Source organism: Protopterus annectens, chromosome 7.part0 (assembly GCF_019279795.1).
Source record: "Protopterus annectens isolate FY-2018-M chromosome 7.part0, PAN1.0, whole genome shotgun sequence".
Lineage (NCBI taxonomy): Eukaryota > Metazoa > Chordata > Ceratodontiformes > Protopteridae > Protopterus > Protopterus annectens.
In genome coordinates, this window is record NC_056739.1 from 30,894,676 (window position 1) to 30,966,764 (window position 72,089).

Sequence of the window (72,089 nt, forward strand, 5' to 3'; positions counted from 1 at the left end):
TTATATTCTATATATATTTCTCAATATGCTTCTATATGTCCTTGTGTTTTATGTATTTAAATATGGTCCAATAAAATATATTTCCTTGGTGTTCCTTAGTTCATATGATAAGTTTTTCTTCTTTAAAGCTGTATCTTTTAAAATATTCAATTGATTGCAGTGTGTTTTTTTTTTCAAATTGATTAATTGATTCAATTTACATGGATATATAACTTGAATAATGCATGGTTTACTTTGTCTGAAGAAGTCTGGTGATGCTCACCAGATGAAGCGCTTACCAGTGGTTAATAAAGATTCGTTTTGGTGCTATTTCCTGATTTCCAGCCTCATGTGTCTTATCTCTTAAACCTGTCTTTTTTTTCCTTAGAAAAAAATAACTGTGCACCAACATGTCCTTAATACATTTTCCGTGTGTTTGTCTTCCCTCTAGCTACATGACAAGAGTTAACATGTTCAAGGAAGACATGTGGGGATGCAGGGTAGTTTTCACAAACACAGATTAGTTTTTGTCTGATTTGCTTTTCATAAAGGTTGCCTTGTTCCAGTGACTAATGCAGTTTCAGTACTATTTTTTCAGTTGTGAGGGATTTGATGCTCTGACATTAATTAATTGTCATTATCACTATGACATTTATTTTCTTGTATGTACCATGCCTGGCTTCACTGCTGGTTTGCTTTCAGAACTGGTACATCCTAAAAGCATTCTTCTCTTATAGATATTACTGCATTTTAGTGTGCTGTTATGTAGTGCCTTTATTTTTTACTCATGTATGATCACTAAACTAGAAAAATAAAAAGCCATATTGTCACTGGCATAATACATATTCTACTCTAAAACTTGGAATGCTTCCATGGATAAAACAAACTGTATTAAAGTATGATAAACTTATCAATATATAGCATAAATATATAAAAAAGCAACATTGCAAAACATAAAACTGACACTAAATTGTATACAAAACAACATGAGATTTTTGTAAGCAAAAAAATAAAATAACATCATAAATAAAATACACAAAATAATCCATCTTGTGACTGGGTAAATAAAAGAATTGCATTTCAATTGCCAGCCATGCATTTAGCAGAATCTTATTTGGTGGTCAGAATGATAAATACATTAGTATTCTATGGTAGGAGTCAGGGACCCCAAACCCCTTCTCCAAAGGACCTTTATCCACCATAGTTCTTTACTTCGGTACAGTTATCACTAGCACATTAAAGGTAGATGTGAAGGTCTTCTTTCATAGGAAGGTGCAGTAGTTTTGGTATCAGTCAAAAGTTTCATCTGACAACCAACAATCTGATTTTAGATTATGCCAACAGAAGTATGAAAACTATCAGGTGTTTAAGGAATATAATTTAGGAGATATTTAGAGCCTAAATGATGGTTATGATGCGAGGTCTTTAAGATTATTAGGGAAGGTTTCCCCATATTTGGGGCCTGGGATGGGGAAGGCATGGTTAGTGCAATACAGACTGTTTCTGGGACATTAAAGAAGTGGATCAGAGTGGTAAAGGTTGTCAATTAATAATAGGAAGTTTGCTGTAGAATGCTTCCTAAATGCTACAGGGTTAGCTGGGGTCATGGGTTTTATTTCTGTTTCAAAGGACACAACTTTATTGTCCAGTCTTACCAGAGAGGACATTACACTATGTTAGTGATGACCAGGTCCAGTATGTTTGCTTCCCAAGTGGGCATGTGGACTATCTGGTCCAGCCTGTTGGTGTTTACAAAGTCCTGGGATATCTGGATCTGCAGGTTTGGGGTAGTTAAATTCACCCATGAATATGGTACTGGGTTGAATGGTAAGCGCCTCCAGTAAGTTTACATTATGGGTTTTCTGAGTCATGGGGGGATCCTATAGCTAGTAAGAATATGGTATGAGACTTTGCCTGTGGTAATTTGGATGTGGAAAAGTTGAAACTCATCATCCTGTTTGACCATGTCCAGGGAATGCATTATCGTGGACCTTAACAAGGACACTGTCAACCTCCAAATGCTTGACCCTACACAGTTTGGTTTTGCCAAAGGGGGATCATGCCTGTTAAATTTGGTCGACTTCTTTGAAACAGTCACCAAAGCCTTGGACGAGGGGAAGACAGTACACTCCGCCTACCTTGACCTAGTCAAAGCCTTTGACACTATTCCTCACTCAGTCATAATAGATAAACTCTTCCAGCTAGGCATCAACCCGTATGCTTCCAGATGGGTAGCTAACTGGCTCACTGATATAACCCACTCAGTCAAAGTAGGGGAAGCCACCTTTAGTAGTAGACCTGTCATGAGCAGTGTACCACAAGGATCGGTCTTGGAGCCTCTACTGTTTAGGACATACTTTTCTGAGATGCAAGCCACAACCAGTGGTCTGTGGCTAACCAAGTTTGCAGATTACTGCAAGCTGGGCATTGTCTTATATTCCCCTAGTGATGTGAACATCCTCCAAGAGGGCCTTACCCAAACTAATGACTGGTGCCAGAAGCATGGCCTCAAACTGAATGCCAAGAAATGCATCATTATTCCCTTGGGGGAAAATGTCATCCCCACTAATTATGACATTCATAACAAAGTGCTAAGCATGCAATCAGCTGTGAGGGAGTTAGGCACCCAGGTTGATAGCAACCTGACTTTTGACCACCACCTTGTCTCTGTTGTACAGAAGGCTTTCTACATGGCCCACCTCATTAATAAGGGTATTTCATCCAGGAACAAGGAGGTCATAACATCCCTGTATTCCTCCCTTATCAGCCCTATTATCGAGTACAATGCCCCCTTTGGCATGTACCTTGCCAAGCATATGCAGCAGTTGGAGAGACCACAGAGGTTCCTGGCCAGGAAAATTTAGGGTCTCAAACACCTATCCTATACAGATAGGCTAAAAGCCCTGCCCCTCTACTCAGTCTCATACAGACTGCTCAGAGGTGACCTGTGGCTGGCATGCAAGGCCATTTCAGACCCAGCCTTGATGGGGTATGCTGCATATCCGTAAGACAAACTCCACTCACGCAACCCACATGCAAGGCCTAAACCTGGTCTGTGACATTAATAGAACTTATTGGCCAGATAGATTTGTGTCCCAAAGACTCCCCCGTTTGTGGAATAGACTCCCTCTCCATGTCAAGTAGAGTACCCCTCTAGCCCTTTTTAAGAAGAACCTGGAAGACTGGATGGGAAACGGAAAATATACCCCTGGGATCCCACCTGTGTCCCTGCTGGACAGGGGAAACAGGTAATGACTTTGAGGGAACATGGGCAAAATTCTTGGCTAGGCTTATAAGGGCCTCTGGGCCAAAAGGCTAGTATCATCCTATGAAACTATGAACCTTATTGTTAAAAAATAAAAACAAAGATGACAGTAACCTTTTTCTGATGTCTTGTATAACAAACTACATAGATAAATGTGAAACACATTGACCAAACAGTATGGAATCAATGTTACTCTGAGAATTTAGGAAACAACATACCATTAAGGGGGGCACAGAAGATGGTGGTGTTGCCTCACAGCAAGATGTTTCCTGGTTTGATTCTCAGCTTGTTCTCATGTTTTTTTTCTGGGTGCTCCAGATTCCTCCCACATGCCAAAGACATGCATTACTTGGATTGGGGACACTAAATTGGCCATAGGTGTATAGTGTACGGATGTGTGCAAGTTGCATGGAAAGGAAATGGCAGGGCTAGCCACCTGGAGGTATGAACCTCGGTTCTAGATTGTCACTGTTGAAATGACACCCTGACCCTATGTGGAAAGCAGAAAAAAAGGTGTTGTTGGAAGATGGATACCTTTAATTCATACACGAGGCACACTGCGATGAAGCATCAATAATTCTAAAGTGCAATTGGTAAAGACTATAAACATGAAAGGGAAGCAAAAGTCATCCAAAGAACTCCAGACCCAACATTTGGAAAGCATCAAAGTGAAAAATCCTAGCTTATACTGATAATTTACATATCCATTACCAAAATAACGGCTTGTTCCTTAAACTAAGGAAGAAAGCTAAAGCAGAGTAATATGTAACATGGTCAATTGACAAAAGCAAATATAATCTGCATTCACTGTACGAGAGTATGCTTAAAGTGGACAGTTTTCTTTGCTTTTCTTAGGAGCATTTTGAATGACAAAGAATAAGAACAGAACCAGTGCTGAAGAGGCACACATTGGATCAACAGTTAAAAAGTGAGTGCTTTTGTTCCTTTATTTAATAAAACAGAACTTCATCAGATAAACTATTGAGTTTTATGGTGAAGCTAACACTGTTCAACCAATTATATTCCCTTATCAAGTCAAACTTTTAAAACAATTTAAAGGTAAATTTAAAAAAATGGAAAAAAAATCTGTTACTATAGTTTAATTTCTTCAAATATAAAATATAAAATATCAATACATTACAAATAGTGAAGAACATTTCTCCCCAAGGAACCAGCTGGTATAAAATCATTGTTTGTGCAACCATGAACGTAGAAAGAGTAGCTAAGAACAAATACTCGGTGATGTTACAACTGTACATGTACTAAAGGCATAATATTTTGTCAGCTGTCAGTGTTAACACAGTACTAATAGATATCCCATCATTCATACAACAAAGTGTTCCCTATTCCACGGATGTTTGATTGTAACACCAAGGATATTGTTTATGTAGCGAACTACCTGTCCTGCTGTGCCTTCTATATAGACAAGACAGAAAATCAACTTCAGACGAGAACTTACCAACATGTATACACTATTAGAAGGTAGGCCAACACCAACCCTCTATACAGGCACACAGTTTCTTGTCAGAACTTTAATGAATTTGCTTCCTGTGTTATAGAAAAAGTGGCAGTAAACAACAGAGGAGGTAATTGGTCTCATCTGGAATTTAGAGAAATATACTTGCAGATTTTACTACACAGTTTCCAGGCATCAATGACATGATATGTATTTGTAGTGTGTTAGCACTGACAGCTCACAAAATATATCACACCCTTTCGTACATGTACAGCATTAACATCCCCCAGTATTTGTTCTCAGCTACTTACTCTTTCGACTTTCACCTTTGCATTAATAATTATTTTATATGAGCTGTTTCCTTGCAGAGAAAGACTTCACTATCTGTAATGTACTGATATTTTAGATTTTTATATTAAATTTTCTCTAGTAACAGATTTTCAGTTTTTTTTTAAATGTACGTTTAAATTTTTTTAGGGTTTTGATTTGTTTGATAAGAGAATATGGTTTGCTGAACAGTGTTAAACTATTATGTTTTACAGTGAAGTTATCTGATGAAGTTCTGTTTGACCCAGTAAAAGAAAATAAGTGCTCAGTTCTTATCTGTTGACCCGACATGTCTTTCTTCAACAATGATTCTGTTCTTACTCTTTGTGGTTACTATCATTCAAGTCTTTGTGATACATTTTTTGCTCTTTGGATTACTGCAGTTTAACATGTCACAGGAGAGGTCGAATACACATGTTAGAAGGGACTAGTGACTCTTACTGGTACCAATGATGAAAATTTGACAACTGATTTCAGTGTTAACACAGTTAAATGCCAAAATTGAGAAAGCTGTTCTGATAGACCAAAGCCATATCAGTGGCCAGTCCAACAGGGTCAAACCTTATCATGATAATGTCAACTGGCATGGGCCTACTTACTCGGACGTGTTAACAGGATGCAGTACCACAACTGGACAGAACCCTGCTGCAGTAAGTATGGGTTTGGATCAACTTGACGATTTTCCTACCAACAATGGTGACTTTTTAACTTGGCTTACAACTCAGAAGTGTTTATTATTGGTAATGAAGCGGTTACCACTAACTTCAAAGAAAGGCTTTTTAAGCTGGAAAAACTGTTAAGGTATCATGGGTTGCAGTTAGACAATGCTTTTTTTTTGAAGATTGTATAAAACTGTAGCACATCCCTAAGGGGCTCAGGATATTTAAATTCCTGAATAACATTCAAAATGGATCAATTTTACATCAAGAGCTTTTAAAACTGTTTGACCACACAGCACTAAATTATATGATGTTACTCATCAGGGACAACCACAAACAATGGCAACTTTAGAAGAGGAAATAGTAACATTGCAGTGTTCCATTACATGAGATGCACCATTTCCTCTTACGTAAACCACTACAAAGGACTGCTTAATAGGGTTGAACAGCATGTTATTACAATTAAAAAGAGAAAAAGAAAAAAAAACTTAAGGGACCAACAAGATTACGAACTGAAATGTGTTTATCTACTTCCCAAGCAAGCTACCAAAAATAGAGTTTCATTGGTCGATGCACCTGAACTGATCACCCCCATTGGATACACTGTGATACAACCCACAGCAGACTCTTTGACCAGAAGTTAAAAATCTTTGGGACAAGCTATCCCCTCTACTGAGAAGATCGGCAAGGTTATGGATGTCCACTCGACTGGAACATTATGTACCAGCTACAGAAGTTCAACAGACAAATTTTCACTACCAGTCAAACAGCAGATCAAGAGGGAGGGGGAAGAACAATTCATTGTATCAGCATTAGACAACAACACAGGAGACTCTTAATTTTGAATTTCAAGGACTTAAGATTTAAGCTACAGTGATACACAGTTAAGTGATTTACATGCTACATTGTTCTCTAAAGGATTTAATTTTATTCCGAGTAAACCTAATGTAGAAGAAAAAATTCCTGATGTTAAACTGTTTGCCAGAAAGACTAACTTGAGATTATTTTTCAACAAGAAAGCAGTTGTTGAAGTCTAAGTTGCACAGACCAAGCATTTTCAACCCCCCACTGTTACCCCAGTAACTCTGTTTGAGAAGCTATGCAAGTGTGACCTCAGGCATGCACACAATGTTTCCACATCACAGGACTTTAACGTAAGTAAAGAAGAGCAAAAGGTCTTATCGGAGCTTCTAATAAAGGAATTAGGATCAAGAAGCCCAACAAGGGGGGGGAGAGGTGGTGATAATAAACTACTTATATGCTTGAAAAGTGTTAACATTCAGCAGTGAATTTTTTTAGTCCAGCTTCTTTAAATGAAGTTAACATTGCTAACTACAGGGTGGACCTTTTATTGGAAGGACGTTTTCTAGAATATCACTGACCCAGAAGAAATTAATTTTCTGAGGGAAAAATTAACCCTCGACTCCATCTCAGTTTTTAATCCCAAACATCCATAAATCTACCACTGACCACTGTAATGAGGCCAATAGTTGCTGCTAAGGCCTCTAAAACTGAGCCACTAGCAAAATTTATAGACGCAAAATTGAATGAGTTTTTTTCTATGACAAGGGACACATTCTCAAGGATTCTTGGCATCTGTTGAAATGTTTAACAAATTGAGTTCAAATAGAAAACTGTATTTCTCACAATCGATGTGAAGGACTTATTTTTAAGTATTCCCCATGAGGAAGGCATGCAGTACTTTAGGTATTGATAGTGCACCCCAAACTAACACAGGACTCAATGTATGTGTTATCCACCCTCATGGACATGGTACTGAAAAACAAATTTTGCCTTTTTCAATGATGAATACTTCAAACAGAAAAAGCGGCTGGCAATGGGGGCTTCAGCAGCTCCAGTATTTGCCAATATAGTGCTTTGACTTTGGGAGAGAAGATTTATATTCAACACAAACCCCATGTGGCAGAAAAGGAATCCTGTCAAAGGACAGATGATCAGTTTTTCAGGACTGACAACTGGTGACATATGCTTTCTTAATGAACTGTATATTTTGATGGGTATGTTTAGGCAAAGGAAGTACCCAACCTCCTCCTTAAATGAACAAGGACATATAGTGTCAAGGGACAAATATACAGACTATCCCCCTATACTATGGCAAGCTGATTTCCAGTTCAGACCTACGAAAAATTATTTAGATACAGGTCTGACTTGCATCCTGACATACGGCCACAATGTTTTTTCGACAAGGATCATACAGAAAAACTGAAGAGGTGTTTTGGAGGCTTTTGGGCTAACCAATAAGTTGGGTCCATTCCCCAAAATCATTTACAGAAAAGGAAAAAAAAAAGTGAAAATTTTGAAAAAAAAACGAGTAAAGGTCGTCACACTAAATTAAGGAAAATGAAAAAATGTGGAGCCCTTAAGTAATGTAGCTTCATTTATGAATCTAACTTTACAATATGAAATTACAACAAAGTGTTCCCTATTCCAGGGCATTTGATTGCAACACCAAGGGTGGTGTTAATGTAGTGAACTGTCTGTCCTGACTTCTATATAGACAAGACAGAAAATCAACTTAATACAAGAACTTACCAACATGTATACACTATTATAAGTAAGGGAAACACCAATGCTCTATACAGGCACACAATTTCTTGTCAAAATTTAATAAAATTGTTTTTTGTTATAGAAAAAGTGGCAGTAAACAACAGGGGAGGTAACTGGTCTTAACTTGAATTTAGAGAAACACACTGGCAGATTTTATTAAATGCTACACAGTTTCCAGGCATCAGTGACAGGATATCTATTAGTAGTGTGTTAGCACTGACAGCTGACAAAATATATGATAGCATTTAATAGATATATAGTATTAACAGCTAGCTACTCTTTCTACTTTCACATTTGAACTAACGATTTTTTATCAGCTGGTTTCATGGGGAGAAACATTCTTCACTATTTATAATGTACTGATATTTTATATATTAGAAAATGTAAATATAGTAACAAATTTTTCGGTTTTCTTTTAAAAGTACCTTTAAATAAATTGTTTTAAGGCTTTGACAACTGATAAGAGAATATGATTGGTTGAACGGTGTTAAACTATTGTGTTTTATGATGAAGTTATCTGCTGAAGTTCCATTGTATTCAATAAATGGAAAAAAGCACTCAGTTTTTAACTGTTGTCCCGATGGGTGTTTCTTCAGCGGTGATTCTATTCTTATTCTTTGTGGTTAGTATTATCATTCGGTTCTTGGTGGAACATTCTTAACGCACATTATCCCTAGCTAGCTAGCATTTACAGTTCTCAAATATTTACCAAATATAAATTGCAAACTTAAGTTTCATTAATACATTTTAGGCTTTTGTACTTAAAGTCTAATAACAATTATATCAAAATTTCAGAGAGGTTTTTCCTGTAAGAACACATCATGACTTAACAAGAGAATAATGCCCCAGTTGTAATTTGCATTCCATTGATAAATGGGTTACCGAACTGGTTTGAGAAGAATTTCAGTCATGAAACTGTCTATTAAGCAAAATTAGAATGCATGAATTTACTACTTACAATAACTGAAAAGATAAAGGTGGATTATATCCAAAAAAGTGTGTGTGTACTAATTAATGCATGCCTACATCTTGAAAGTACATTTACTATAGAGCATTAAACATTATAACAAACAAACAAAAGATTAGGCAGAACATGACTAAAACACATGGGACGTGGTCAACGACTCCTGCACATTCATGACACAGAGGGATAAAGTCATGAGTACATGTAAAATGACTTACTCAGGCAATGGTTAATTTAGTAATTCAAGCACTGCAGGAAATGATCATGGAAAGGGTGTGGGAGTTGTGGTTGATGTCAGCTCATCCATCCGGGGAATGAATGTTTGTTGCTAATGAATGTCACTGCAGGATTAATGCCTGAACAACTGCTGCACACACCATGTAGGAAAGCAGGATAGGGCATGAGCTGACAGACATCACCCTACAGCCTGGTACAGTAGGCAGGTTAGCAGCACTGACTAATGTAGCAACTGTCATGTGAAACATGTTGGCAAACTGTGGGAGACACCATGAGCAGGATAAAAACTCCTAATGGTCTGCGGGACAATGGTGCACGATTCCTCATTTATGCCTCCTATGCCTGCTGTCCTTAGATGCTGGTAAGCAAGCTAATGTCTTAATGATGATGGAACTCAATGGCCAAGGAGATGCGGAGCAGGGGGCAAAAGGGCAGCAAATAATCACCAGGACTAGTTCATGAGCATAATAAGATGTCGGCCAGTCCTTTTACAAGTCTACATTACAGCCATCTCTTCCAAGGTAAACAGTAGAATGAGTCAGATAACCAGACAGAGGAAAACACTAAGATCATGTGCCTTCAGTGGGCCACAACACAGACCACAAAATACTCCATACCAGTTGCATTAAAGGGAAGTAATTTATTCACCAACACAGAGTTTCACACCAAATAAAAACCTATAGTGCTTTTGTCTCTCAAAGTTGCCAAGACTTCATCAGAGCTCGTCATTCCACGCTCGTTTCCCCTTAATATACTTTCACCATCATGAGCTAATCAACCCTCTTTTTGTCTCCATTTTCTACATGAGGTCAGGGTGTCATATTAACTGTCATCATCACTACTGAGTCGGTGCAGCTTCCTACCTTCAACACTCATGCCAGAGTCTTAAAGGTCTTCTCTCAAAACCCAGCTGTCTCTTTGTGGATGCCTCATTTCCTCTTGCATTCTTCCTGCCTGTCCCAAATCTTCATCAGATTGTCTTCTGATTCTCTGCACATGCGATGAACTACCATAATCTGTTCTCTTTGACCTTGCCTGCAGTTGGAGCTACTTTGGCTTCCGCTCTCATGTCCTCATTTTGTCATCTGTGCCACAAGGTGCATCCTATCTATCACAGGCACTTCATCTCCATCACCTCTATCTTCATCAATTGCTCTGTCTTTACTGCCCATACCATATAGTAGTAGTACTGGTCATACCACTGTTTTGTGCACCTTACTTTTCAACTTCTTTGGCATTCTTCTGTCATATACTACACCTGACACTCTGTGCCAACTGCCTGAAGCCCCTGTGATTCTAGCTTTGATCACCTCAACCTCTGCCAGATGCTTGAAGCTGTTGACTTATTCCACTACTTTTCTTCGATCACAATCTCTCACCTTCCGATTTTCTCCGTTTGCTGCCATTACAACTGTTTATCTGTGCTCCATTCCTCTGTCCTTGGCTGAAGTTCTTGCTCACAGTCTGCCTGTCATGCCACAGGAGCTTTGTTGACCCATGTCCTTCAACCTGTTTGCTAATGTAGTCCATCACCAATACAAACAGTGGGCTGGGAGCTGAATCCTGATGCACACCCACTCCTACTGGGAACCCCTCTGAGTCCAAACAGTGTTCATACTCGAGTCACTGGGTCCTTGTACATAACCTGCACAAATTCTGGGAAGTCAAATCATCACAAGACTGCTAAACTTAACTTTCTTGGGACCTTGTCATATACTTAGTCCTCATTCCACCATTTTAACAATCTGCCACACTACAAGCATTGGGCGAGTTGTGCTGCATCCTGATCTGAATCAGAACTGCTCATCTCCCATCTTACTTTCTGCAGCTCTTCATATTCATTCATCACTCACCCTTTCCAGAACTTTCATGCAGTGCAATAGCAGGCTGATGCCTCTATACTGCCCAGCGTTCTGACGCTAGTATCTGTGGTATACCTTTCTCTGCATACTGCCTCGAGTACCCTTAGGAGCCATTTCTTCCCTGTTTCACTCAACATCTAGATCATATCTGCCTTGATCATGAGCCTGCTGCTTTCCGAGACTTCATTTTCCTTAGTGCTGTTCTTACTTCTATGGTGGGTGTCTCATCTTCTCTCATCATAGGCTGTATCTGGGACAGTGCAGCCGCTATGGGGTTTTCTACATTTAGAAACTGCTGGAAGTACTCCTTCCATCTGCTTTTGATGTCCTGTGGACTGGTGAGCAGGTAGTTGCTGGCATCCCGTAGAATGGTGTCTATCTTTATCTTTCTGTCTTTGGCTTGCAACCTGCAATAGTTTCTTTGTGCCATTCACTGAGTCACTTTCCAGAAGATTATAGTGTGCCTCTGATGACTTGTTTTTTGCTGTTGCAACTCCTCTCTTAGGCTCTGTTAGCAAATCGTTAAACAAATTTAGCAATGTGCCATAAAGTTGACACTGAATGATCATCTAGGATGTCAAGGATTAAAAATCCCAAATTCTTGTTCCATAAATCATATATCAGTCTCAATAAAAAAAATTCCATGGATCTTTGAACATGCAAGTTGGCTCATTAAAAAAAGGTGTGAGGTTTCTGTTGATGAATATGGCTAAATAATGTTTTCAAGCCTCATACTGCCACCCTACCTGGTATAAATTACAATGTGTCCATCTTACCTATTTTACAATTAAAAGCGGCTAAGGTGCGACAAATTTTGATTTTTCATATATTCGCATGTATAATATTTTTCTTATTTTTACTTTTAACTGAGATTTCTTCTTACATATATATGTATGTGGAATGTTCACAATGTATACTGACTTAATTGTGGCTTCACTTGGGTATCTTTTTTTTTATATACAAATAATCATTCAGTGTCAGACTGATGGCACAATGACTGGTTCTTACAGTTTTACATGCTGCCAAATGTTTTTAACATTGTTAATGTTTGTTGAATGGTAAACCAGCATTTGGCTGATGATTTTTTTTGATTGGAATGGACATCCTTTGTGTCAATGAGGGTTTATAGTTTTGTTCTGGAATTAGATGTTTTTACACTACCATACATGTTTTAACTTGTATTTATTTAAACCATTCACAGTTTATAAATTTAGAATGAAATGTAAGTATGCTTCTTTAAATTAAATTATTGTATTAATTAGGTAATTTATTAGCTCATGGTTATGAAAAGTATATTAAGGAGAAATGTGTGTGTGGAATAGGTTCATAGTTTTATAGGTTGATACTAGGCTATCGGCCCTAGGGCCTATACAAGCCTAGCCATAACAATTCCCTGGATATTTCTTCACACAATATTTACTTCCCTGGACCCCTGTCTAGCAGGGTGACTGACATGATCCCCTGGGTGAATTTTCTATCTCCCATCCAATCGTCAAGGTTCTTTTTGAAGAGGGCCAAGGAGGCGCTCTGCTTGACATGTATGGGCAGTCTATTCCAGAGTAGTCTCTGGGTCAGGAACATATCCCTCCAGCATGTTTTGTTCATTTTGATGACAAGGTTTAGATCCCTGGAGCATGTGGCTCTGAAGGATTGGGATTTCTTTAAGTGGAGCATGTCCAATAGCTCAGGGTTTGACATGGCCTTGTATGTTAAGTAGAGATCACCTCTGAGTAGACGATATGCCACAGAGTATATCTAGAGTTTTTTTTAAATGGTCAACATATGGCATCTGCTTTAGGCCTGTGATTCTTTATTGAGGTATTTCTGCGGCCTTTCCAGCTGTTGCAGATCTCTTGTGAGGTACATACCAAACGCGGCATTATACTCTATAATGGTTCTAATGAGGATGAGTACAGTGTGACAATGACCTCCTTTTTTCTGGATGAAAAGCCCTTAGTGATGAGGTGTGCCACATAGAAGGATTTCCTGACTGTTGTGGCAATGTGATTATTCGAAGGTGAGACCACTGCCCACCTGTGTCCCTAAGTCTCTCATCACACTTTTGATGTTTAGTGTACTGCCATCTATGTGTTAATTCATGGGTACATGTTTTTTCCAAAGGGGATAACTATACATTTCTTGGCATTAAGCTTGAGCCCATGGCTCTGACACCAAGCATCTGTTTCTGTAAGGCCCCTTTGTAGAATATCCACATCATTTGGGGATTCAATAATGGATCCCAGTTTGCAATCATCTGCAAACTTTGTTAGCCAGTGTCCCTTAGTGTTGGCCTGTACTTCAGAGAAGTAGATGCCAAACAAGAGCAGTCCCAGGACTGAACCCTGAGGTACTCCACTTGTCACTTGTCTGGAGCTGGATTTGGAGTCTGCTACTTTTACAGTCTGGGTTCTGTCAGTTAGCCAGTTGGCAACCCATCGAGTGATGTAGGGACTTATGCCCAGCTTAGTAAGTTTATGTATTATTCCAGAGTGGGGGATGGTGTCGACAGCATTGGCAAGGTCCAGATAGGCTGTGTGGACCACCTTACCCTCGTCCACAGCTCTGGAGACTGATTCAAGGAAGTCAATCAGGTTCAGGAGACAAGATCGACCCTTCATGAACCCAAACTGGGTGGGATCCATTGTTTGAAGGTTGCCAATGTCTTTGTTTAAAGTTCCATGATAATGCACTCCATGCCCTTGCAGATCAGACTCGTTAGACTAATGGGACGGTAGTTCCCGGGATCCAAGTGGATCCCCCCTTGTGGAGTGAGATAACTGTAGCTGTGCACCACTCAGTGGGCACGAAGCCTGAGGTGAGGCTATGATTAAACATGACACTTAGGTGAGGTGCCGTTTCATTTTGTAGTTCATGTAGTACACAGCCCGGGATGTCATCTGGTCCCATGGATGCTGTATTCTTAGCTTTGGAGAGTGCAGTTTCTACCTGTGTGGCCGTGATTACCGGAATTTGGCAATCTTTTGCTATTGAGATGGGCCCTTTAGGGGGTGAAATTGGCATTAAATCGATCTGGCAGAATATTGGCAATATCCTTGAGATCAGTATATTTAATGCCATTCTGGTGTAGTTCAGAGCAGATCTGAGCATTGCCATTTAGATTTTTGACATAACTATAGAATGCCTTGTAGTTGTCTTTGGAATCTTTGGCAATTTTATTCTTGTAACTAGCTTTTGAGGACTTTAGGAGGCATCTCAGCTTCTTACGGAGGCTGGTAAGGAAGTTTTTTGCATCCTGGGATTTTCCTCTTTTCTGCAACAGTTTCTTCCTTCTGTTGTATAGTTTGTTTATAGCAGGGGCCACCAGATTGGCTTCCTTTTTTTGGAGGAGAGCATCTTGGTTCTATTTGGGATGGCATGATTCATGCACGAGTGGATATGCTCGTACAGTGCCTTAGTGTAGGATTCAGCAGTCAAACTTTCAGATCCTGTCTGCATGGGTGTCATGAAGTTTGTCACTTCTGACTTGAGTAGCATGAAGTTTGCTTTGGAGAAGTTTTTTACAGAGATTTCCTTACTGGGGAGTGGGGGTGGGATGTGGACGCCAAAGGTGATTTGCTTATGGTCAGACCTGACTAATGGGGGGATGACCACTGCTGTGGAGCATCTATCTCCCATGTTGGTAATGACCAAGTCTAGGATATTGGAAGCCCCTGGTGGGATAATGGATTAGTTGATCCAGGGCGTTGGAATTTCTGAATTCCAAGAACCATTGGGAAAAGGTGTTGGTACCAAAGTAGTTTTCCCAGTTAATGGCAAGGTAGTTGAAATCACCCAGTATTAGGGTGTTTGGTTATATCTTAATATTTTCCAGTATGTTTAGAAATATGTAGTGAGAATCTTGTGGCATGGTGGGGGATCTGTAGCAAGATATAATTTGGATTGCAGTCTTACCTAGTGTTAGTTGCACCTGGAGAATTTCAGATGCATTGTGTTGAGCAGCTAGCCTAGAGGTGTGAATACCCTTGATGAATACGGACACTCCTCCACTTTTAGTGTTTCGGTCTTGGTTTGGTGGCCGAAAAGTGTGGTAAGAGTTGTAGCCTGGTATTGCATGGGGTGCTCTCTAGAGCCTTGAACCAGGTCTCAGTTACTGCACAGATATCAATGTTCTCCATTTTTAGGAGTGCCTCGAGAGAGTGCATTCTGAGGTTTAGACTTCTAGCATTGAGTAGCATTACCTTCAGATTTTGCATGCTTGTATCTGTTACAGTGGTGGTTTTGTCCTTTGAACCTTGCCTAAAAAAGGCACTATAGGGCTGGCAAGAACTTTAGCTAGCAACCTGAATCCCAGGGGTGACAGGTGCAGACCATCTCTGGCAAAGCATCGTGGTTTGTCGATCATGTTTTCCCAGGCAGACAGATACTGGATCCCCTTTGAATCACACCAGAAGCTTAGCCAATTGTTGAAGTCAATCATTTTGTCCTTTTACTGTGGTATCATTCTGGGTGAAGGCAGGATGCTACTCAGGGGTAGGGTCCTACCTGCCTGGGCCACATGATCTGAGAGCTCTTTCATGTTTCTTTTCATGTAGTCCAGGGAGGTACGTCTCAAGTCATTCACTCCAACATGGACAATGACAGAGTCGTATTTGTACTTGTTGTGGAGTGACTTGAGTGCATGTGTTATGTGACGGATCCTGGCACTTGACAGGCAGCTGACTTTAATTTTCTCCTTGTTCAGCCTGGTGAGTGGGACATCAGTGTGTCTGACTATAGAGTCAACTGTGACTAACGTGTTGGGTACATTGTCTTACCTTAGGGGCTGTTGTTGGGTGGCACACTGGCGTTGTTAGCTATGTGTCACTTTGGTTATGACTGGTGTTTGTTTGCATTTCCGCTTCGGAGGTCCTTGTTGCTTGGGCAGATTAATGAAAAGGGCCTCCGCATATGTGGGTTTAATGTTGCTATGTGTGGGTGTTGATGGTTTGGGTTTTGAAGGACTATGTGTTGTTTGAGGTGTAGTGCAGGTGTTAACCACCTCTTGACTGTCTAGCACAATCTTGGCTGGAGAGAGCTTTGCTTCCAGTTTGGCTATGTAAGTGCATCTCTCGCAGGTTGTAGTGTTGGGTGGTAGGTGGAGAGAGTTGTCTGTGTACATGAAGTAGTTGCCGCATTGCCCCAGTATGCTCAGATTCACCAGGTAGACAGGAGAAATCACTGGAAGCTGACCCTTGGACATGCCTGTTTAGGTGGGGTTTTTTTGTAAAGTACAAGAGCTGTTTTCCCTTACCTTTGCAAGGTACTTTGCAATTATAGGCTGTTTGGTGCCTACGATTAATTTCTCCTTATTGACAAGGAGAGTTGAATGCTTGTATCCATTTCAGGCTTCCTAGTGCTTTCCAGCAGGTTCTAGAGCAAGTGCTAGTCACAGGTGTTCAGATTTTAGTGCTACTACTGAGAAACCAGCTAGTTCTAAGGGAAAATTTGAAAAGCAGACTTTCTGGCACCTGGAATAGTTTAACTGTAGCCCCACAATGCAAAAAAATGCACAAATACATGCGTTTTTACGCCAGAAAGTTGAAAGGGATAGAAATCAGCCCAAAAAGGTTAATAAAATTATGATTTCAGAGCTGGAAACCACTCCTCTAGCGTTAGATAGGCAGTACAATGCTCACCAGTCCCACTGGTAGGCAGTAGGACTTCCCTCTACCACAGCAAGGTCTGGATAGCTCTGAACACAGAAAATAAAGTCCTGAGACAAGCAAAGCCTGGAATCTGGACTATAATGGCTAGGAAAGGTGAGAAATGAGCAAACAAGATAGTATTTTTTATTTGGTTAAAACAAGCTAAATAATGCAATAATACAGTAAATAAACACAGAAAAGGCTAACACACATGTGTAGTCCTAAACAGTAAATGCAATTAAAACTCTACAAAATTAACAATTTAAAACTTTTTAAATGAAGCAAGGCAAGTGCACAACTGAAAAACGATTGATTAGTTCTGATGGAGTCTTGGCAACTGAGAGATGAAAACATTACAGGTTTTTATGTTGTGTTAAACTCTATTGTTTTGGTGAATAAATTACTTCTTTATAATGCAACTGGTATAGAGTACATTGCTGTGTGCCATACAACCCTCTTTTGATTTTTCATTTTGACATGGGAAAGGCCAGTAAGAAGGGACTAAGATAAGATCATTATAATACAAAAATACAAGTACTGCTGTAAATAACAAACAAGTAACAAGTGCAAATATAGCACTGATATGCAACTATACCAACCAGAAAAGGAGCACTGTAGCACAAGTCAGGAAAATCTGCAATGACAGGAGGATACCATTTTAAGTGAACTAGCTTAGGATGCCCACATCAGGCTACTTGGCAACCTGCCTTATATGCAGCTGTGCCACACCTCTACCTCTGGAAGAGGGCAGTACACTTCAGGGCACAGGGAGGAAGTGGGAACAGTTGGGTAGTCAGATTGATGTGGCCAGTGTAGTATAGGAAAGGGGAGAGAGAGAGAGGAGGGCTTTAGTCAGGTAAGATAACCAACCTTATGAGAGTGACATGGGGGAATTTTAGAGCACTTTTCCTCTGCATTCCCTATAAAACTATATAAAGAACTGTAAAAAGTACAGTACAGGAGTTACAATAGTAAGAATTCATGATATATACATATGCTCAAGGACAGGAACCATTGTGAATGAAATAAAGGGAAGAAGAATGTGGGCTTGGTCAGAGAAAAGACCAAATTGTGCACCTATAGACAGTTAGAATGACAGCCATGTGGATGCTAGATTTTTCTGTTCCCTACTGTTTTACCTCCAAGCATTTTATTAGCTACATGTAATAAATAATTCTATGAATATTTTCCCTTCTGGGCAGTTCTGAAAGTGGTATCCAAGTAATACAGAAAGTGTCATATCTGAGGGTGGGGGAATGGGAAGCACCGACTCCCCTTCTTCAGGTGTTGCTGGAAAGGTTACATAAGCCATTGTTCAGTAGCAGTTTCCCTAGAAGGTGCATGAATAAGATACCAAATGCTCTGGTTATCCAGCAGGGTGATGAAGATGGGACATCTTTGTTGGACAAAGAAAGACTACAAAGTATGGCTAGAACAATGAGACGGTTCCAGATCAAGTTCCTGCAAAACTGTGGCACAGGGTATGCTCAGTGTGAAGTCAGTGCATTTTTATAACTTTAATTCAGTGTCCTTTTCTAAAATAATGTAAAATATTATAAATTGCACAAGGCTTCCCTACAGATCATCACCAGCAGGCTACCAAGAATTTGCATGTCTATAAACTGGGCAAGTGGCTTTAACAGCTCACCAGATATGCTATGCAGATGACTTCACACTGGTCAGACTTGGTAAGCTGTTTCCTGTGCCTTTCTGTATCTGCTGAAGGTTTGAAAACATTGAGGATTACTACTTCATTTGTATTTGTTAACTGAGGTAGAGCATTGATCCACAATGGTCTTTATCACAAGCACCCTGTGAGCACTGTTTGGTTAAGCGACTTGTTCAGATTCGCACAGTAATCAAATGGAGACTGAAGACGTCAAACCATAGACTATGAGATAAAGCACATTAACAGCTCATAGTCAGGTCTCTACACTGTCTAAAAACATAACTTCCTGTGATCAGACACATCTGGGAAGACTGCATTCAGAATTTTGTGGGATTACTGGGAGGATTATTCACTTTATGCCCCGTCTGTTCTTCACTGTGTTGGCCATCAAGCCCCTAGCCCTCCTAAAAATCACTAAAGAAATTAATAGTTCTTGCATCATATGCTCTCCAAATTTTGTTTCTAAAAATTGGAAAAGTGCAGAGTTTCTGGGTTCTTTAGTTGCAGAGCTCCAAAAAGTAGTTACTAAATGGAATGGGGTGGGGAGCAGGACAAAAACTCAGTGCAGCCCGAGCGCAAACAGTTAATGATGGAACATACATGGCACTTGCTGAAAGGATAGCTGTTTAAAGCTTTCATTTAAAGGCTCACTGCTGCTTTTCTGCTGTGAGAAACATTTCTGCAATTTGTTTCCCACACTCCCCCTCTATTGGTATGGTGTTTTTATAGTTGGTGGCTTTGCAATTACCTGCCCCTAGTGTAAATTTCATCTGGGACCCTCCTCCCAGTCTAATGTCATTACATCATTCTACCCAATACAGTGAGAACATTTGAGAAGGCCAGTCAGCTTAGTTTCTGCTACTCCTTTCTCTCTTTCCACTGAAAAAAAATATATATATATATTTCTAAGCTTGTTTCCTGCCTTTCCTGTGGGTAGTCTAGCCGGGATATAGATTTTCTGTATCCAGGACTATTTGTAGGCTTCTAGGTCCCCCAAGCCTTTCTGTGTTGGAGGGAAGCCTTCTAGCTTAATTTTGTTTCTTAGAACTTGGCAGTTTTTTGTTTCAGCACTCGTCTGTTTCTTTGAGCTCAGCACTTGTTCAGAACTTATTGTAAGCACTAAATAAGCTACAAATTACTACAGCAGTCAACTTTCCTCACTGTCTAGAGGAAAACAGTTTCTAGTACTTAACAAATAAGCACCTATCCAGGCATGTCTAAGGGTCAGCTCCCGGTGTTTTCTCCTGTCTACCTGATAAATCTGGGCATCTTGGGGCAATGCAGTAATTTCCTCATATACACAGACAACCCTCTCCTCCTACCATCCAACACTACAACCCGTGAGAGATGCACTTATATAGCCAAACTGGAAGCAAAGCTCTCTTCACCCAAGACTGGACTAGACAGTCAAGAGGAGAAGGCAAACACTTGCACCACACCACACTCAGCACATAGCCCCTCAAAACCTACACAACCAAAACACACACATAGAAGCACAAAACACACACCTACATTCATGGAGGCTCTCAGTAAAAACCTGCCCGAGCAACAGGGACCTCCAAAGCAGAAACACAAGCAACCTCCACCCCCCAACACAACCCAAATGACACATAGCCCACAAATTCAGTGTGCCACTCAACCAAAGCCCATAAGGCATAACAACGTACCCAAAACTCTAGTCATAGGTGACTCTATAGTCAGGCACACTGATGTTTCACTCACCAGGCTAAACAAGGAGAAAGTTACTGTCAGCTGCCTGTCTGGTGCCAGGATCCACCACATAATGCATGCACTCAGGTCACTCCATAACAAGTACAAATATGACTCTGTCATTGTCCATGTTGGTGTGAATGACCTGAGACGTACCTCCTTGGACTACATGAAAAGGGACATGGAGGAGCTGACCAATCTTGTAGTCCAGGCAGGTATGACCCTAGCCTTGAGTAGCATCCTGCCATCATCCAGAATGATACCACAGTACAAGGACAAAATGATTGACTTCAACAATTGGCTGAGCTTCTGGTGTCATTCTAAGGGGATCCAGTATCTGTCTGCCTGGGATGACATGATCGACAGGCCACAATGCTTTGCCAGAGATGGCCTGCACCTGTCGCCCCTGGGATTCTGGATACTGGCTAAGGCTCTAGCCACCCCTATAGTGCCTTTTTTAGGCAAGGTTCAAATGACAAATTCACCACTCTAACAGGTACAGGCAAGAAGAATCTGAGGGTATTGCTACTCAATGCTAGAAGTCTAAACCTCAAATTGCACTCCCTTGAGGCACTCCTTAAAATGGAGAACATCAACATCTGTGCAGTGACAGAGACCTGGTTCAAGGCTCCAGAGAGTACCCCTGCATTACCAGGATATAATTCATACCACACCTGTCGGCCACCTAACCTGAACCAAAACACTAAAGGCGGAGGTGTGTCCATATTCATTAAGGATATCCACACCTCCAGGCTAGTTGCTCAGCATAATGCATCCGAGATTATCCAAGTGCAACTAACTCTGGGCAAGACCACAATCCAAATTGTAGCTTGCTACAGATCCCACACCATGCCCCAGGATTCCCACTCCTCATTTCTTAATACTGGAAAATATTAGGGTACAACCTAACACCCTAATAATGAGTGATTTCAACTACCCTACCATTAACTGGGAAAACTACTCATGTACCAACTCTTGTCCTCAACGTTTTCTGGAATTCATAAATTCCAATGCCATGGATCAATTTATCCACACCCCCACCAGGGGCAGCAATATCCTATACCTGGTTATTACCAACATGGGCAACCGGTGCTCCACACCAGAGGTCAATTCCTCGTTGGTCAGATCCGACCACAAGCTAATTACCCTAGACATCTACATCCCTCCCCCACCCCCCCATTAGGGAAACCACAGTAAAAAATACTTCTCCAAAGCCAACTTCACGCTTCTTAAGACAGAAGTGGCAAACTTCACGACACCCATGCTGATGGACAATAGAGGTATGACTGCTGAATCCTACACAAATGCACTTTATAAGCACTTACACGAGTGCATGGATCATGCAATCCCTAACAGAACCAAGATGCTATCCTCCAAAAAAAGGAAGCCAATCTGGTGGTCCCCTGCCATAAACAAACTCTACAACAAAAGAAAGAAACTGTTGCAAAAGAGTAAAATCCCATGATTGGAGGAACTCCCCGATCAGCCTCATTAAGAAGCTGAGATCCCTCATAAAATCCTGCAAAGCTAGTTATGAAAACAAAATCGCCACTGACTCTAAAGACAACCACAAAGCATTCTATAGCTATGTCAAGAATCTCAATGGCAACACTCAGATCTGCTCTGAGTTACAGCACAATGGCACTAAATATACAGAACAAACTGATATTGCCAACATCCTGGCAGATAGGTTCACTTTACCCCCCCTGTCATCCCCTTAAGGGCCCATCTCTATACCAGAAGAATGCAAAGTTCCTCTAATCACGGCTGCACAGGTAAAAAACACACTATCCAAAGCCAAGAACACAGCATCCATGGGACCTGATGACATCCCAGGCTGTGTTCTACATGAACTACAGAACGAACTGGCAACCTACCTAAGTACCATGTTCAATCATAGCCTCACCTCAGGCTATGTGCCCACTGAATGGCGCACAGTGACAGTTATCCCACTTTACAAAGTGGGAGCCACCACAAACCCCAGAAACTACCACCCCATTAGCCTAACGAGCCTGGTCTGCAAGACTATGAAATTTATCATCATGGAACTTATAAACAATGACATTGGTCATCTCCAAACTCAGGACCCCACCCAGTTTGGTTTTGTAAAAGGCAGATCATGTCTCCTAAACCTGACAGACTTCTTTGAAGCGGTCACCAAAGCCGTAGATGAGGGCAAGGTGGTTCACACAGCCTATCTGGATCTCGCCAAGGCTTTCGACACCATCCCCCACTCTGGAATTATAGATAAACTCACTAAACTAGGTATAAATCACTATGTCACAAGATGGGTTGCCAACTGGCTCACTGACAGAACCCACACTGTGAAAGTAGCAGACTCCAAATCCGACTTCAGACCAGTGACAAGTGGAGTAACACAGGATTCAGTCCTGGGACCTCTCCTGTTTGGTATCTACTTCTCTGAAGTACAGGCTAACACAGGTCTTTGGCTAATGAAGTTCACAGATGACTGCAAACTAAGAGCCATAATCAAAACTCTAAAAGATGTGGACATCCTACAAAAGGGCCTCGCTGAGACAGATGCCTGGTGTCAAAGCCATGGCTTCAAGCTCAATGCCAAAAAGTGCATTGTCATCCCTTTTGGTAAAAACGCAGTACCCATGAACTACCACATAGGTGATAGTCTAATTAACACTGAAAGTGTGATAAGAGACTTTGGGACACAGGTGGACAGTAGTCTCTCCTTTGATAATCACATCGCCTCAGTAGTCAGGAAATCCTTCTACGTGGCACACCTCATCACAAAAGGTTTCTCATCCAGGAAAAAAGAGGTAATTGTTCAACTCTACTCATCATTCATTAGACCCATTATAGTGTACAATGCCCCTTTTGGTATGTACCTCACAAGACATCTACAACAACTGGAAAGGCCACAGAAATACCTCACAAAGAGGATTATCAGCCTCAAGGAGATGCCCTATGCAGGCCATCTTAAAAACTGCAGCTTTACTCCGTTGCATTTCGCCTACTCAGAGGCGATCTCTGCCTAACACACAAAGCTATGTCAAACCCAGAAGTTTTAGACATGCTCCACTTAAAGAAATCCCAATCCCTACGAGCTACACGCGCTAGGGACCTAAACCTTGTCACCACAATAAACAGAACATGCTGGAGGGATAGATTCCTGTCCCAGAGACTTCCCATACTCTGGAACAAACTACCTATCTAAATCAAACAAAGCTCCTCATTAGCACTCTTCAAGAAAAATCTTGATGATTGGATGGGAGATAGGAAATTCACCCCAGGGATTACTTCTGTGGCTCTGCTTGACAGTGGCACAGAAAAATAATTTTCTTGGGTGGCAAAAGCCAGGGTACCTTTGGCTAGGCTTATATAGGCCCTAGGGCCAATAGACTAGTACCTACCTATGAACCTATGATATATCAGTTATAAAGATAATGACATTTTTTTTTTTTTTTTACAAATCTTCTTGATCCAGAAATTTACATCTATGGGTCCCTTAACTGTTGACTTCTAAGCTGGACTCCTTTGGCATTTTTGTTAAATTGGCCCTTGAATGTTATCCATTGGATTGGCAAATGGCTCCCAAATAGGCCCCAGGAAATCAAAGCAGGATAAGTTACCTCCACAAAGAAACTAATCACCAGCACCCCCCCCCTCCCCAGGGTTGTGGGTTAGGATTCTATAGTTTGGTATCTACTTCTCTGAAGTAAAAGCCAATAGCAAAATAGTTCCGGCTGACCAAGTCTCTAGATAACTGCAAGCTAGAAGCAGTCAGTCCCCAGATGACTTAGCCATTCTGCAGGAAGGTTTGTCCAAAATAACTGACATAAAAATCATGGACTGAAACTAAATTCCAAAATAATGCATTATTGTATGCTTTGGGAAGTAGTAAACTCCATGGCACTACCCCATTGACAATATGCCCCTAAGAGTTGACTCAGTTGTTCAGAATTTGGGAACTTACATAGACAGTAACCTAACTTTCAGCCAGCATGTATCCATTGTCAAAAGAACGTCCTATAATGCACAGCTTATAAACAAAAGGATTGCATGTAAATCTAGAGAGGTCATTGCCCCCCTCTTTATTCAGCCCTTATTAGGCCAATAATTGAGAATCATGCCCGCTTTGACATGCATTTGTCCAGACACATACAACTCCTGCAATGCCCACAAAGCAATCTTACTTAAAAGATACAAGGCCTAAACAATATGTCCTACATGGACACACACAAAGCCCTGTCACTATATTTTGTATCCTACAGACTTGTAAGAGATGATCTCTGTGTTAGGCATACAAGGCATCTGCCAACCCAATACTGGTGAATTTACCACACATCAACAAGTCAAATAGCATCAGAGATACTTTGTCTAGTGATCCAAACCTCTTCTGCAACATCAAAATGGTTTTGAGGGACAGGTATATCTCACAGAGGGTACCGCTGCTCTGGAACAAACTTGTTATTTTTTATAAAGCAAAGCTCATCCCTCTTCATATTTGAGTACAACATTGAGCTATGGGATGGGTAAACAAAAGGTTTTGCCAGAACTGACCACTATACTTCTAATGGATAAAGCAGGTTCCTAAATGCTTTATCCCATACATGGGTCCCCTGAAATTATCTATGGTATTATCTCAGTTATTGTCTTTAGGGGTAATATACAATTATCATCCGTGGGATGGGTAAGGTCAATCGTAGCACCAAATGGAATACATTTATTAGAGCAACAATAGGGAAATTGGCTAGGCTTCAAAAAGACCTGCAATGGCAACTAGCCTAGTGTTTACCTATGAACCTGTAATTACTGATGCACAAAATATCATTTATTTGCTCTAATGGCTAGATATGAACAAATTTTATTGCAGCATTTAATGAATACTAACATAAGGAAAGCTGCATAAAGTTACATACACTTGCCTGTTAAAGCAATGTTTCCTCATCTGTTTTTTTTTCTTTTGTGACACTATGAAATGCCATGTTATACTTTAAAAATGCTAAAAATATTTACCAAAAAGAAAAGCTGTGGCCACATGAGGTGATGAATATTTTACACATCCTGCTAACTGTTGTTTATAGATTCATTTGCCGATTAGGGCTACTGCCTTACAAAGTCACTTTTCTAAGATTCTAAAATAGCTGTATTGCTTTTAGCAGGGAGCTACATCTGAATCGACATACATGTATCCTCAGTATAAAGTCAAGTACCATATGAATTCGTAAGAGCATCAGGCAAGATGAATGATTTTCTCACAAGACAGCATTTGCAATATTAAGAAAACTGGAACATTGGATTACTTCTGCATATTAAGTATATTTTAATGAAATATGTAATGGAATCTAATCGAATGCAAACAGGAATTATATTTTTTCTTATGACCATCATTGGAATACTTGGAAATATATATATCCTGGTAATATTCTTATATATTTCATATCTGGATAGCAAGCTGAAGAAACCAGAGTTGATCCTTTGCAACCTGGGAGTGGCATGCTTGCTCCTGATTCTTACACAAGGGGTTCCATATTCAATGTTTTGGTTTAGAATGGCAAATCCCTTCAGTGATGCTGCATGTAAGGTTATTGTCTTTACATTTAGAGCTTCAAGGTGCTTGTCTATTGTTCTGACATGTCTTCTCAGTTGCTTTCAGTGTGTGACCATTTTCACTAGTGTTAACTGGGTTAGAATCAAACTCAAAATGCAAAATTATCTCAAAGTAATTATTGCTTTGCTTTACATCTTCAGCGCATTATTCAGTGTCAATCTACCATTTTCAACTATTTCTAGTTTCAACATCACAGCCACAGACTATGCAACAAATTTAGGATATTGCATTGTGATCGATCCAAGCACACTACTGTTTGAAGCCATAGGATACAGTGTTCTTACTCGTGACACGATATTTGTGGCTCTTATGGCCGTGGCCAGCAGCAACATTTTGTTAATATTATATAGGCATGGAAAGAAGGTAAAAGGCATAAGAAGCTCAGACCACAGTAAGGAGAGTTCAGTGGAGAGTAAAGCAGCGAAGACAGTAGTAACTCTAGTCGTGCTCTATGTTTCCATTTTTGGAATAGACAGTACAATCTGGTTATATCAGATAGCAACATCGAGCAAAATTTTAGATGCCGTGTCTGACATTCGCCATTTACTTTCTGTGTGTTATGCATCTGCCTTTCCTATTGTTAGTCTAATATTTAATCCAAGAATCAGAAATGTATTTAATTGCTATGCTGAACAGTAGTTAGACATGCCATATAGAACAGAAATGGAGGCAATAGATGTTGTATAACTGTGCATGTATTTAATACTAGGAACCGCAGAAACACCCATTTAATCTTTTTTTTTACCCCTGGACTGATCTGTCTGTATTTTATAAGTGCATTTCTTCTAAAAGGAAGACTGCACTTGATGTAATCTAAAAGTGGTAAAAGTTTCAATAGTCTATCATGATGTAAATAAAAGCATGTTTAACAGGGAATATATAAAAGGGAACATAAGCAGATAACTGTAAATGAAAACTTTTTACACTGGAAGTTAGTAATATATGCTGTAAACACAGTAAGAGTAATATCACCATATCAAATGAAAAACATAAGAAATTAATTCAACCATGCCAAAAAAGTTGATTATGGAGTGAGTTGCTTACTTTGCTTTAGAAAACAACTACTGTGGTCTAAATACAACTTCCTTCCTGCTCCACCACTGAATAGTGTGTAATACGCAGAGAATATTTCTACAGAAAAAAAAAAAACAAAAGCGGCTAAACAACTCCAAAGAACAAAGTAAAAATGGAAAAGCAGCAAACCAAAGACCAGGAAGGAACCGGGCCACAAAACTTATAAGCTTCCATTAGTTTAATAAAACACCGCGAACTTCATCAGAATAAATACAAAAACTTAAAACCATCCTTTAAATACTTGTCATGTGCTAAAAATCATCCAGTGACAAAATACTTCAAATTAATTATTTAAATAGCCATTTGTGATGTCATGAAAATTTAAAAATACACTACAAAATTTTTTAACATTGCATATGTATAAAAACATAAAAATGTATATTTATAATAGTCAAATAATGACAAACTACTACACAATGTTTCATCAAATAAAGGCCATTTTGTGAATAGCTTGGCACACTACATCAAAGCCTCTGTAACTGAAGAAAACACAATGTTAATAGTTTTATTTAGTCCTGGAGGGTAATCTGCTCTTAAAGCTATCTGACATTTAGTTTCCCTACAGTCTAATAAGGCTCTAAAATTACCTATAAAAGGACCACAAACTACTTTATCTAAGACAAAGAATTTCAATTTCAGTGTTGCAAGTAGAGTGAATCAAAGCAACAAGGTTTTTGAGCTGGCCTTCCCATTGCCCATTTCAGGTGGAATGGACATTATTAGGCGTGTTAAGGAAAACTGGAAGGTGTTGCTTGGACATTCTGATCTAAATTGGTGAAAGTCCTGGGTAATGAACCTTTGTTTACTTATAAAAAGGTATGTAACATAAGAAGTATACTTGAAAGTACTTACAAGACATCACACAATGGGGTCAAAGACCCTGTTGGGACTTTTGCTTATGATCACTGCAGGCAATTTAGATACATAGCCAACTCAGATTCAGTTGAGTTGAAACATTTCAAGAAAGTTATTTGGGCAAAGGACAGGTTTACATGTAATTCTGTGGGTATTGTTTATCTCGCAATATGTAATTCCTGTACCTGTTTTAATGTTGGCAAGACCATCAGGTCACTAAGTAGAAGGCTTTATGAGCATGTGTTGGCAGTGAGAAGCAAAGACAAGAATAATGCACTGGCACTACATGTTTTATTATGTAACAACTTTAAGAAATTTGCATTCTTTGTCTTAGATAAAGTAGTTTGTGGTCCTTTGGTAAGTAATTTTAGAGCCTTATTAAAATGTGGGGAAACTAAATGGCAGATAGCTTTAAGAGCAGATTACCCTCCAAGACAAAATTAAACTATTAACATCAAGTGTTTTCTTCGGTTACAGAGGCTTTGATGTAGTGAGCCAAGCTGTTCACAAAATGGGCTTTATTTGATGAAGCATTGTGTAGTAGTCTGTCATTATTTCACTATTATACATATAAATTTTTATGTCTTTATACATATGCAATGTTAAAAAATTTTGTAGTGCATTTGTAAATTGTTATGACATCACAATGGCTATTTAAATAATTAATTTGAAGTATTTTGTCACTGGATGATTTTTAGCACATGACAAGTATTTAAAGGGTGGTTTCAAGTTTTTGTATTTATTCTGATGAAGTTTGTGGTGTTTTATTAAAGTTTTGTGGTCTGGTTCCTTCCTGGTCTTTGGTTTGCTGATTTTCCATTAATATTTCTACAGAAAAACAATTACTTTACATATGAATTACCATTAATTAAACAAGAGCAGAATTAAACGTACAGTGTTTCAAAAGCAGACTAACTTTGTTGTAATGCTGCTGCTTAGAACAGCTAATGACAGAACCCGAGGCCTAAACCTGCAATGTCAAAAGCATAATATGGGTCTAATGGCACGCCAAGAGTCATGCTCAATTTCCAAAGGAGTAAAACACTGGAACCCACTTGGAATGCCTCAAAATGAAACTTGCAAGTTCATATACATATACCTTTGGTAGTCACATTACCACACATGCTGTTTTACAACCTCTGGATAAAACAAACACATGCTGTTTTTTTCTTTCACTTGACTAAATGAGGACTTAGCAGTGAAGTAGCATTTGATTAGCAGGTCTACAAAGAATATATATCCTTTTCTTAGAAATGTTTTAATAGCTCTGTCCCAGAAAAGAGAGGCATTTATGGAAGCTGGTTTAGAAATAACCCAGCCAACTATCCAAAAGCCCTTGTTCCCTTTTAATGTTTATTGTAAAATGTTGAAATAGGATTAAAATAAAAAGTGCACATTTAATATCTACTTTTACACTCATAATGGCTTTGTGTCATTATATAGAGGGCAATTTTAAGTTAATTCACTGATCCTGGTGTTCAGAGTCACAAAAGCTATGCTTTTAATTTAAAGTAGATGTTAAGAGCTCTGCATATTAAGAATTACCATAACATACCAGAGGACACCTGATTAGACAATCTATTTTTTGACTAACTTAATTAACTTTAACAGAGTGAGACTCATTGAGCAGACATTCGTCTTGACAGAAGAGTTTTATTCTAGTTACATCACTTACTTAGGATCTCACAATGTCCAGTTTATAAATGCATAACTTAAACAAGTGCTGTTATAGCCGAAAGCGCAGCACTCCTAGGACTACAATAGGTACCTGGGATTTGGCATATATCCAGTTCAATTCTAACACTGCAGAATACTGCATTACTGCCTTATCCTGCAAGAATACTGGACATATGTGCATACAGCAGGCTACAATCCTCACAGCTCCACATATCCATTGTTTATTTTTTCACATGATACACCTTCATTAGTTTTGCACAAAGTGTTACTATTTTGAAGACCAGTTATCCAGCACATACTTCCAGTACCACAATAGAACACCATTCCCTCTTTGTGCTAGAATTGTCAAAATAACATTCCTTGCATTTAACTACATTAATGTAGGTATTGAAATCAAAGGTCCAGTTACAGAGTTTTGTGGTATCTTATCACAATCCTTTGCTTGCTGTACAAAATGTACATTTATATACAGTACACTTTGTTACCTCATTCCCTGTATGTTTTGTGGTATTTATTGCTTTTTAATACAAAATGGCATTTATCTCAGTGGCTCTGGTTTGGTCTTTATCTGTGATGCTAATTTTTATCAAGTTACTTGAAGTTTGAAAAATATAAGTTTAAAATCATTATATGACTTTGCAAAAATGAGTACAGAGACTTATGGAGTTACAAGTAGTGGCATGATTTGAACTCTACCTAAAACATAGGCCAGAGAGTGTTTTATACTCCGAGCAAAATTATGATTTCCAGATACTTTTTAATATTCTGCACTGAGTGAAAAGTGACAAGATCATATGATACTGCACGATCTAGTGTCATCAGCTGTTACGGGTAAATCTCAGTCTAAAAATGAATACTTTAATTGTTCTGGTTAACAAATCTAAATAAGAGGACTGACCCACAGGGGACCAATTTCAGGCACAGCCTGAGTGGAAAAATATGATGTTCTTCGTGTTTCACTGTTGCAGTCATTACATTTGGGTAAACCTGCTGGCAGGTTGCCAGCAGTCGGCCTGAATTCCAAAGTCCCAGGTCCTGCGTCAGCCGCTGTCGCCCCTTCCCTGACGTCAAGTCATCAGGGGTATAAAAGATGTGGAGGATGCCATTTTCTTTAGTGTTTCTTGCCGCGCGGTGCCCGAAGCAGAAGCAGTTCACAAGTGCCGGTTGGCCGACTCCTGAGATTTTCGAGTTTGAATTTCAGATCTGAAGTCTTCTATAAAGCTAAGTACCCCATTGGGGAAACTTTTTTCTTGCTCCAGACTGATGTCAGAAAAAGTTAATAATTGTATTTCTTGTAGGAAGCAAATACCTCATAAGGACTTTCATTCTTACTGTAGTCCTTGCCTAGGCCCTGATCATAACTTTCTAGGTTGTCGGTTTTGTGCTAGATTTAACCAATGCACTATTAAGCGTCGGTATGATTTTGCATTAAACTACTTTGGACGCAGGTTTAATTATCCAGAAATGTCGCTGGAAAGCCATCCGACTACCGGAGTCCACAAAAAATGCAAAGAAAAATAAAGACAACTGAGGCCCAAAACTGACAACAAAGCTTCTCCTAAGCCAGTAGCCAGTTCTCAGTGATGCACTTTCTCAGCCCCTGACACCCGCTACTTTAGAGTTGCAGGCCGCTACCAACTCCCACGTGGAGTTGGCTATGCTGCTGGAAACTCAAGGTATTGGAGCCTCGGACGCTATTCCTTCAGATGGGTCTGGAGCCGCTGAGCAGGCACCGGCTTCTGAGGGTGTATTCAGACCTAAACATCTATACATTAAACCAACTTCAAAGGCAAAGACTAAAGTACCTTCAAAGGCAAAGAAGCAAACTCAAGAGCCATATGGACAAGCTTCCATGCCCAAAAAGCAGATGCTCAAAATGGCCGAAGACTTGATTACCTTGATCAGGGGATCCCATCCCCCTCCTGATAAGAGGCCTAGGCAAGAGACTGACTGAATCTTCAGATCAGGTTTCTATTTCTTCTGATTCCTCTTTTGATCAGGAATATTCTTTTCCCCCGTATGAGGATTCTGATGCTGAAGAATCTATACCTTCAGCTTCTCCTCCTGAGGACTATTCTGTTGGGGAAACCTTACATACCATGAGGGAGCATTTCCACTGGGAGAGCCAAGATTTTTCTGAATCTAAAAAGAGGCTCAGGGATTTCCTGTTACTACCTCAGCTCAAGCCACTAGCCATCCCACCTGTGTTAGACATTGTAGAAGATGTGTTTTCGGAGTCTAGCCTTACCCCTGACTCCTTACCTCCAGCTCCTGTTAAGCCTGACAGATATTACAGGGTTCCTGACTCACATAAATTTCTTTTTAAAAACCCTGCTGCAGACCCAGAAACTATTTATCTCGGTCCCAAAGAAGTTAAGGCTTCCACTGCAAAAAACTCTACCCCCTCTGACAGAGATTCTAGGGCACTGGATAGATGGGGGAAAAAAGGTTTACACATCTGCTACCTTGGCTATAAGGGCCTTAAACTGTCAGTTTCATATGCTCAAATATCAGCAACATGTCATGGCATTGCTTAAACAGAAAATGTTGTTAAACTCTGAATGTGCAGAAAACAAGGAAATGCAGGATATATTGCATGCAGCTGAACAAGTTAGGAAGCATACTTTGTAATGTGGTTTTGATTCTTTAGAGGCCTCCTGCAAGGCCACAGTTACAGGTTCTGTAATCAGGAGGCATGCTTGGTTAAAGGAACAAAATCTGCCTGATCATGTTAAAGTTAAATTATTAGATGCACCTTTACAGCATGATACTTTGTTTGGTGTTAAGGCAGAAGAGGTATTAAAGAAAATGGAGGACAACGCTAAATCTATGCAAACGGTCAAATATTTTTTACAAGTACAGCCACCTAGATTTAGTAGACACCGGCCAACAAAGAACTGGTCCTTTCCTGCATCAGGCAGACCTCAAAGTGGCAGACTCAGACGCCCTAGAGGCAGATCCCAGGTGCAAGGTTCATACCGCTCAAAGCAATGGGGGGCCTCTACCTCCAAAATTGGAGAAGACAAATCACAATCATTCAGGAAACAGACCCACTGACTTCCCCCTGCCTGCACCAAGCACTTATCTCCTGGCAGCCCCCTTAGGGGGGAAAATTAGCACTTTTTTCACAAAATTGGCACATTATAACCCAGGACAAGTGGGTTCTAAATATAGTGTCACAAGGCTACAAGTTCTATTTCCATACCCTGCCAAAAGCAAACGGCTGGCCAGATCTGCCAAAAAATCAATGGGCAGAGGCACAAAAACAAGTCTCATCCCTCATGGACATGGGGGCCATTCAACTAGTACCAGAGCAAGAGCAGGGACAAGGTTTTTACTCAAGACTGTTCTTGGTACCCAGAAAGGACAAGGCCTAGAGGCCAATACTGGACCTATCTATTTTGAACACTTTCCTAGATATTCCAAAATTCAAGATGTTGACTTTGCAGCAACTTCTGCCCATGCTGAGCAGGAACGCTTGGCTTGTGACTTTAGACCTAAAAGAGGCATACCTGCATGTCCCAATCAGACAAATATGCAGAAGATACCTCAGATTCAAGGCTGGCTCAATGCATTACCAATTCTCTGCACTACCCTTTGGCTTATCTACTGCACCCAGGGTCTTTACAAAATGCCTGGCACCAGTAATCGCATTCTGCAGACAAAGAGGAATACAAATATATCCTTACTTGGATGACTGTCTAATTCAAGCAGAGAACAAGGACATTCTACTACAGCATCTGGCGTTCATGAAAAGACTTCTAACATGCCTAGGGTACACAGTCAATGAAAAGAAATCAAAACTAGTACCCTCTCAAGAGATAATATTCCTGGGTGCAAGCTTAAATACAACTGCCCAGATGGCTTATCTCACGCCAGACAAAGAAAGGCAACTGACTACCTATTTCAAAATGCTGGCAACAAAGGCCCAGTTATCTGCAAGAAAAATTCTGCAGGCTTTGGGCTTCATGGCATCCTGCATCCTACTAATTCCATATGCAAGACTGCATATGAGGAAACTTCAATAGTACCTAAAAAGTGTTTGGACTCAACATTGCCATAGCCTGGAAACTATGATTACTCTCATTCCCTGCCTGCAACAGGAGTTTCAATGGTGGGCACAGGCTTGTCACCAAAACAAGGGACAGCCATTCACATTACCTCCAGCCAGGCAAACACTAACAACGGATGCATCAGATTACACCTGGGGGGCCCACACGGCAGGAAGATACATTCAGGGCACATGGACCTCAAACCAAATGCATCTACATATCAATCAAAAAGAGATGCTAGCAGTTCAAAATGCCCTGACAGCCTTTAAGGACCTACTGCATCCAGGACAACTACTGATAAAGACAGACAACACCATGGTCATGTGGTATATAAACAAGCAGGGGGGCAATCATTCTTACCCTCTTTGCAGACTAGCCATGACTTTGTGGGACACAGCATTGACTTACCAAGTGCACCTGCAGGCATAATTCCTGCCAGGAAGGAAAAATACTCTGGCAGACGACCTAAGCAGAAACCTCATGGATCCCCACAAGTGGCACCTGAATCAACAAGTCTTCAGCATGATAACAAGGAAATGGGGATGCCCAGACATAGATCTATTTGCCTCCCCTCAAAACTACCAACTAAAAAGATTCAGTACAAGGATTTATCACAGACAAGCATGGAAAGCGGACGCTGTATCTTTCGGCTGGAAAAACCTATCAGTATACGCATTTCCCCCTCTGCCTCTCCTCCGCAAGGTACTCCTAAAGGTCAGACAGGAGAAGCTGAGGATGATACTACTTGCCCAAGACTGGCCCTGCCAGTACTGGTATCCAGTACTAAGGAGCTTGTCTCAATGCCCAGCTTGGACCTTGCCTCAGATACCTCATCTACTGTCCCAGCAAAACAATCAGATCCTGCACAGCCAACTCAGGACTTTAAACCTGGCAGCATGGCAGATAATGTAGTCATTCAAAACACATCTCTCAGTAAAGCTGTGATGAATGTCATTTTGGAGGCCAGAAGGCCTAGTACTAGAAAATCTTATGCTGGAAAATGGAAGAGATTTTGTGTTTGGAACCACGCACAAGGAACTGATACAACTGTGCCAAATATTCCTCAGATTTTGTAATACTTAACTGAGATGCGGGACAAAGGTCTATCTTTTTCATCTATTAAAATTCATGCCTCTGTAGTATCATCTCATTACAATACAGAACCACCAATTTTTTCTCATCCCTTACTAAAACAGTACCTCAGAGGAGCCAAAAACTTAAGGCCTCCAAGAAGATCACCAATGCCTGCATGGGTCCTCAACTATGTCTTGGAAAAACTCACCCTGCCACCTTTTGAGCCAGCTGCAATGGCCGATATAAAGTTTTTATCTTGGAAAACAGCTCTGCTCCTAGCAATAACTTCTGCAAGATGAGTTTCAGAGCTTCAGGCACTCATGGCTGTGGAACCTTTTATCATTTTTTATCCAGACAGGTTCTCTCTGAAGACAAACCCAACATTTATGCCTAAGGTGGTGTCCAGTGTGGCTCTTAACCAAACTATTCATCTGCTAATTTTTTATCCAAATCCACAGAACAAGGGGGAGAGAATTCTGCATTCTTTGGACATTCATAGACAGCTTAGATTCTACTTGGACAGAACCAAAGTCTTCCGAAAGACAGAACAATTACTAGTGGCATATGCTGCAGCATCACAAGGAAAGGCTATCTCAAAGCAGACTAATTCAAAGTGGATAGGCCACTGCATTCATTTCTGCTACTTACACCATGGCAAGCCAGTGCCTAGGGGCATTAGGCCACATTCAACCAGAGCTGCAGGCACTTCAGCAGCCTTTTTCAGGGAAGTACCAACCAAAGACATTTTATAGGCTGCTACTTGGAGTTCAGTGAACACCTTTACCAAGCACTATCATCTGCCACTCTACTCTAAATCTGGGGCAGGCTTTGCCACTGCAGTGTTGCAGGGCCTCATAGCCACTCCTAATGCTGTTTAGCTCCAGCCTCCCATCCATAGCTTTGGGAATCTACCCAAATGTAATGACTGCAACAGTGAAACACGAAGAACATAGTACATCTGTGTACACTTACCATAAATGTAGATGTTCAAGTGTATTCACTGTTGCAGTCCAGGTTACCCACCCGCCATCCCCCTTTTTCTTCTGATGGAACCTATCTTTCCTTCTCTGATTTATACAACCTATGTGGTTATTTGCTTGTAGACGAAGGTAAAGTTTATATTGGTGCATGTATTTATATGTATATAAATTTTGGCTACCCTTTTAGGGGGCACCTGACATCTGGGGCAAGAAAAACTAAAGAAAATGGCATCCACTGCATCTTTTATACCCCTGATGACCTGACGTCAGGGAAGGGACGACAGCGGCTGATGCAGGACCCAGGAATTTGGAATTCAGGCTGACTGAGGGCAACCTGCCAGCAGGATTACCCAAATGTAATGACTGCAACAGTGAATACACTCGAACATCTACATTTATGGTAAGTGTACACAACTGTACTATACAAGAACAAAACAGACAAAATGGAATTTTATAAGATACAGAATCCAAGAACACAGAATGATTAGTACAGATCATCAACTTCTTACTAAGACCAGTGACAATATAAATCCTCGATCCTCTGTGATATAGACAGGTTCCAGTAAATAAGAATTCACAAACACTTTGGACACAGCTTAGAAGCAGTGGAATGTAGGGGGGGGGTGTAATAGGATGTAGACAATACAATAGCTAATTAAATCTGTGATGTTGTACATGTCACAAAACCAGTAAGACAAGAAAAAGGAGCGCTACAAATTCAGAGAGAAGCTTAGGTTATACCTATCAGCCATCCCTGAGTTTGATAAATTTGCTCAGACCCATCTAAAATCAATGACAGTGAGAAAAAGGTGATGTTTTTTAAACAAAAAGTGACATTCATTACAGTTACAGACATTTACGTCTGAAAAATGCATGTTAGTATATGTACTATATGCTATGTACTATATACTACACTATATATATATATATATATATATATATATATATATATATATATATATATATATATATACACATACACACACACACACACACACACACACACACACACACACACCCATACACACTATGTAGTATATGTAATATATTGTAATAACTCTCCTTTACACTAACGTGCCTATTGTATATTGTACTTTCTTTGTTGTCTCTAAATATTTCTGTTAAATTCTATGTAAAACAGACACTGTACCTGTCAATGTTGTTCTTGTTTTATTGGAGCTTTTCTCCCTGGCCTCCACTGAAAATGGGCTCACACCCAGATGAACTATCTCAGTCAACAAATGTAAAATAAATAAATACTCATTTTGTCAACTTTGTATGCCAGTGGTAAAATATTTAAAAAGTGTCCCCAAGCTGGGGTCATTGTCCCTAAATATATATTTGGCTATGTCCAAGATTGTTGTTGAGTTATGGCTTAAGGAAGGCTGCTCTTAACATGGTTATACAAACAGAAAGGAAGAAGGAAAGACTTGGGGAGATCAGAGGCTCTATGTCATGAACCACCCCCATTTAAATAGGAGATAGGCAGAAATATCAAAAAAGGCACCTTGTAGTTTAGTTGGGAGAAGGTTACAAACAAGTAGCATCATTACTCACCTTTATGGTGCACCTTAGCAGGCTCAGTAATAACACAGGTTACAATAAAGCAAAAAAGAATTAATACAGTACAGGATAATGCTTTGTAATGTCAGAAGCCTGTGTATAGAACAGAGTCAGATACTAGTTGTATTAGCATGATGTGGAAGCATAGCTGGTGTTCATACAGCAGAAGCATTTGTAACACTAGACAGACTGAAATATAGTGATAACTAGACTTAGAAATACAAAAAGCAAAGGCAAGCAGATTAATAGTGAGATAATACACACCATAGGAGAACGACGAAATACAATGTAGAAGAAAAGCCCAACTTAGAAATACTACCATATCCAAAATCCAACAGGACAATAAACTACTACTACACAAAATACAAACAGCAAATCAGAACCACCACAAGATATTCTGGTCCATATCAACAAACTTCTGCATCCAGCCAACACAACACAAGCTAGCCCCACAATAGATGCACTGTGAGGCTCTGTTCCTCTCATATTTTGTAAATTCTGTTGCCTCTCCCAAACTTACAATCTTCTATAGCTAGAACAATACCTTCAGACCCCACAGCTCATTCTCAAGCTCTGAAACTACAACTCATCCCAACCTCCATTATTAGGACTTAACTTTGAAACCCACCACCCTTCCCCAGATGAATTACAGTATCAGCTGAATACATCAAAATAGCTGCAAATGGTCTGGCATACTTTGTATCCATCTTAATAAACCAGTCTATCAAGGAAAGCTATGTTCCCTTTCTGTGAAAACAGTCCTACATATGTACCCTACATAAGGGTATAATTTCCACTGACATGTCCATTTACAGCACCATAGCTATCCTATTTCCTCTGTCTAAAATACTTGGAAAGTGTATACAGTTATGGGAAACTTTCTGGACAAAATTATAAAAAAAAAAGAGAGCACCAACTATTAACTTCCAGGCTTTTCAAAGGCTTACTTTGTTACATTCTAACTTACAGAAGTATATTTTAACATACTACTGAAGTCTGATGTCTCCACCCTTGCAAGAGGTAAGAGAAATCATGTATTAGTAGATATTTAAAGCACAAGACAAGTTTCCAAAGGCGAATGCCTGTTAGACACCCCTCAGTAAATTCAGTTTAGGTGGCTTAAATGCACTTCAATCAGGCTGTGCTGGAGAGCACCTCACTTATTTTTATATTTTAAAGTATAATTATAAACGGCATTTGGGAAGAGAAAGAAATTAACAGTGGGCCTGAGAGTGTCTTGATAATGTTTTAAAGTTCAGCAATTTAGGATTACCTGACCCAGAATGGTAATTCAGGGCAGTTCTGCTGAGGCGAAACTGTTTCAGACAAAGCTATATGAATCTGACTAGGAAGACATGATCCTATGATTTGGAGTCTGAGCTACAGCAATGGAAAGAGTGTCCTTTGGGATTTACTTTTGTCAATGAAATCAACACGTAGGCATTAGTTCCTGTCTGTAGTGGCTTGTAAATACTGTCATCTAATGGTGACTGGCTAAAGGAAATGCCGCTGACCAGCTATTACCTCATAATGGGTCTTAGACCAATGAAGAATGGAGAACAAGAATTGGGCACTAGTATCTTGTGCTGACAAAGTAATCTCAGATTTGACCCTAAGCAAAGGGATTGGTAGCTACGCATGTGTAAAAAGTTAAACTGGAGTACCATACATGAAAATACTCAGGCTGTATAGAGAGGTCAAAACACAGAAACATTTAGTAAGTAGAATGCATTATGAGTTAACATTTAGTAAGTAGAATGCATTATGAGTTAACATTTAGTAAGTAGAATGCATTATGAGTTCACATTTAGTAAGTAGAATGCATTATGAGTTAACATTTAGTAAGTAGAATGCATTATGAGTTAACATTTAGTAAGAATAAAGCTTGCAATGAGTCCATAAGGAATTGGAAACAATTACTAGGGATGCAAACAGACCAGGACTAGTGGAAAAAATATGTCTCTACCCTAGATATGCAACAAAATTACATAAGTTTAGAATATAATGACGACAATGCCTGCATAAATACTTCTATGTACCTGTCAGATCAGGTCATATTTATCAAGGCCTCTACATGGGATGCTGGAAACTAGCAAAAAAGTGCAAATACTGGTAAGGAATGCAGTCAACTCCAAGACTACAAACAGAAATGGTTAGGACTTTTTTTTAGACAATTTCTGGCCCCAGTAGTTTCATAGCCCCTTTAAGTATTTCTGCTAGAATCTGACAAGTGGAAAGATTGCGCCAGGCATGATACTAAATTGATGAACATGTATTGATGTCAGTTGCAAGTGTAATTGGAACAGTAACCAAAAAAATATTTTAGAACATTAACTCAGGATACAAACACACAGCTCAGTTAAAATATTACACATTGATTTTAATTTCTCATTGCAATAAGATGTTTCACTGTTCAGACTAGAATAATGTTAACTGAAATCATACTAGTACTACCCATAATACTATACATAATTTGATCCAAACAATTGCTCTATCCCAAAATAATATATAAAAGAAAATAAAATGTTTATATATTTTTGGCATCCAGGTAAATGAATTGCTTATAAAAACAAAACCCTGAAACTATGCTGGTTTATCTATGCCCAGTACATAAAACTATATGTAATTACTTCACTTTCTAAAGGAATATTGCATTGGACTGTTTTTTTTGTTTTTTTCTTATTTATTCATATATGAATTAAGTTTATGCCATGATAAAAAGAAAAATAAAATATAGTTATATAATTACATACAATATAAATCCAACATAATATTTTATATATTTGAATATATTCAAATCATCATAAAATTATAAATAGACAAGCCATCTTGAAAAGTTATATATTTACATTAGGTTCTTTCTATTCAACTACAGGTTTATAAAAGATATCAATTTCAAGATAAGATAAATTGAAGAATGTATATATGTATTTACATCAATATTAATGGCAATAGTGTTTTAGTAGTTGCACCTTATTATCCAATGGCTTATTGCATTTATGAAGTGTGAAACATTTATAATTACAAAATTATGAAATATCGTCTTAATAGGTACAGCAAATGATTCAAAGATCATTAGAATAAATTTTTAACTCTAAAAATCATGGTAGCAGATCAATCATAACTTTACTATATTAATTCTTTATAAGAAACCGTTAGCAGATCCATTTTGGAACTTTGTTTAAATGGAAAAATATAGATATGACAGGCAAAGATAAATTTCAATAACTACAACATTGTCCTTTTGGAATATCTATACATGATGACTTTTATGTTGAGCTTTCTAAATGGCTGACAAGATAAGGAAAATGACAGTGCATGCTGGGAAAGCAATATCCATAAGGTGGATTAAGAACATGTCGTTAGAATCCTCCCAATTAATTTTAGAATTATTTTCAGTCTTTTGTACAATCCTTATGGTCATGTGACATTCTATAATATAGTATTCCAGTCCAATTCTTAATACATATAAATCAATGTCTGCGTCCTTGAATTTTGCCTATTTCAAGAAAAAACAGTGCACCATCTATCCTTTTCACATTAGACTTAATCAAGGAAGTTCATGACAAGAGATTGTGAGTCAAATCTACAATATCAAATTCAAACAAATGAAGCCAGCAGCTGTTGGTACCAGAATACAAATAATTTATTCCATCATGACTGAGAGACAAATCCCTCAGGTGTCAAGTATACAGACCAGTTTCGGCTCAACAGAGCCTTCTTCAGTGAAAAAATATATATGTGTCAACACAGTATATATATATATCAGAAAATGACAAAAACCACAATGTGTAATTAACAAATCATGATTAACAAATCACAATTGATCATTGAGACCAGGTGGAAACATTGCCCCAAGTCTTATTATCCATTTCCTCTCCTTTGAAGTCAGCAAATCATGCCACTTTAATTTATCTTGACATTTACCCCTGATATAATCAATAATGCAAAACATAAAACTGGCTGTAGTATGTTTTAAACTGTGCTTATATAATGCATTATTACTTTTTAATGTCACTGATGTGTTCACCAAAAGCCCTAGAGGTCTGGCCATCATAAAACGCAGAACAAGTGCAGGTCACCAAATATATAACCCACTCTGAACTGCAGTTGGCCCAAAACTTGATCTCAAAAATATCAGGTGTGTTCTGACTGCTAAATTCACCAGTACGTGAGACTCTGTTACAAAATTTACAGTGCCCACATGGAATACAACCAACCACTGGAACCCCTGTAAAAGTTGATTGAATAAAAAGTAGAGGAGGGTATAATTAAGCAGGCTACCAAGGAACAATTGATGGTCTCGTCCCCTAAAAAACAGTATCTCTATATGCTTCCCAAAATACACAAACATGTTAGTAATCCCCCTGGCCGACCTATTGTTTCTGGACATGGGTCCTTGACGGAACCTCTATCTGAATATCTGACTTTTCATTTAAAACCATTATTAGGGTTGATTAGAGCTAGAATCCAAGACACCACACAATTTTTGGATATTATTAATGACATACAATTGGAGCCCGAATGGTTATTATGTACCCTTGATATTACGTCCCTCTATACCAATATTCCACACTGGGCAGGCCTACAAGCATTAGACTATTGGTTGGTCAGATCTGGTTTATATAAACCAGGTTTCAATACTTTTCTGGTTTGTCTCACGGAATATGTGCTAACTAGTAATATTTTTTACTATCAAAATAAATGCTTTTGGCAAATTAAGGGAACTGCTATGGGTGCATCCTTTGCACCCATTTATGCAGATCTATTTATGGCATATATCGAGGAGATAATAATTTATGACGCCAGCCATAACATTTACATGTGTGAGATGGACATGTGGCGTCGATATCTGGATGATTGTTGGTTGGTGTGGAAGGCTGATGACAAGTATCTTATGGAATTTCTTGATTATCTTAATAACAACATATGGGGTATTGAATTTAAGATGAGTTTTGACAGGTCTAAAATAATTTTTTTAGATGTTGAAATTCATAGGAATATGGACAATACTCTTTCTACTACCCTATTCAGAAAATTTCCAGAGTATAATTCTTTATTGCATGCCACCAGCTTCCACCCACAACATATCATCCAGAATATTCCTAAGTCTCAATTTCTAAGAGCCAGGAGAATTTGTTCCAGCCAAGGGTCTTATGCTAAGACTAGTGATGATTTGGCCGCTAGATTCAAAGATAGGGGGTATCGTTCGGGGACAGTTTATATGGCTAAACAGTGGGCTTCAAAATTTGACAGAACTGATTTATTGCGTTATAAAGATCATAGCAGCAGCCGAGGTTAGTTACTACTTATGGACGTAATACGGCTTTATGAAAATTGTTGACAGACATTGGAATATTCTTTTGATAATAGATTGCACAATATTCTTAGGGACAGATGTTCTTTCTCCTTTAAAACTATTGGGTCACATTTGAGTCATTATAAGAAGTCTTTGCCTGATTCCAAAGTTTTTATTCAATCAACTTTTACATGGGTTCCAGTGGTTGGTTGTATTCCATGTGGGCACTGTAAATTTTGTAACAGAGTCTCACGTACTGGTGAATTTAGCAGTCAGAACACACCTGATATTTTTGAGATCAAGTTTTGGGCCAACTGCAGTTCAGAGTGGGTTATATATTTGGTGACCTGCACTTGTTCTGCGTTTTATGTTGGCCAGACCTCTAGGGCTTTTCGTCTCAGAATTGGTGAACACATCAGTGACATTAAAAACAAGCGTAGTAATAATGCATTATATAAGCACAGTTTAAAACATACTACAGCCAGTTTTATGTTTTGCATTATTGATTATATCAGGGGTAAATGTCAAGATAAATTAAAGTGGCATGATTTGCTGACTTCAAAGGAGAGGAAATGGATAATAAGACTTGGGGCAATGTTTCCACCTGGTCTCAATGATCAATTGTGATTTGTTAATCATGATTTGTTAATTACACATTGTGATTGGTTTTTGTCATTTTCTGATATATATATATATATACTGTGTTGGAGCATTCATGAGCACACATATATATTTTTTCACTGAAGAAGGCTCTGTTGATCTCAGTCATGATGGAATAAATTATTTGTATTCTGGTACCAACAGCTGCTGGCTTCATTTGTTTGAATTTGTGGTGGTTTTTTGCCGTGCAGCGTCCTTTCGTGCATCCTTTTTGGATTCAAATCTACAATAATCAACTATAAATTCTAGTCCACACAAGGAATAATTTTAGACAGATATGTCACAAGGATAAAGTATATAGTACACGTGTATATAATTACATCTTATGAATCTGAAAAGGTTGTTAATCTAGGATACTTTATGTATTGTACATAATTTGTTTAGTATAGAAACATTTGTTGAGATACAGTTTGTTGCATTTTAAATGTTATACAAATTTACATGTATAACAAAGAATATCTACGGTTCCATTTCACTTCAGGCCAGCCATCTTGCTCACAAGTGCACATGGTCTATATTTTCCAAGTGGCTAGAATGAATGGGTACTAATGCAGGCTTATAGATAAATGTGATGACCCCCCCAGGTGTTTGATCACATGTAAACTGTGTTTGACTTGTTTTAACCTAGTCCTTCCACATTCAGTCCCCCCTCAGTGCTGTAATGTACAAAGCTTTTAGAAATTCTATGGAACAAAGGCAAACTCATTCTCTAAGTGGCATGTTAGTCCTTGTGCTGTCCTTTATTCTAACACCCCTACTTTATCTGGATTATAAATTTGAAATCCTTGCAGTAAATGGATTCATGTTGAGTCAAAGGTAATTTAGACAAATAAAAAGATAAAACAGTTTGCTGATACCACCTTTGACAAAGCACAACAATTTTGTTTTTGCAGGTAGGCAAGCCCCACTGCATCCCCAATGGGAAGACACACCCTACATATACCCCTGAACTTGTATATACCAATTCCAAGATTGCACAACAGTGAAGAAAAAAACAAACTGCTCTCTGCAAAAATAATTTCAGTGAACAGCACTCGCACTTTTTGTGTTCGCAAATATTATGTTCAATGATATGACATGCTATGCTCCTGCATTAAATCTACTTAACATGGGTAACTGGGGCAAAGCTGACATTTTCAAACAGAAATTCTAATTTAAATGTCAAACACTGAAAGTTTAGCAGTCGTGGAAAGTGTTATGAAGAATTAACACCCACTGTTGATGACTTGGAATACTTGTTACAACTTCCAGTCTAGCTTCTGACAACTGACCCTTGTTCATTTCTTGTCACTAGTTCAACCCAAGGGAAATGCATCCTTTATTTATTCTCATCAAAAGAGCAAAGTTGTTTCTCAAATCTACTAGTTAATAGACTTGACTGACAGATCAAAACAAGATTACTTGTACAGTTCTTCCTTGTACTTTGATTACAACCAAAACCACACTGTCAACTTTGGGCTGATCTCCTGGGCTTCAGTATAGGAGTTAAATGTAATTCTATAGTCGACAATTTTGTTAACTGTTGCAGCTGAGGTACTCAGTTTGGTCATAAATCCATAGCAAACAGTGTTACATATAAAGCTAAGAAAAAAATAAAATGCAAGAAAGTCTCCATGGTGGGGTAAAGAATTATCATGTTTGACCACCATAAAGAAAAGTGCAGAATTTATAGAATCATTCCCACTTTTGCTAATACTAGCAGACTTCTGATGTACCATATCCAGATTAGTAAAAGTAGGTAAGAGTAAGTTATCAACCCAGACACAAAACACAAAGATATATAATAGACAATAGCTTTTTAACTAGCGAAAGCTATCCCTGTATGACTGATTATGCATCAAGAAACTTATTTTTCCTATAAAATAGCAAATGTCTTTAATTTTTTTTCCTGTACTATTGAATGCAAACCTGTTACGCAGAATGATCTTTATGGTTTTGAATATCACTACAAAGTGTGCTCCACTCTTAGTGGAGATGGTATTAGGATAGTTCTTGCAGAGCAAAGACATGCTGTACATGGTGTGATAACATTCCACTTTATCCTAATAGTTCCTTGAGGTGCTGACTGATTTACCTACTGGTGATTTCATTTAAAGTTTTTTTAAGAAAAGTTTATGCCCAAGAAAATCAGTAGTCCTGCACATTTACAAGGGTGGAAACATATCTAGTACTAACTACAGACCTATCAGCCTTACTTCTAAATTATGTTTTGTATACATATCCCTAGGCTACATCAAAATGGTCTGAAATAAACATCGTCAACTAGCATGGTTTCACCACAAGTCACTCAAGCTGATCACGTGTAACAGATATTTATGAAACTTTGGCAAGTCTCGGCATTTAGGCCTAATAAGGTCATATAGTTAGACCTTTAATTCACTCATCTATGCTGGCACCAAGCTTCAGGAATAGAATTTATGTAGTACCAGCACCAAGCTTCAGGAACAGTATTTATGTAGTACCAGCACCAAGCTTCATGAACAGTATTTATGTAGTACCAGCACCAAGCTTCAGGAACAGTATTTATGTAGTACCAGCACCAAGCTTCAGGAACAGTATTTATATGTAGTACCAGCACCAAGCTTCAGGAACAGTATTTATATGTAGTACCAGCACCAAGCTTCAGGAATAGAATTTATGTAGTACCAGCACCAAGCTTCAGGACTAGTGTTTATGTAGTACCAGCACCAAGCTTCAGGAATAGTATTTGTGTAGTACCATTCAACAATACAAATAGGGACCAAGGTTTCAGATGACTGTCAGACTACAGAATGACTTGCCATTAGCAGTGTAGGGTTCTTGATCAGTTTACAAATCCTCACTTGATAACTGTTTTAGGTGAAGAAAGTTATTTCAGTATAAAGGAGTCTGACTTTCTTGATGGTCTTTGGACCCAAATTGTGGTTATAACAAGCTATGAAACTAGAAAAAATATTGTTCAAGAAGATCCCTCTAGAGCATGCTTTCCACATTACAAACCTTATTACTAGCACATTCTTATCCTTTAGTTCACAGGATAATACACTGCGATACAATCAGGCTATATGCAAGGATCCCATGGCACAAGTATGAACAGTATTCAGACTCACATCAAGCTTCCTAGTAGGAGTCGGGGTGCATCAGGGTTCAACTCTGAGCTCCCTGCTGCTCATACTGGTGATGGACTATATACTATCAAACAGGTTAAAAAATATAGATCAACAAAGTTGTTGTATGCAGACAATGTGACATTACAAGTAGACTCTGTACAGGAATTTCAGCAAAATGATAGGGTAATGGATTTCAAAACTGAAGACACTTTGGATGAAACAGAGTACAGACAAGACATTTATCATACCAGCAAGTGGGGAGAAATCAAAATAAGGAGAAAATAAATAGAATAGAAGACTGTGAAACAGATTAAGAGCACCAGTAACTGGGAGGGGTGGTTGAGGAGAAGGGAAGTCAAAATAAGAAGGTCAAAGCTAGTGTCATGAAGCTGAAGCCTATTGGTCTGAATGTTAGGGGCTGTGTAAGGCAGAATGATGAATAAGGTGATAAGTGTAAAAATAGTGCAACCAGCACTATCGTAGGGTATGGAAACCTGGGCAGTGAAGGCAGAGCAGTTGAGGGAGCTAAAGGTGATGGAGATTTAGTGCCTTAAATGGGTAACAAGATACACAAAGACAGATAAAGAAAAGAGGACAGACCAGAAGACAAAGTATTTCCTATTGTACAGGTCAAAGACAACAAATTACAGTTGTTCAGACACATGGGCAAGAAAACAGAAGACAGTTAAGTGGGAAAGATTTGGAAGACACAAAAAGCAAGCATGAATAATTGAGATTATTCAGTGAAGACAGGGATGAATTGTGTGAGAGAAGGCCTGTGATAGGCATGACTGTAAAGTAGGAGAGTGGCACTTAATTGAGAGAGATGACCCTTGACATGACACACGACCTCATGTAGAAAATATGGAAAGGTGGTGGTGTTGAAGTCTTAATCATTCATGACCACTTCACTTCCCAGAGCCAAACTTCATTATCATGATCATGCCTTCCTCATCCTGGAAGTCATGGTCTGGGAAACTCATTACCCCCGAATCTCAAAACCTCTTTACATACTCCCCTTTCTATAAACAACTTAAAGATCATTGTGTCTGAAGTAGAATGCTAGCACTTTCCCTATTGGGCACATTACCTAATCACCAACCCTCCCCTTTCTACCATCAGGCACCTCTTTATCAGCTTCAAAATATTTTTTGTCCATCACATCTCTATACACTAATTTGTTGATCTCTTATTAGATTGCAAATATTTTATATATATATCTCATCTATATATGGCCTTACATTTTTCTTTACTCTCTCTATTCTATATACTTCGAAAGTGAAAGGGAAAGAGCACACAGATTAACACATTTCCCTTTTAACTCTAAACTGCCCTTTCCAAATAAAACAATAACTGGAAATACATGAAGTATAACTGTTATTTGCCCCATGTGATCACCGCACAGTCCTGCTTTTCTTTGTATTTTTTCTGGTTAGACTGCTTGCCAAATGTTATTTCTTTTAATCTCCAGGCTGAGACTGAAATGGGCCCATTAAGATCAGTTGTCTTCCCTGGTTACCAGGGTAAATACATAAATATGAAAAGAGAGAGTTTGAATCCCAGGCTGCATCTCATTTTACAAGCTATATTTACCCAACTGCTACAAAGGGACATGTGCCTCACCAGCTATGCAGCACTAAATGCCAAGCATCTTGTAAAGGCCAACTAGTCAGTCGCATAGGGCGCCGGTGTAGCAGGGGCACTTTTTCAGTATTTATTTAATGTAGATAGCCAGGATGGGGGCACTGGGTGGTGTGGTGGGGGGCGCCATGGAGCCCTTTTGCCTAGGGCACCAGTTGACCTAAGGCTCCTGAGTAACACTGCCAGTAGCTGCTCAGGTAATTATCAGGGCTTGTATGTTCTGAGAAAAGGAGAGACTAGTAAATCAATCGTGCTTCGTTATGGACACAAGTAAGAAAAGGAGTGACTAGTAAATCAATCGTGCTTCGTTATGGACACAAGTAAGAAAAGGAGAGACTAGTAAATCAATCGTGCTTCGTTATGGACACAAGTAAGAAAAGGAGAGACTAGTAAATCAATCGTGCTTTGTTATGGACACAAGTAAGAAAAGGAGAGACTAGTAAATCAATCGTGCTTCGTTATGGACACAAGTAAGAAAAGGAGAGACTAGTAAATCAATCGTGCTTCGTTATGGACACAAGTAAGAAAAGGAGAGACTAGTAAACCAATCGTGCTTCGTTATGGACACAAGTAAGAAAAGGAGAGACTAGTAAATCAATCGTGCTTCGTTATGGACACAAGTAAGAAAAGGAGAGACTAGTAAACCAATCATGCTTCGTTATGGACACAAGTAAGAAAAGGAGAGACTAGTAAATCAATCGTGCTTTGTTATGGACACAAGAAAGGTTATACAGGAACAGTGGCAAAATGAAGTTAGCAAAGTACACAACTGGAGAGATTGACATAGGTTCATAGATACTTACTAGGCTATCGATCTCTGAGAATCTGAAGATGACTAACCTTACTAGACCCAACCCAGTTTAGTTTCATCAAGGGAAGATCATGCCTACTCAACCTGGTGGACTTCTTTGAGAAGGTCACCAAAGCAATGGATGAGGGCAAAACCATTCATACTGCCTACCTTGACCTGGCCGAGGCATTTGATAATACCCCACTCGGGCATTATTGACAAACTCAAGAGCTTAGATGCAAACCCATACATCACCCAGTGGAAAGCCAACTAGCTCACTGATAGGACCCAGTAAGTTAGAATTGGGAAGTTCACCTCTACAAAGAGGCCAGTCATAAGTGGTGTCCCTCAAGGATAAATCCTTGGACTGCTCCTTTTTGGCATTTGCTTCTCAGAAGTCAAGGCCAATGTCAGTGGTCTCTGGCTGACTAAATTTGCAGATGATTGAAAATTAGGAGTTGTTGAATCTTACACTGACAAATGTTCTCCAGGAGTGGCTGACACAGACAAACAACTGGTGTCAGAGCCATGGACTAAAACTAAATGCCAACAAATGCGTAATAGTATCCTTTGGGAAGTCATCCAACCTTGGTAGCTATCATATTGACAACACACCCCTTAGAATTGACCCAGTAGTAAGGGACTTGGGACACGCATAGATAGTAATCTAGCCTTTGACCATCATGTGTCTACAGTGGTGAGGAAATTATTTTATGTTGCGCAACTTATAAACAAAGGTATGGCATCTAAGTCCAGGAAATCATTGTTCTACTGTATTCGGCATTCATCAGCCCTATCATTGAGTACAATGCCCTCTTTGGTATGTACCTAACCAGGCATATCCAGCAACTGGAACATCCACATGGTTCCTCACCAAAAGAATCCAGGGTGTAAGTAAAATGTCCTGTGCAGACCACCTCAAGACCCTATCCCTGTATTCTGTCTGCTACAGGCTTTTGAGAGGATATCTATGCCTGGCATACAGGGCATTGTCAGACCCCCCTCTCATGGACTCCTGCATATCCACAAAACAAACAGCACCAGAATTGCCCATTCAAAAGACTTAAACCTTGCATGTGATATAAATAGGACCTGCTGGAGAGAGAGATATGCAGCTCAGAAACTACCCTGCCTATGGAACAGACTGCCCATCCATGTGAAGCAGAGTTCCTCCCTATCCCCAATTCAAGTGCAACTTGGACAATTGGATGGAAAACTGGAAATTCATCCCTGGTTTGGCACCTATGTCTCTAATGGACACAGGTAACCTGTAAATAGTTCATCTTCTAGGCCCATGCTTACACTTATCAAGGGTATCAGAACTTGTCAGAAAGTTGGGATGCATGGCTAGGCTTAAAAAGGCCCTTGTGGTTGTTAGCCCAGTAAACATGTATGAACCTTACACTCCTGTGGTACTTTTTAGCTTTTAGATTGTGCATTTAAAGAATTCAGACGTAGGCAGGACAAGGACATGTTGGGACATTTACTGGTTACCGCTATCCAGGTGGGACATGGGTGTTAAACTGGGATTGAATTTGCAGTTTTCCATCATTTTTCCAAATTATATTTTAAGAGAGCAGCAGAGGTACTTCTTTACGTGAAGTGGAGGACAGATCCACAGAAGAGGTATTATCTGTGATAAAACAGAATATGTTGGAGGGGTAGGTATATATGCTGCAAAATAGACAGAGATCCCTTGACTGAGTGTCCACATTGCCATGGGACTTGCAGTGTAAGGTCTGGCGCTGTTTAGGCTATTTACATTATGCAGTGGTCTGTATCATACAGGCTACTGAGAGGTGACTAAGGACAAGACTTTGAGTCAGTCTGCATATTTTTTGTGATTTACGGCTTTGATTTTTTTGTAATGTAGACTATGGTGTTCTCTCCAGTTGTAACAAGTGTCTAAACAGGTACATAACAAATGGTGGGATGTGCTGTAGGAATTATAGACCATTCGCCTGTCACATCATAGAACAGGTCCACAACAGCCCTTTGGAAGGCTAAACAAGAGCTTTGTTAGAGTGAAAAGCTGAAATTTTCTCCGAAGTAAAAGCCAATATCAAAGGGCTCTGGCTGACTAAGTTTGCAGATGACTGCAAGCTAGGAGCAGTCCTTGAATCCTCAAATGACTTAGCCATCCTGCAGGAAGATTTGTCCCAAGTAAATAACTGGTGCCAAAATCATGGACAAACTAAATACCAAAAAATGCATTATTATGTCAATTAGGAAGTGGGAGTTTGGCATAATGGTTAAGGTGTTTACCTTACAGACAAGGTGCAGGGTTTGATTCTCACACAGGGTAATTGGCTAGACTTAAAATGGCCCACAAGGGTAATTAGCCTAGTACTAGTCTATGAACCTAAGTCATCTATCCTGGAGAACTACCACACTGGCAATATGCCCTTAAGAGTTGATCCAGTTGCTCGGGACTTGGGAACTTACATGGGCAGTGAACCTAACTTTCGACTAACATGTGTCCACTGTCATAACAAATTCCTGCTATATTGCATAGCTTATAAACAAAGTAGTTTTGTCTTGATCTGGGGATGTCATTGTATATATTGCCCCCTTTGGCATGCATTTGTCCAGACACATGTAACAATTGGAATGTCCACAAAAAGGATAAAAGGCCTAAAGATTATGTCCTACGTGGACCACCTCAGCACCCCATCACTATACTCTGCACCTGTGACTGGCATGCAATGCATCCATTGACCCAGTACTAATGGACCGACTACACATTGGCAAGGCAAATGGTAGCAGAAATACTCCATGCAGGGATCTAAAGCTAATCTGCAAAATTAACAGAATGGCTTGGAGTGGCAGGTACATCTTGTAGAGGATATCACTACTGTGAAACAGACTCCCCATTTTAAAACAAAGCTCAGCCCTGTCCATATTCAAGCACAACTTGGATTAGTGGATGGGTATTAGAAAATTACCCCAGGACTACCTCCTGTAGAACTAATGGACACTGGCAGCTCTTAAATGCTTTATCCCATGCATAGGTTCCCTCAAATAATCTATGGTATGATCCCAGTTATTCTCACTAGGGGTAATACGTAATTATCGACCTTGGGATCAGTAATCCCAGTCTAATACTGAAGGAGAGAGGTTAATTCAAGCAATACAAGATGGTTTAAAATGTCCCATAAGGGCAGCTAGCCTAGTACTCAACTATGTACCTATGGAATAAATTCTATAACCAAAAGCTTAACAAGTACCAGGACTAAACATCTCATGCTCCACCAAAAGCATCCTAGAACTAAAGGTTTGACCACAATAAGCTTTACAGGAATTACTTGAAGTCCACTCACAGATATAAACTCTGAACTGTGAGTCTGAAGCTGCTTTATCATTTACATTAACTAAATGAACAGTTTTCATCATTTAATTCTTTGATGGCAGGTTTAAATGTATTTCTGCCTTTCAGTTCCATATTTATTTTCTACTTTTTTTATATTTATAGTAGACCTGATGGAGCTATTTATTGGCAAAAGTGTTTGCTTAGCAGCTCTGTATTGTACTGCATCATAACTGCACATCCAACCCACTGTGATGTTACTAACATTCAGTGCGACATTATAGCTTTTATCCAAACATGCTTGCATTTGGATTGTGTTATCACACCTGCAGCTGCAATTTAATTCAGATTTTGTGGGAAACACCCCCCCCCCCCCCATTATCTCCCCAACAACACCCACCATGGAGGATATCATTGCTTGTGTATATTGCTATATTTTACACTGAACTGAATGTGAGACAGGACATATTCAGCAAGAGGGTTAATTGTATGTCCTCTAAGAAGTTCTGATCTGCAACTGAAACACCTTACTCAACAAGGTATGCATGTGTGGCTGTATGCTATGCACAGATTGTATCAACTACGAGTAAAAGCAAATGGGGGGTAAATATTTGCTTGGGTGCTGTTTCATCCTCTTTATACATTCACTGATTCCACTGAAGGGGAATTCAATACAAAGGACAGCACATGCCTGATGCAGCAAATCACCTGGCAGATGTGTTCCCCAACTCCTCACAATCTGCTACCACACTGTATGCTACCACATCCACTGTGCATGGCCTTGGCCCATAATAGTTTTGCTGTTACCTGTTACTGGGTTACTCCAATCTGTAGAAATGATGACTCTGCCATTCCCACCCCTAAACTCTGTGGACAGGTAATGTGTGGTGGACAGACTGGCCAGTCCATGCACTGCCTTACAAGGCCTTGGTGTGATAATGCATGGATCATTTTTACTCTGTACTGCCTGTGCCATGGGCCATAGCTGTGAACTAGATGCTGCGTCTTTGCTACAATGTATTAATCCCGCCTCGACCTTACAATGGGTCCTGCTGATGATCGTTACGCCTTTGATTGCCCTTTGTTTCATCTGCTACTCCAAACAGGTATGGTGTGCATTGCTGAAATGTTTCCCTGAGCCTATAGATATTTCTGCACAATCATGTTATGTACCACAACGCACATCTAGCTGTAAGTCTCACATGAATTTTGCAGTACCATACTAGCTGTATCAAGGCAGGATACATCCTTTCATGTAACTGAAAACGTTCTACCATATTGCAGGTTACTGTATGTGCAGTATTATACGCAGTCTTAGCCATGGTCTCTGGAACCACAGCTGATGAGCCCCCATCCACAACCCAAACATCTGGCATCCACTGTAGCACACAAGTGACATCATTTGTGGAGTATCTAATTGTAAGGCAGCTGCACATGCTAAACCATGTAGCCACATGTGCACATGCCAAGTAGTTGACCTAACAGAAAAGGATCCACTTGCACCAAAAGCAGGTGTGCAACTAATATGAAAACCAAAGGAACTGCCTGGGTAGTACACAGGCATTATAAAATATTGCCATGGGCACTGCACATTATCAGGAAGTAGAAGCTGTAGTAGTGCCTGTAACCCAGCAATCGTTCATGTTTAGAACAGCTGAATACTGATGTGCAGCCAGCATGCCCAGTTACACACATTTGAATCATTCCACCACGTTTAACGGTGTCATCTGCATAATTCTTGCTCCCCCATTGCATTCAGAACCTCATATCCACATCCTTTGCACACATTGCAAGCAAAGTTTTTCACTCTAACAATGTGTACTACATTTGTCTCCGAATCACTTTCTTCTTGCATCCCACCACATTCTGCTTAACTTTGCACAGCATGTACGCTGCATGCAAATACTAGCTGTGAACCTCGTCTTTTATCCAACCACAAAATATTAGTCAAGCAAATGAAGAGTGCTTACTGGGTGAAATATGTGCTCCTCATTATAACTAATCTAATTTTATTATAAAAAAGGACAGTAAATCGCAGTTGTCACTTCTTAGATTTCTGACTGACACTTGTCAGTCAGTTGCCTGAAATTTGCCATCAAAATGTTTGCAAGATTTAATGCCTTTGCAAGTTTTATTACCAAATGGAATAGTTTGATTATTTCAACCATGCATTTTGCTACTGGAGATGCAGATCCAAAGGAGAGCAGGTGTAAAACAGACATTTAAATGAATTATTGAATAAATAACCATTTCCAGTTTGTAAGCTGATGATTTGGAGGACCTTACTTGGTTCTAATGTTTTAGAGTTGCTCCCTCTAGTGGTTTTGCAGATGGAAATCACACACAAGTCATAATTCTAAGAACTATACAAATATACTAAACACTGCTACTCTCTCTCTCTCTCTCTCTCTATATATATATATATATATATATATATATATGCATATATATGCATACACACACACACACACACACACACATATATATATATATATATATATATATATATATATATATATATACACATATAAACACTATTATGGGTTTGTGGGTGCACTCAGACGTTCTACATTTCTGAATAAGTCAGGATGAGTGTGCATGACAAATACGATGCTACTGCAATTATGTGCAGGAAAGAAATACTGAATTCAAGTGTGTTAAAAGTTACCTTATACAGTATTTGAAAACAGCAAATGCACATACAGCTAAATAAATTTTCTGAACTGTGTGCTTTTAAGACAAAGTACAAGAAATTCTTCTACAGGTCTGTGTGGTGCATTGAAAAATGAGTGAGGTATACTTAAATACAATGCTTTGCTTAAAATGATCCAGTTCATATTGCAAAGGGAGGTATCCACAGGAAATTCAAATAATCTGGTAGAAAACAGTACGATCTAAGGTGGTTGCTGACTGTTCGGTAAATTAAGGCAAGAGTAATTGTTTAGCACACTGGTGTTAAAGTTTACTGAAGGATATAAATAGAATTTGTATGATGTGTGTTGTGTTGTATATATCTTAGCCTCAATTGGATTAACAGATTAACAACTTTGAGAGATGCACTGCAAATAACTCCATTGTCAATATTTAGATTTCCAGAACTTGTTCTGTAAAACTCAGTCCCCCAGATTCACTTATCGTCCGTGCAGGACTATTCTAGTCCTGCACGGAAGCGGCCATTTAGGAGGAGGACGGCAACGCTCCAGACATATTAATGAAGGCACACTGCCTGACCTCCTAATCCTACACAGAGCGGGACGAGTGCAGGGGGCATGTCTGAGAGCAGAGCTCTCAGAATAAACATACCCCTGCAAAGTAGAACAGCAGAAACTGTAAATAAATGAGCGAGACCACTCATAGGTGTCCACATATCCCCACCAACAGTTCCCCATGTGTACAACAGCAACAGGACAAAAAAATAAAAAGAAGTAACCCCTATAATAATTTTTAAAACTCCGAGTACAGCTAACCGTAGGCGCACGGGCGTGCCCATCGCTTAGCTACAGTTAAAGCAGCTTAAAAGGCTGAAGAGGATAACAAGGAAGATATATGCAAATGAAGCAGCACAGCAATAGTGTAGTGGTCAGAGCATCCGCCTAACGAGCAGGCATTCCTGGTTCGAGTCCCACTGCAGCACATTTTTCCATGTGAAATCTGTATTCGAACATTTATTTACATTTTATTGCTGTATAACCTACTAAATAACATTTAAATGTGAACTGGAGTACTGCATTAAATGCACATGTGGAGTCAATACCATAATGAATAAGTCAGCAGTAAGCAGGTGTAAGCACAGATAAGCATATGTAAGCACTAGTAAGCGTGTGCAAGTGCATTTGGGTGGGGTGAAGCACCGCCGACACAGATTAAGCAAAAGAGAAGCTAATTGCATGTAAGACACTGTGACCAGAAGTCAGCATGCTGACCTCTGCTCAAACCCACTTACAACTGCTTGAAAGTGCCTTAAGCACACCGTATCCAACGTCCGGTGTTCTGCCTAGCAACAAAACAAACAGCCTCTGCAAGGCCGGAACTCAGGACCATGTACATCATACACAAAACGATTTACCACTAAGCCATGCCGAATATGCAGAAATTGTATGTTGTCAGAAACATAACCCCAGCCCAGTCATGAAACAGTACAGAGAATGTATACCTACAGCTAGATGGGCGTTTGTCTGCAAATATGTCACTATCTAAATGGATACAACATATCTATAGATGTAGTCACATAATATATATATATATATATATATATATATATATATATATATATATATATATATATATATATATACATACACATATATATAAATATCCAGAGATATATACATATATATACAAATATATGAACAGATATACATGCAAATGCTGACAACTACACATATATATGTCAACATCTATATGTCCACATATACATATCAAGTGACATATGTACGCAGATATATGTCTCCGTAGGTATATTCTGACATAGTTAGACATATGTAAGCAAATATATATACCCACAGAGGTATATATGGCCAAACATCTGTAGATACCAATGGTAGATGAACAGAAACATATATGTCCACATGCACCGTCAGTGGGCCTGAGAGGCCCCAAACAATATATGTCACGTTCGAATTTGCATACCCCCCACCCAGCCAAACACGTCTTCCCTGCAATACACTACCAAGCTCATAGTATTGTATGTCTGTCATTGAACTATGGAATTAAATCAGCCCTCTGTTATGTGTCACATATCGACATCATATACCCCCCTCTCCCCCACCCAGTAGGCGGGCCGAGTAGTACAGGCCCATCTAACTCAGGCCATCCCCAACCCATACATGCATAACCCACAGTTCTGCTCCCCCCCCACCCACAACACACACACAGCCACCACCCCTAACCTGGTTACTGGCCCATAGCTACCACACCACCACACATTGCTCCCCCCTTGGGACCCATCCTGTATGATGTCCCAACCCAAGTATCCTAGGTGTGGCACACGCCAGAGACCATGCACATAGCCAGGGGTACCTATGTAACCCTGGGTGTAGACAAAGGTTGAATACCCAATGTTTGGGTTGTCCTGCATGGGATGAATGTATTCCTGGTACTAACAATAGATGCCATTTGTGACTCTGTGTACACCAACAAATTTAGTTGTAGGTATCGCAAAGCATATGTGGCGCACAAGGTTGGCCGGTATATACACAAAACACAGTATCTAGCAATACCAGTAAACATTACCGGATATGTAGCTAAAGATTTAGAGGTATATGTGTTAGTATAAATACCCATAACTAAATAGCTATATACCTCCCCCTCTCTGTAGTACAAATGTATACATACATAGATAGACATATAAATAAATACCCACATATACATATGCAGACACCCATACATCTACATCAATATATATATATATATATATATATATATATATATATATATATATATATATAACATGTATGCAGACATATACATATATATATATGTGTGTGTGTGTATATATATATATATATATATATATATATTATATGTGTGTGTGTGTATATATATATATATATATATATATATATATATATATATATATATATATATATATATATGTGTGTGTGTGTGTATATATGTATATATATGTAGATATGTATGTGTGTAGATATACACAGATATATAGCTATGATATGATACAGCACTTGAGAATGACATGTTCACAGGCCATGCCAATGGAGGTGAGGGGCCCAAGCAAGAAACGTGCAACACGTAGCATGAACCCCCTCCCCAGCTGGACAGGGGAAACATACAAACAAACCCACAAACAATGTAAACAATCCACTGCTCCCCAGACCACAGGCAGGATACAACCGGGGGGGGGGACACAGTGGACCCGAGAAGTCTAATCTTGGAAGAGAGACAGGAGCGTCCCTTGCGGGACCCCCCCAAAAATTGTCTTGTTATAGGAGGAAGCCCGCATGATGACCTATCAAGGCGGGACGTATACATACCCGGACTACAAAGGTGGGAAAGCCCGATGACCCATGGGTCGAGACAATGTACGAGATGGGTCCCGTGAAGTGGAGAGTGGGCAGTGTGTAGTGGTGTGCTTAGACCTGACCTGCACCCAGAGTAAGGATGAGTGCTGTAGAGGAAGTGTGGTTGGGGGAGCTATGGATATGTAATTATGGGTCTAGGCATGCAGGTGTTTGCAAGAGTGGGACTATTTGGACCTCCCCAGGGATGTAAGCAATAGTGTTCATTGGACAGAGCTGGCACCCAACAGGCAGCCACTCCCGCTACGAGTCCCACTGCAGCACAGTCTATTTTACATAGCAAAGAATGGTATAGCCAGATGTAGATGTAAATATGTAGAGGTATGTGTGTGTATATATGCCCATAACTACATGGAGATATACCTCTCCCTCTCTGTGGTACAAATGTATACATACATAGACAGACATATATATAAATATCCACATATAGATATATACATCTGCAGACACCCATACATCCATATGTCATTAGAAATATATGTACAGCAATATATATATATATATATATATATATATATATATATATATATATATACAAATACATATATACATATATATATATATATATATATATATATATATATATATATATATATATATATATATATATATACATATATATATATACATACATGTGTGTTTGTGTAAATATATATAGCTAGGATATTATACAGCATTTAAGAATTACATATGTTCACAGGCCGTGCCAATGGGCGTGAGGGGCCCAATCAACAAACGTGTAACACGTAGCATCAACCCCCCCCCCTCACCAGCTAGACAGGTGAAACATACAACCACACAATAAAAGTAAACAAACCACTGCTTCCCAGACTACAGGCAGGATACTACCAGTGGGAGAAACCCACCAAGTCTAATCTTGAAACAAAGACAAGAATGTCCCTTGCGGGACAACCCAAATATTTTATGGCTATTCGGGCTTCCAGCCATTACACAGATAACCTACGGCAGGGCACACATGTTCCCAGACTACAAGGTTGTGGAAGCCTCATGGCCCATGTGGAGAGACAACGTACGTGATGGGTCCCGAGAAGTGCAGAGTGGGCAGTGTGTAGTAGTGTGTTTAGACCCGACCTGCACCCGGAATAAGGAAGACTGCTAAAGAGGATGTGCGGTTTGGGAACTATGGGTATGAAATTATGGGCTTAGCTGTGCAGGTGTTGGCTGGAGCGGTTCTATGTGGACCGACCCAGGGATGTAAGCAATAGTGTGCATTGGGCAGAGCCTCCGCCTAACGAGCAGCCACGCCAGGGTCAAGTCCCACTGCAGCAAAGTCTAGTTTACATGGCAAAGGACAGTATAACCAGATGTGTTGTTGCAAACCCACTAAATGACACCAAAGAACACATGGTCGCAACACCCCACTGTAGGCATGTAAGCCAAACTAATTGGTATCACAATGTATTATTGTTATGAGACCTCTCAACTGTCCTTGATCTTCAGGGACGTCCCTGATTTAGAATCTGATTGTAGGTCTGTCCCTCTTAATCCCTCTTAAAACTGGTGACTGATGAAGAAAAGGTGGTGAATTGCCCTTAACAAATAATGATAGTAATTCAGAGTTATAGACGTTTTACATCAGAAAATCTATATTAATCCACATTCTCTTATTCTGCAAATGTTTCAAGTTAATAGTACAAATATTTAAAAAATGTCCCTGATTATTTGAGGATTTGTCCCTGATTCTGTTGAGATTTGTCCCTGGTCAGTTGAGAGCTATGTTGCTGTCTTCACCCCCACCCATGGGTGTGATTGTCCAGACCTACCCCCAAATGCAGGGTATATACACAGCTGTCGCTGTAGAAGAAATGGCCAGCTGTGGACCTTCCCGTTAGCCATCCTGCACATCACTAGACATGCCTCACTATCAGTCCCTCTGTGTGGCCCAATAACACCACTTACCTATTGACCCCTGTTGCATTCATAGTAATGTTAACAGTCATGGGTAGTTGACACCCTCCACACAACTATATTGGCAGTATCTGGAACCCTCAACCCAGGTATATTACCACAGCTGTCCCAGACTACACATGTAAATAACACATGAAGGGAAAACCCAAGCACACTTGGATCACCACCTGGCAAAGTCCACCACCCTCCAACATTCCAGACCCCTACACCTACTACTGACACTGACACCTCCTGTCCTACCTCGCATACATATCCCAACAAGCTGCAAACTTGCACTACCACTCCCCCACCAATTAGTCGAATGGCCTACCATACAGTTAAAATGCCCCCCCCCTCCACCTACCCGCCTACACCTCCACTATTTACATCTACTCTACAACACAGGTATGGTATAACTAAACCTAACCCAAATACCTGAGTGTAGCCTAACCAGAAATTCTAAACTGGAATTCCACTTAACCTTACACTGACCTTCATGAACAGTCATACCTGACATGTACACCTGACTTAAGCATGTATAATACCGACATGTACATGAAGTAGTGCGGGGATATGCGGCAGCAAGTGGGAGTACGACTGTGTGGACGGTGGTAAGCAATGCCCACACTGGTTAAGCAATGTACAGGCCAACCCAGTGTAAGACGCCATAAATGGAGGTCAGCAGGTCTGAGCCTAGTGCACACCAGCGCATACCCGCCTACACCTCCCCACATAGTGCCTTAGGCATGCTGTAGCCCACAGCCCTCATCGTGGCCAATAACAACATAATCAGCACTCCCAGGTCCCCCTGCACACTATAGTCCAAGTGAGTTACCATGAAGGCATGGCAGATATACAATCAGCTGCTGTTATCACAAACATATCATCCAGCACAGTCAGTCAACAGTATAGGAAATGTATGTAAGTATGTACATTAATACCAGCAAACATGTGCACAGTGCTCAGTCACAGTATTCTGAGCAGTCTATGAGTACCAATGAACAGTGCCTGTCCACGCATACTGTGAGAACAGTAGTCTCATATAATACTGAAGAGAGGAATGGAAAATGGGCCATGGCGTGGGGGTGTGTTTCATCCGTGGAAGCGGGAGATGAGGCTGGTCTGGTGTGTGAGCAAACTGCTGCATCTGAAAACCCTGGCAGGATGCTACCAGTGGGAGAAACAGTGTAGACCAGCAAAGTGTACTGGTGACAACAACAGGTCTGTCCCTGCCTGTACGCACCAGACGTTATGGGTCACAATAATGTTTCCACCAGTATTAGAGGTGGATGAAGGGAAGGCTTAAATGTGCATGGACTAAACTGATGAAGAGCTTTCAGAAAGTTGGATCAAGACATTAATATGGAAGAACACCGAGATGTGCAGAGAGGGAAATGTGTGGAGGTGTGGTATGGCAGGGCTAGCAACTGCAGAATGGATGGATGCTGTGTACGTGGAGCTCGGAGGCCGGGGAAAGGGAGCATGGGTATGACATTAAGGTAGAAATATGCAAATTACACTGAGCTGCAATAGTGTTGTGGGCATTCACCTACCACACACACATTCTCGGTTCAGGTCCCACTGCAACACATTCTATTTCCCTTGTGAAATCCGTATAACAAAATCGTTTTGCTGTATAACCTACTAAATGACATTTACACTTGAACAGGAGTATGGAATTACACATAGCCCACTCACTATTCAAAGGACATGAGACGACACACAGATATGTATACACAGACAACTTGTAATGGTGTATTTTACAATAATGTATGCCATTACCAGCAGCACATAGATCTGCACTTATGTAATCAGTGAGGAATGCAAGGCCCACACAGAAAAGTAGATGCAGACAGTGCGGATATATAACATACTATGCAGTCCAGGACAGGCCCATCAATTCTTAAAACTGTGGACAAAGGATTTGCCATCAAGATAGGTAACAATAAACAATAACAGATGTTGTTCAGCAGCCGCCAGTTACACCCCGTAGTCAAGGCCTAGGGGGACATTTATTACCTGTGATAAATATCTATGCATCTGTCACATGTATGGACTCTGACCAACAAATGTTGTGGGAGTCCATGATATGACTGGGATGATAGCAGGAATGCCAGCAGTATATTATGATAGGCCAATACCGAACAACCCCTAACCGTATCACAGCAGGACAAAGCAAGCCATATATGTGGAGGACAGAGGCAGGAACACAGGGCCATACTCGTAATATTGCTGTTACACACCCTGCACATTGCTGGTGTTACAGGATTCAATGCAACATAACCTTATGGAGGAATAACACACATTCAGGGACAGAACTGGAAGTAGCCATGTACTGATAGCACACAACAGACAGATTGCCAGAGATATATCTAGGACAAGCCCTGTGTGGTGCACAGGCAAAAGCAAACAGACAATCCACTGGCCATCATGTGGATAGGCCCACTGTTGAGAGCTATGCAGACAGACTGCATTCCATCCTAAAGTACTATGTACACACAAACACTGCAAGACCAGCAATATACAAAGCACATAATACTACTCACTCTAAGTCTGGAACAACCTAAGATTGTGTAGTTGTCCTGTGTCTGCAAGCCCCACTGTAATAGGTACTGCAACCTACCATCTGTAACACTGCTGCCCACATATAGGAAGGATGTCCTCCATACTGGAAAGGTGAAGGGACAATGCCCACATGAGTAAGCATTTTACAGTACTGGGTTGCCATGGCAATGGTTAACAGAATCACTACACAACAGGCTGCACGCAGTCAGCAACTGTTGCACATTGATTGGTGCAGAGCCCATCACCTGATCATGTGCATCACCTACAAAAGCCATGCTGAAATCCATTCAAACCAACTCATTTGCTCTACTGAAGAGGGAGAGAGAGAGAGAAAGAGGAAACCAACAAAAAAGAAAAAGAGGAAATAGAAAACAAACATATACCACAGAACTTGCACAGTGGGGAATACAGTAGTACAGGCCAATACCAGGAAGGTGTCACACCTGTCCAAACACTAAAAGGTATGTAAAACACAACTGTATGTAATGTAATGTAGTATGTGGTATAGATTAATAGGATGTATGATGTAGAATGTTTGATATGTGCCATCTGTAGTTGTCCCTGTAATGATGTCCCGCTGAACAACTGCTCTGGACAATACTGTCTGTCCCTGTAAGCAGTGGGACATATCCACCAACTGTGCAGATCAACAATGAATGACAAAGATGTCAGCCATAATAAGTGTATGTTATGTTAGTGTGGAGAATAGCTGTTGGTGTATGCACTGCCGTCATGATAGACACATGGGTGTCAGTGCACACCACTTGCAGAACAGTCATGTGAATGTGTAATGTAGCATGCACAAATGCCATAGGTGTGTAACAGGCATACCAGCAATCTCACACCATAGTTACCACCCTAATGTTAGGCTGTGTTCACATGTGGCACCTGTCTGTGTTGCAGCAAGGCAGAACAGTGCAGCGGTGAATGAAAGATGGTTACAGAATGCAGAAAGGATGTCTGTATGCACTCCACATATCTGTGTGATATGGACTGTGATGTGTATGTGTACAGATACAGACACTCATATAGACATAGATATATCAACAGCGTACAACATATATCTACACATATATGTACAGAGATGTATATTTATACACATATATATAGTGGCACTGGCAATGGCATGCAGGTGAAATAGTCTGTGACAGGCCAGCAAAGATAAGTGTCCCCACAGGGAGCATGGCTACAAGCACATAGCACAAAGCATGGCACATACACATAGCACAAAGCTTGGTACAATACAATATATGTCCCAATGGTAGATAAGCAGCTGACATAACAATTGCAGTCTGTGAACATGTTGTTGTAGCTGATATGGTGGGGGAAGACATATGTGTGTATTAAGAACTATGGTAACCATGCTGTATGGGTGGCTCAGACCTGTTTCCATTTTTATGTCTTCCAGCAATCATGTTGCATAGTCGTCTTCCTGCGTACAGCACCGCAGAAACAGCTATCATCATCGACCACCTGGTACAGCACTTTGTACTTTTTTTGGCTGGACAGCCCACGACCAGCAGGAGAGGACTGCCCTGTGGAACGAGCTAGCCCACAGTGTCAATGATGTCGGACTGCATAACCGCAGCTATGAGCAGGTCCGGCATCATTGCACTGACCTGCTTCACCATGTACTTCAGCGTGCAGCTGCCGTAAAGGGGGGGCACCTTGCAATGGGGGGCAACCCACCCATCCACCACTCACCCGTGTGGAGGAGCTTCTCAGCAGCCTAGTGGCACCTGTCTTATTACATCATCAACACCTGGCAGGGCACATATTGGAGGTGGGTGCCAATGACACACCAGCTGAGGAATGTGCAGGTAAGGCCCCAGGGCACATCGGTACACCACTCGTGTATGCATCTGCAGCTGTACAGGTACATCATGCAAAACTGAGATGTCACATACTTTATTACTACTACATAGCAGCAGACAAACTGTTGTGTAGAAGCTGTAATATTGTGTAATTCTACTGTTGATGTAATGTAATGCTGCACTCACCTAGATCTGCACTTATGTAATCAGTGTGGCCACTGACATCAGCTTTCTCACACTCCTATGTAGGTCAATCCAGGATACAACCACAGCAGCAGCCCGTAGCCGGTGACTACGGTTTGTGTTCATGCATGATGATAAACTGGGCATGTAATAGCTATGGGCTATCCCACTTGCACATGTTTAACACACCTACCCATACTGCATGCTGTACATGTTCATGTTTTGTTGCTGAAAAATGCACTGCATCACAATAGAGACCATGCTGGTATATCGGAAGGGTACAACAGATACATGCAAGACAACTAACATCCTGTCAATGTGCAATGTGTCCACAGGGATGTGACATGTGGCAGGACACATGGCCTACAGTAGGGACATGTGTGACTCAACACCACCATGGCTGCAGCTGCACACAAGCAGGTTAAGTAAACATTGCAGACGTAACCCTGACCTCACAGCACTCATCACAGCAGTGTGCGCACTCCAAGGGATATGCACGCGAGTAGACCTTGCAACCATGCAGAGGTCTGGGACATGTGTAGAGCACCCCTCACAGCCATGGTAAGGTCTGCTGGTTGTCAGTGTAATAGTCATGTACTGGTCATACATGCACTGCTGATGTTGTGATCTGTAATGCAGACATCAGACATCCACAACTGATAGCTGTTTACATACCATCTCAGGTATGTGTTGTTACAACACACAGGGGCTGTAAGCATTGGAGCTGAAATAACTGACACAGTACTACAGATGCATCAATGGTGAGGTATGTTGCACAATACAAGGCAGGGTGCAGAACAGGCCACAGTAACACTTTGTACATGGGTGCAGTGTTAACACGAGGAGGGGGCATCACCTACCAACAAAGCCCATGCCTCACACACGTATATTGCTGCTAGCATGATGTCACCATAGTTGCACTGCATGCTGTTGAGCTCCACGTGTAATGCATGTTGACAGAAGGCTAATGGGAGGACTGTGTACACAAATGTTGTGCAACTCCACATGTAGGATTCTGGGGTGTGTGCATGTGACTCAGTTGTGTTCGTAACTGCAATCTAGTGGAGTGTGGATGATGCATGTCGTGTGTGTGTGTGTGTGTGTGTGTGTGTGTGTGTGTGTGTGTGTCCATGTATGCCCAGGCGATAGTGGGATTGACCTCATGGCGGTACTTCCGCTTGGGATTGTGCCATACATGGAGTGAGACATGGGACACCAGTACAACCTGTCAGGTATGTGAACACAGGACAGCTGATAGCATAACAAGGTCTGTAGCATGGAGCATGCATTGGGAGGTACAGTACATACCAGGTATACACATCATATTGCCAGCAGCAGATAGGTGACCAGCTACCCACATATGCAGCACTACAAATGCAATGGGGAATTACCACAGCACATCAGTGAGTGTATCCAGGTAGTACTGTCGTCCGCATGACGGGTCGCTTGTGCAGCAGATGTGGCATGGACTGAGCAAGACTGCAGTATGAGGTTCTGGTGTGTAACATATGTAGTGAATGTAGCAGCCCCAACCATATAGGGGCCTTGTACACCATTACTGCCCATACACAGGGTAACACAGGGTGACAGCTGTGAGGCCATGTACAACCTACTCCACCCAGGTCAGGGAGGTGATGGAGTAACAGGTCAGGTGTGGTAACCACACATGTAGGCATTGAGAGGGATGATATGTTAATGGGCTGTAGTAATGCATGTATATTAGCAAGTGCCATGCAGGAAGGGGAAACATTTGCAACTGACTGTGGGACTGTCTGCAAACTCAGGGAAGGTGAGGTAGTAAGGTGACTGTCAGTGTGAGTGTGTGTACAGTTATGCACTGCTGTACAGGTCTTAATGTGTGTATTTGTTTCCCCCACAGGTGGCGAGGTGGGTCAGGGTCCCTCCTGCATGCATACTGAGGTAGGTGCCCCTACAGAGCCAGATGATGATGAAGGTACAAGTGAGGCACAGGTGGGGCTGTCAGAGGCCGACACTGTGCCAACATGTGTCATCACCCTCCTAGCCACCCCAAGCCCGCACACAGTGCCCCTACAAACCCCATCACATGTGGCCAGAGCAGAGGGATAGATGGCGCTTGGTGGCAATGGCCAGGAAAGTGTGGTGTCCATGCCAACTGTGTCAGGTCACAGTCAGCATAGCCAGATATCTGGAAGGCCACCACATTGTCAGATGTACTGTGGTGCTTGTGGGAGGACTGCAGGTCATTCTGCCCCTGGCAGAGGCACCACAACTGGTACCACTAGGAGCATGTTTCAGGCCATAATGGAGACACAGGCATGTATGGAAATGCATTCCAGACAGGTCCTGAGGCTGCAGAGGTCTGCTTTTGCAGCTGTAAGTCGTAACCTCCATGAATATACTGAGGTCATGGATAAACTGTGGGGTGAGATGGTTGGCCTCCTTGACCGTGGTATGTCTGTGCTAGAACGTGTGGTGGGAGTGGTGCGACATCCGCGTGGATGTAGGCCAGAGACACCAGCAGCTGGCAGTCAACATGGACATGCCAGGATGCACAGCCACTCCCTTAGTGGCAATACCAACCCCAAGCACACCACAGGGGCTGCTGTCCACACCACACCAGGCCACATGCACATAGCCCTTGCCAGGCCCAGGCGGGACATGATTCCAGCAGACATATGTCATCATCAGGGGAGAATAGCACCTCAAGGTCTCTACCTGCACGTGCCCATGGAACCCCTGGCAGGCACAGTCAGTGTGTCCATGGCCGGAGGCACTGAACTGCACACCCTGCCAGGTATGGTCTGCAGCTGTCCAACATTGCCCTTGTGGGGCAGCCACATGGCGGAATTGTGTGCATGCATACCGACACACTATGCAACCACACCGAGGGCATCCCCATACTGGCACACACCACATCACCACACCCCAATCAATGAACCACACCCCTCACCCACACACACATGGTGACATGTTTGGACCACCCTCGGCCTCTGGCACACCTGTAACACACCCTGTGCATATGATGATACATGTGCCACATCCCTGTCATCCATAACATTGATGCAGGGACAGGCTAACAGGGTTCTGATGTACACAGTGACTGTGATAGAGTAACACAATGTATTGCAGTGTAGACTGTAGTCAGGGGTAATGTGTACTGCATACATGTCAGGTAGTGTAGCAATGCAGCTAGGATGCATTTCAGCTGTTGACAGCACCAACTGATATCCCCATACTGTCATCCATTTGTGCTGTAGGTATACATGTGTCACCAGGAGGATGGTCCGTAGTCATTCCACAGGGGTATGTCAGTGTGGTGACACCATGGCCGTGACATATGTGGTGTACAGTTGCACACATGCCACAAGTATGTATAACAGCTATTGGCCTTGCAAACATGACTGGTGGCCTGCTGGTACAGGTATAATCTGCACCCTTATGTCAACCCATCCACATACATACACATCCTGACTTGGCGACACTGTGTCTAGACCCCAACCCGGTTATGTAGTGCTACTGAATTGTGTGGCTGTCATTGCACACATGACAGCATCTGTAGGGTGAGGTGTGTACCAGGTCACGTGCTACATGCAGACCATCCACAGACACGTACAATATGGTAATGGGGGGTGTAATGTTTGTATATGGTGAAAATATAGTGTGTCATACCATCATATACACTTTGACCAACACATAACGGGTGGACACACATCTTAGAGACCTGGTTGTGTAGTTGCTAACTAGTCCATGTGTCTAATGTGTTACAGGTAGGCTGCACACAGCACATGTGTAACTGGGCCATATCCTGTTATCTGTTACCTGTATGGGTGACGTTAACATTGGCCACCTGAGAGTGGTACGTGGGCCATATACCAGGTGTACCATGGTGTAAAGATAGTGTACACAGCACCCACATACCCCACTGGATATTGTACACACTAGAACCCATCTAGATACTCTGACATACCCACTATCACACAGTGGCCATGACGCAAAAACAACCCATTGCATATCACAACAGTGGTACCACAGGGATATGCATGTGATGCACATGCCACAGGCATAGTAGGGTATTGCATTGCATTGCCACACCTATGGGTAACAACAATATCTGTACTACTGTGTGGAAATGTGTATTGTAATAGGAGTATGTGGACTCGGACCAGATATGCACACATGCACATATACACACAAGTGGCAGACCTCAATGGGATTCCCATGCCTACCAACTCATTGGTGCAACACTGTCATGCTGGTACAGCAAGGCACATGCAGCTGTTAGGGAGTGGAGTGTAACAGGCTACAAGTTATGGTAATGGGGTTGAGAGGTACCACACACTATACGAGTCATATGAATAGGCATCCCCCCAGTGAAACACGTCCACCGTGCAATACACCACCAAGTGTTGGTGATCCCATAACCAGGGCCAGTGGCAACATGGGCACATGAATGGGCACACAATGTTACCTGTACTACATCCCACCTGTATGATGTCAGGCTGTTATTGGTAACATATCATGCAGTACGTTCTGGCTCCCATGGGGAATGTATTATGTGGATGTCATCAACATTATCAGGATTCAGATACACAGACACATATGCAGATACAGGTATACACACACACACACACATATATATATATGTGTATGTATATATATATATATATATATATATATATATATATATATATATATATATGTATATATATGTGTGTGTGTGTACATATACATGTGGCTACACATACACATGCAGTTATATTTACAGTACAAAACATAAGCAGTAGGTGCACACAATATGGAACAGCCACTATGCCTACAGTTGACCCCTGAATGACTGGACACTGTATGTGCCACCCATACAAATGGCAATCGTTGCCTGTAACATACACCCACAGAGAGGTCATAGGCAAAACAACACCCACAGGTTTGCTGACATGGTAACCTGTCATCCTGTACTACATGCCATGCCATATAGCTGTTCAGACACTGACAACTATATCAATGGAGTAATGCTACAGTGGACCAGTTACACTCATACAGTAGGTTAGAAAGGTTCACAGCTGTTGCTGTCCAGGCCAAGCCATTCACATTGTACAATAAGAAAGATACACTGGGCCACACGATACCCAACAATCAACAGTATGTACTCCAGGTGTGTAGTTCAGCAGGCTCTAGCTACACACTGTACAAACACAGTAGGTGGTATAGACATCTTATGACCACATGGGTTGTAACTGCTACATAACTTGGTATAACTTACACCATCACGTGCACACCAACACACAGAACATGTTGTATGGCAGGGGGCAGTAGTCCTGCAGTACCCAGATCCATGACAGTAATGTGTATATAGGTGAAGTATGTGGTACTGTACATCCAGATACCTTAAGGCAGCTCATCCCTGATAACACCACATTTTGTAGCAGCCTAGGTCTTTTTTGGTGCTCCCACCTAGACTCAATTATACAGGGCCATATACCACTGTTACATTCACTGGGCTCTGCAGTGCATGAGGGCACACATGTATGGCCCGAGCCCCACCAAATGTGTGGGGGTTACAACGGCAGTGGACTGATGGCAGACATGGCAGTGTGTTATACTCCCAGCTCACTATGGATCAACCACCAACAACATGACATATGTGCACAGCTTGGTATGTAGGTGATGGACAGAGGCTGGAATACAGACACATATGTGGACAACTATAGCCATACACTGTGCAAGGTGCAGGTATTACAGGATAGTCTGTAACATACCCTTAGTCAGGGAATTGCTGGTATGGACGGCCATGGATGTAGCCATGTACCGGTAACACACAACACACACACTGCCAGTATATTATTTGACACAAGATCTGTGTGGTGGACAGACAAGACATGATAGGCAGAGGTCTGGCCAGCATGAGGGTAGGCCCACAGTTGTGTGCTATGTAGATGGACTGCATTCCATGGCAAACTAGTATGTACACTCACACCCTGTAACACCAGTACTGTACAATGCATAACACAACTCCACTCGCAGTCTGTCTGTACTTCCTGATCCTCCTACAAATATGTGGCTGCTCTGAGTGTGCCAGTTCTCCTGTATGGGGTATTGCTACATGTTGTCACTAGCACTGCTGCCCACACACAGGATGGATGCCCATCACAGAGGAGATGTAATGGGACCACACACACATGATGTGGGGATCAATAGTGGATGGTTGCCATGACAATGTTAAATGGGTGTAGTACACATGTGTAATCATATATCTGGCTATCTGGATATGTAAATGTACATATATTTCCACCATAGTTCCTGGACATGAAGTGTAGGCCAACCCCAGCCCGCATGTTCCCAATGTTGTAGTTGCAGGGGATGTTGGGAGGATGGCTTAATGGCTAAGGTGTTTGCCTTATAAACACAAGGTGCAGGGTTTGAGTCTCACAAGGGATAATTGGCTAGACTTAAAATGGCTCGCAGGACAGTTAGCTTAGTACTAAACTATGAACCGCCATGGAGAGGATCATAATGGACCTCATAAATAAAGACATAGGGAATTTGCAGACTTTGGATCCAACCCAGTTTGGCTTTGTCAAAGGCAGATCATGCCTTTTAAACTTGGTTGACTTTTTCGAAACAGTCACCAAAGCCATTGATGAGGGAAAGGCAGTCCATACAGCCTACCTCGATCTGGCTAAGGCCTTTGATACAATACCCCACTCGGGTATCATTGAAAAACTCATCAGCTTAAATGTCAACCCATACATCACAAGATGGGTTGCAAACTGGCTGAGTAACAGAACCCACAGGGTCTGAGTTGCTGGCGCCATGTCAGACTCAAAGCCTGTCACAAGTGGTGTCCCACAGGGCTCAGTCCTGGGCCCACTCTTGTTTGGCATCTACTTTTCCGAAGTACAAGCAAACACAGGAGGGTTATGGCTGACAAAGTTTGCAGATGACTGCAAACTGGGCGCCACAGTAGAAAACACATCTGATACAGATATCCTTCAGAAGGGTCTCACAGAAACATATAACTGGTGCCAGAGCCACAGCCTAAAGTTAAATGCCAAAAAATGCATAGTCATACCCTTCGGGAAAAACAAGGTTACCCCTAGCTACCAAATAGGTGGCAATCCACTGAGCACAGAAGAAGTTATCAGGGACCTGGGGACCCAGGTTGATAGTAGTCTGTCATTCGACACCCATGTAGCTAAAGTAGTTAGGAAGACCTTCTACATTGCCCACCTTATCATGAAGGGATTCTCATCTAGATCAAGGGAGGTCATAGTCTCCCTTTACTCATCACTCATCAGACCAATGATTGAGTACAATGCCCCATTCGAATGTATCTGACCCGACACTTGCAGCAGCTGGAGAGGCCACAAAAGTTCCTCACCAAAAGGATAAAGGGTCTCCACATCTGTCCTATGCTGCCAGACTGAAAGAACTCCAGCTCTATTCAGTAAACACACGCTTTGCTCAGAGGTGACCTTTGCCTAACATACAAGGCCATGTCAAACCCAGATTTGATGAATATGCTTCACCTCAAAAATCTAGATCCATTAGAGCCACAAGGGGAGACTTAAACCTTGACACGGCTATTAATAGGACGTGCTGGAGGGATAGATTCA

At 40.7% G+C, this 72,089-nt stretch overlaps 1 protein-coding gene across 1 annotated transcript; it reads left to right on the plus strand.

Annotated features, from left to right (window-relative positions):
* Nucleotides 1–25,868: 25,868 nt before the first annotated feature.
* Nucleotides 25,869–26,567, plus strand: LOC122805786 (olfactory receptor class A-like protein 1). The gene has a single exon (XM_044076053.1). The coding sequence runs from the start codon at nt 25,869–25,871 to the stop codon at nt 26,565–26,567; it is 699 nt and encodes a 232-aa protein (XP_043931988.1).
* The last annotated feature ends 45,522 nt before the right edge of the window (nt 26,568–72,089 follow it).

Coding starts and splice junctions, on each gene's coding strand:
- LOC122805786 (XM_044076053.1), top strand. CDS start 25,869: ATGGCAAATCCCTTCAGTGATGCTGCATGTAAGGTTATTGTCTTTACA.